This window comes from Bubalus bubalis, chromosome 9 (genome assembly GCF_019923935.1).
Source record: "Bubalus bubalis isolate 160015118507 breed Murrah chromosome 9, NDDB_SH_1, whole genome shotgun sequence".
In the NCBI taxonomy this organism is placed as follows: Eukaryota; Metazoa; Chordata; class Mammalia; order Artiodactyla; family Bovidae; genus Bubalus; species Bubalus bubalis.
In genome coordinates this window covers 48,139,264-48,206,325 of record NC_059165.1, presented here as the reverse complement: position 1 = coordinate 48,206,325, position 67,062 = coordinate 48,139,264, and the positions used below count along the sequence as shown (strand labels likewise).

General features: G+C 44.7%; 1 protein-coding gene across 1 annotated transcript; it reads right to left on the bottom strand.

The window, feature by feature from the left end:
* Positions 1 to 10,871: 10,871 nt before the first annotated feature.
* On the bottom strand, positions 10,872 to 60,999 carry GLRA1 (glycine receptor alpha 1). Its single transcript, XM_044948708.2, has 9 exons — positions 60,902 to 60,999; positions 59,163 to 59,290; positions 54,383 to 54,450; positions 31,793 to 32,016; positions 29,035 to 29,117; positions 27,572 to 27,709; positions 25,280 to 25,494; positions 17,397 to 17,543; positions 10,872 to 11,162 (listed from the first exon to the last, which is right to left on the bottom strand). Exons 1-9 carry the CDS (start codon positions 60,997 to 60,999, stop codon positions 10,872 to 10,874), a joined length of 1,392 nt encoding a protein of 463 aa, XP_044804643.2.
* Positions 61,000 to 67,062: the final 6,063 nt, after the last annotated feature.

Genomic DNA, 67,062 nt, shown 5'->3' with positions numbered 1-67,062 from the left:
GGTATTTTATCTGTGTCCAATATACTAAGTAGCAAAGATGCACACTTTGGGATTTAATTTACTCATCTCATTTTAACTGTTGTTAGTGCTGAAAATATAATGGATCCAATATGGGAAGATTGAACCATCAAAATACGAAATAGTCTGGATTTAAAAAATGCTCTGAAATGCATTGTGGTATGTCCATTTTTTTTTTTTTTTCTGTCTCTTACGTAGTCTGGCTAAATGACATGTTGAGCATGGTACACCTTTAAATGAGGTAGAAATATATCTAATGTGGGAAAAACTGAGTTTAGCAAAGTGATTATTTGATACGTAAGCACCACTTCTAAAAGAGACTTGGGGCAGTCTTTCATTTACTAGGATAGGTAATACTAACCTTCTCTTTCCCAAAAATATTCTTTCTGAAGAAAGGTAAATCATTCAGAAAGAAACTATTCTTTTTATATACTTCCATAGGCAATGACTTACTAAAACCCAGTTACTTTTGTCTATTTTTTTTTTCCTATTCATATTTGACTTTTTCCCCCTCCATACACTTTTTACTTTATAGTCATGATTGCGTGCTTTGAATGGAGAGATGGTCTCTGGGTTGGGAGAATTATTTTAAAGCTGAAAAAAAAAAGGGGTGTGCTAAACTGTACTTGTCTTCTAGGTCATCTCTTTAATATTTCAGATCAACAAAATGTAATAATATTAGGAGCAAGTCTCTCCTTTACAAATACTTGCCTTGTACTAAGATTGGCTTGGCATGATATTTGACAAAAGATAAAACTCTAAAAGTAACTTTCTCAGAATCACTGTAGAATAGCGAGCTGAATGTACCTTTATTGTCCTTCTTCTATTGCTTACCTATCACAAACTAAATGCTTAATACTTGGCTTGAATTGGTGTCCTTGACGATGTGAATTTCTAGTTGGTACTTACTATATCTGCTGCTAAGATAAAGTTGAGTTTCCTGCAAGAAAGTACCGGTAAGTTTGAATTGGGTTGGAAGTATTAATATCAGCTAATGGCGAGGGGATGGAATGAACTACTTTACAAACCATGAAGGGGATACCCTTTTGGTTTTTTCTACTTTTAAGGTAGTCCTGATGTACTCCAAATCTGTCTTTCCAAACCTGCCTACCATTCATTAGACTTCAGCCAAATGGATAATCACAGTGCCTTGTATTGTGCCCCTTGTTACTTACCTCCTTATTTTTAGTCATGTTCCTTCTGCCAGAATACTCTTCTCCCATCTGTCAAAATCTCCCATGTTTTTTAAGGTTCCTACTTCTCAAATGGCCTGTCAGCCATGAAACGTTCCGTGATTTATTTTCTGCACAGTCCATGGCACCTTCCTTTCTCTGTCACATATTTCCCGCATTCCACACTAGTAATTACTTCAGAACTTCTATTATCCCTTCCTGTGTTGTAAGAAAAGAAGCTCTGTTATATTCTGATACCCTGCTTTCATGGTAAACTGCCTTGATGCAGTAGACTTAATAAATAGCTGGTAGATGAAGACAGGCAGGTGTAGGGAGGTTAAAAACAAAGCTGATAGGAAAACTGGAAAGAATATGTAAACTCTAGTCCTGGCTATAACATTTTCTTTTGAAACCTCCCCCTTGAGCTTCCAGCTCAAACCTTGAAGGCCTAAACGGCTTTCTCTAGGCTGAGACATTTTGAAAAATCACCTAAAGGCAAGCACTCAACAGTTGCCTGGAGACCTGCTGAACCTGACTTGTGGTCACTAGGTAGGGTCCATTCAGAGTGCCATTTTTGCTCACCAGCATCCAGACAGCTACACAGAATACAGCTCTGGCCCTCAGAGCAGGAGCCAAGATTTGCCTGGCATTGCTGCTTATAGCTCATGGTCCTGTGATGCCAAAGGCCAGACTTGTGGGTGCAACTGTAGAGTCATGGATGAGGCCAAAGGGGACCTCAGAAATGTAAGAAGCCTACTCCCATGAACTGGTCTGACTGGTTTGTACACATCAAGTTACCTAGGTGATTGTTTAGTCAGAAACATAAGGAGACAAGTAGTAGCTTATTAAAAATCTTTGGGAGTGGCAGTGGGTTATGTTCATATAAAGAGTTGCTCCCTTTTTACCTCCTCAGCTACTTGAAGGAAGTGGTGATCTTGGGTTTAACACTTTGAAAGGTGATTTAAAAAGTAAACTGCTATGCAAATAGCAGTTTCTTGTTAAGAGTTTGAGCCCAGATAGCCATCCTCCAAGAGACCTCTCCTGATTTCTCTGTCTCATCAGTTACCATATCTTTTGGCTTAGTTATTCATATCCATATCACATTTCCCTTCATAAATTAAGTTCTGTAATTACTTTTGGTTCCTGTGCCATGTACTGTTTGGAGTAGATTCTTGGTTGAGTGTTTTAGAGGGATCTAAGTAAGACTTCCAGAAAAGGTCTAGTTCTTACCCTTGAGTCCAGCCAAATCTAAGCCATTCCAGGTCACAGTGACCCCTCCTACAGGACTACAAACAAGGTGTTCTCATTGTCCTCCAAATGCTGTTTATTCCCACTCTGCCCTGTTGTCAACTGATTTTGCTTGCTTCCACAGTTCTATAGCCAGAAAATGGCCCCATATCACTTCCAGATCCTTCATGTACTAAACACTGGATTAGTAGGCTCTCAGTCTTTAAAGGTGGGCTGGTTTGTATTGTTTGTTACCAAGAGGGAGGCCAAGGATTATTTTGGTTGGTTCTTGATTTACATGATGCTTGATTTCCAGTCTAGTACAAAATGGTATGCCTTGGCATGTAACGTTACGGGAGGTTAAATTTATGTATATTGGGATGTACCTAAGCAAAAGGAACCGTGTGTGTTATCAGAAGATTGAAGATAATATTTTGAGTTAAACTATTGTATCTTAGATATACTGTTTTTTAATGACAAAGTAAACTACCACATCAATTGCTTGACTTTATACTCAACAATTTGGGAAGATAAGAGGTTTTTACAAGCAGGTGACTAAGGTCACAGTGAAATAATTTGTTGAAGTCAAAATCGGATGAGTGGAAGAGGTAAAAATGTCATGCCTGTTTCAAAACTTGGCTTCCCATTGTCTATAATGATGTCAAACTTGGGCAAGGCTGGGACTTGGGCTAGTAATAGTAACATAAGGTTTCAGAGCCTCAGTTTCCTCATCTATAAAAGAAGACATAGGATGAGGGCCATTGTGGGAATTAAGTTATAGACTGACATACAGTAATCTTAATAGCCTACGTGTGACTGAGCACTATTCACAGAGTTTACTAAATACAGTGCTTCTATTTAGGTAGTACTCAAATGGTGTCTGTGGAAAAAGGGATGCAGTGCTTGTTAAGTGGAATCAGTACTAGAATTTAGGTTTCTTGGAATGTGTACAGCCTCTGAAGTGAGCTCATCCACCAGTGAGAGAATGCTTGGGGCTAGGCATGAATTTTCCCTAGGCATGAAATTTCCCAGCATGAATCAGCTGCTCTGGAGGGTGGGTGGGTTTTGGCCCTCTGGGTACCAGCCTCAGTTGTGAAAGAAAGCTTTTTGGTGACCTCGTCTGGCAAACAGGAAGAAGTAAGAAGGAGTTTCAGAGTGGCTGAGATGATGAAAATGCTCTACAGTTTACAACAAGGGGATGGAGTTAACATTATGTCATTTTATTGACACAGTGGGTTTGTGATGTGAGTATTATCCCCAGATACAGAAAGAAATTGAGAGTCAGAGGGGTGATGGTCTGGCTCAAGATCACTCACCTACTTGGTTGTCAGCCTTCTAACTCAGAGCTCATGTCTTTTCCGCTGTACTAGGAAAATCACGAGTGGGTTTAGAGAGGAAAGTTGAGAGGAGAAGAGGAAGAGGAAGACCATCACCGAGTCTGGGAAAGTCCTTATTTTTTCTCTTCAACTAAAGGACAACTGGAGAAGTAGCCTTTAAAAAAAAAAATCAACAAGCTTTACAGCTAGGAAAACTTCATGCTCAACTAATTCAATACTCCTGTTTTAGAGACAGGGAAACTGAGGGGAAAATAGAACTTTACAGTGACGATACAACTACTATTTCACTATATATGTTTTATCACACACCTATCCATTCTAGAGGTCTTTTAAAATATGCCTGGCTTGAATCTTCTGGGGACAAAGGAGGAAGTGGTTATACAGTGATGGGGAGCTGGGATAGGAAGCAGTTGGTTTCCTAATGGAAGCATTATCATTTAAAAGTCTATTAATTTTTAAAAATTTGGAACCAGAAAAAAGTTCAGTCTGCACTATTCCCATTAATTTTAGGGCCAGATGAAGGGAGTGAAGATTATTTGTCATGTCATCCTGTAAGCATTTTGAAGAGATTCTATTGCTACAAAGCATAAATACATCCCTGGTGGGAAAGGCAGGAGCAGTGTTTTCTGATTATAAGCAGTGTTTGTTGGAGCTACAGAAATGATTTCAGGAACATCGTTGCAAGGATGAGGTTTGTTTGGGGGAGGGGAGGGTTTGCAGACAGCTGGCTCTACTGCACCATACTTGCTATAATAGTTCTTCTCTTTATTTGTATAACCTAGCTAGTGGTATGAATTTAGATGAACCTTCCCAATGGTATGACGCATCTCCCCTCCCCTTTTATTTTCTGCCTCCAACTGCAGCTAGGGAGAGAGGGACAGAGGAAAATATTTCTAAGTCTTGCCCGTTAAACAATGTGTGGTGACAAGCTAGGGGGAACTTGGAGTTGCTGCAGTTATTTCCGCAGGGGTATTTCAAAAGTTCAGCTCTGACTCATTTCTCTTTGATTCTTCCAGAGTCTCTGGCATAGAGAATTCAAACAACTGCCCTGGGAAGTGGGGTACAGTCTTTACAGGACATACATGCTAAACTACAAGAGCAGAATGTTGTCCTGATGTTGGATGGGATTCTCAGGTGAGAAGTTAGTTTCATCTGTCCTGTGAAATACCTAAGACTTTTATGGCCAGAAAATTAAGATGATAATCTCTTTGAGGACCAAGACGCTCTACTTTCTTAATTTCTCCCTACCTGCCCACTGAAGGGCTGGGGTGGGGTCCCAAGCCTGACACTGAAATGGGGAAGCAACGGAACCTTTTTAGAACACACAGTATACTCTTGATCAGCCCATCAAAGTATCCAGAATTTGGCTTTGATAAATCTCCTTCAACGCCCTCTATTTACAGGGGGTGTTTGGGCCAAGAAAGGTGGAGTAGCTAGCTTACCTATATTTCTTTGGTGAGCCTGAGGTAGTGCCAGAATGAGGACCCACTTCCCACTGACCTCTGTCCACTTCAGGAGACAGGTGTGTTTACATAGAGCACTGGGTTTCTGGAGTTGCACGAGAACACAGTTGAGTCTGAAGAAAGGCAGGCCTAAAACAAGGCAATGTGAGGAAGTGGGAAGCAGGGCGACTGACCCATCGTGCTTAGAATCTTGTCACCAGTCAGCGTCTTTCACCCCCCAGGTTAGTGACCTGGTTCTGCCCTAAAGCTGATTAATAGCTTTACGTAGAGTATAATTTTTGTTATTGCGCTCTCTGAAGGGTATATTTTTGGCTTGCCATTCTCTATAGTCTGACTTACTGACTCAGTGTTCCAGTGAACATTTCCCAGAGCATTGAATTTTTCAAAATGCAAGAGCTAGAGGAAGAATAGAAATCACAGCCTTAGAGCAAATGAGACAGGAGCTACTAAGCCATTCTAGTCCCCACGCCAGTACCCCATTCCCCACCCCCTCAGAAATACATCCACATCTTCTGGCAGACTTGGGATTCAAAAACAAGGTGAACAAACTGATGAAACAGAGGAGGTGGAGGGAGACAGTGGAAGGAGGCAGACGTGGGATGGAAAGAGAAGAGGGAGAAGTAATGGTCTGGATCCTAGCTAAAGAAGCCTTAATGATCCTAAAAATTATTGGGCAATAATTTCGACTTCGGAACTCATTTCATTGTTTCAAAGAATGATGAAGCACCTTAATTATTGCTTTAAAGAACCACATGGCTCCATCAAAACAGCATGAAATAGCACCCACATATGAGCAAACTTATCTCCTGCCATTGCTGTTTACAGCCTAAGAAATCCTTAAGGAAGCAACAGGATAATAACTTGGTAGAGGCATCGTCTAGTCTGGGCCCTCAAGATTCTAGATGCCTCAAGGATGGGAGAGATGTTGGCAGCTTGCCCTTGTCCTCCTGGACATCCTGAGATCTTTAACTGGGACAGCCAGAAAGTAGTCGTTGCTTTCATTCTCTTACCCCATGGACTAGGATGGGAAGGGCAGCATTTTTTTTTTTTATTTTAATTCCTAATTATTATAGGGATTTCAACCTGTCTACAGAAGTTCCTCCTCTCCATTGGGATTTCATGATACTCTGAGACTGAAGCCTTTGCAACATATGCTTTTCCTTACAATGTTACAAGTAATTAAGAGCAGCCCAGCTCAGTCAAAACAAAGTGTATTCTTTTACTCCTTCCTCTGGTCAGGATAAGCTTCTGGTTCCTAGAGCTGTAGGAAATAGGAGGGTTCTTCATTAAAATTTCAGGAATTGGTTTCTGAGAGAAGGGTCTTAGTCGAAGAAGAAAAATTATATTTTAAGAATATCCTGCCTCTAGAATTTTTGGTCTGGTTGGTTTTATTAATCAGGGGCTAGTGATCCACTCATCCTTTCTCAACAGACCTTACCAGCCCCTCAAAGCGCAAGCCTTGCAGTCAATCTGAGAATCATAACTCACAGAAAAAACCTGATTCTTGCCAATCTATTCTGCAATCTAATATGAAGCCTCACAAAACACCATCTCATCTCTTTTTAATGATGCTCATAAAAGTGCATACTTCTAATGAAAAGAACTGTCTCCTGTCATATTTATTTTCTCCCTAGTTTGAAAAAATAGCCTATGAAAGATACTGGTAAACTTCCTAGAGGAGTCCCCCCCTTTTTTAATTTAATGACAGCTTAGAATAAGAAGTAATTTGGATCAAATTACCTTTTGTTTTTGAAGACAAAATAAAAATAGAGTTAAGTTCAAGGTATCTCTCTAATAGACACATTTTCCTTTCAATTGTGTCTATCCTTGGTCACTCCCTATAGCATTTGTCAAGAATGGACTCTTGAATACTTGAAAGGACCAGAGGATAGCAGAGCTGAGCCATTTATTTTGGCTGCTCTTGAAACAAATGAGATCTATTGTAAACAAATAGGTGAGAAGTTGTCGGTGTTATCTGCTTAATTGACATATCCTAAATTTGACTCCTAGGAATAGCTGCAGTTATGGAGGTGGGTGAAATCACCCACTGGTCTATGGCAGTATCGATTCTCCTCCATGCATCAGTACTAGTCTATACATGTAAAGGGTTTGAAAACCAGTAAACCACTTGTTAACACCTAAATCAGTTTGACGTTAGCACTTGGCATGCATAGTCCCAGGGCATGATGTCCTTTGTGAGCAAATTGAAAGGAAATTAAGACAATACTGCCCTGTTTATTAGAGCCATCTAAAAAAAAATGGCCTAAATTACCTACTTTGATTTTCTATAATGATGAGATCCATATAATTAATTGCTAAATCCTTACTACATTATACATTACTGATAATGTCTTCTCCTTGAGCATGCTCCATTCCTAATTCATGAAGGGATTTTTGACATTATAATGATTTCTGTCTTTTCCATCACCACTGTTTACCTTTGATAAAGTAGAGCAAAAGGAAAAAACAAATCTGCCAATTGTCCAAAGATAAAAGGCAACAAGAATTGTGTGTCTATATACATGTGCATATGTATGTTCATGGCCACCTGGGGAGTTCAGAAATCAAAATGATATTAAACTTTCTGATGCGTGAAATTCCTACAGACCAGTTCAAACACATAGAACAGTCAGTGCTAGGAGGGAGTTAGAAATCACCTGTGACACTCTCCCCATTGTATAGTTTAAGAAACCAAAGCTTAGTGATTTACCCAAGGTCACCCAAGCATATTAGAGGCAAGACTAAAATTCATATTCTTCTTTTCATTGCTATCGTGCATCACCTCACATTTATTTTCTGTGAGGGATACCATGTTTAGAATAGCCTGAGAAAAGATTTCACCTCTTCTGTGTTTGAAATAATTCTGTTGTCTGGTGGACACTGTCAGCTAGACCTGGCAGCACCCAGCGGGCACACAAATTCACTATTGTGTCAAGTTCAAGGATCCAGCAGAGGTTGGGCAGATGGCCCAGTGATTTCCACGTCTCAGACAGATTCTGGACACCTCCTCATGTAAGGACACCAGTGTGATTTTGCTGTTCGAGCAGAAGCAGAATGTCTTAGAGTGATTGGTGCTGTCTTAGTTGCTGATAGCGGCCTAGTGGCTTTGTTGCCTGATTCACCTAGACTTCAGACATGTTGAATTTAGTCTAATAATGAGTCAAGTAGAGAGAAGGGGTTCTTTAGTTTTGTTTTGTTTTTTTTTAATTTAAAAGTGATTTCCCCTTAAAGTGAATAAAGTGCTAGTGAAAGGGACTGATGGCCTCTCCAGAGACCCATGTTGCACTTGGAAATTAAGTTTTTCCCCACCACCTCCCTTAAATAAAGTGAATGTAGTGCTCATGAAAGGTGCTAATAGCAGTCCACAGTCTGATATTCTAGTCTTGAATTGGTAGTGATTGTTCACATCCCTCTGTTTAACTTTTCCCCCTTCAGACACCTGCTGCTGCTGCTGCTAAGTCGCTTCAGTCGTGTCTGACTCCTAGCGACTCCATGGACTGCAGCCCACCAGGCTCCTCCATCCATGGGATTTTCCAGGCAAGAGTACTGGAGTGGGGTGCCATTGCCTTCTCCCAGACACCTGTTAATGGTGGGGAAATGAGCAGTCTTACATGAGAGACTCCTACTCACTCGGCTCCTATCCCTCAGTGCTGCTTAGAAAAAATGATTCCAGGATCCGTCCCACACCCTCCAAAGCTAGAATACAGCTTTATTTTCTGGTCTACACAGGCCAAGAGAAAGGAAGGCAATGATTTATTGACCTTGGAACTTGGTTGCAAACAACTTTTTCATTAAAGCCACAAAGCCAAATCCTTTTTTGGCTGCATAGTCCATTTTCTTGACCTGAATCACTTCTGGGTCCTTATCTTGACCCATTTCTTTGGGCCTCTGTGGGAATTAGCTATTGCACCATGGGGACTGGGAGACATTTCCCCTGGGGAAGGTGCTTTAGGGTGGGGTTAGGTTCCCAGTGTCTCACTTCTGTCCTGCCCTAAGTTAGGGATGTTCCAAAGACACAAGTGAACCCAAAGTCACAGTACAGACTGATTGTCAACTGCCTACCACTCTGATCCACAAAAGTGCAAAGAAAGAAATGCAATCCCAGTATTCTGGTTGTAGGCCATAGCAGGGAGGATGCCACACATAATGGTGCTGTCGTCCCCGGTGCAGTGGTGTGACAGCTGCCAGACACAGCTCCCTTCTGATCCCACGGCCCGCCTTGCAGACCTCCTACCTGTCAACATCCGTGTCCTGGAGCAGGCTCCCCCACTCCTGCGGTCCACTGCCTAGTCCCTCTTTTCCCCTGGAGTACCCTAGCTATCTTGGGATAGTTCTGGCACTTCAGAGTTAGAAGGAAAGAGAATTTGTCTAACTTTCCTAAATGTTAAAGCTAAACAAAGCACCAAAAAGAAAAACAAAAAAAGATTTACAAAAATATAATGGGCTCTTTCCCCCCCGCCAAGCTCCCCATGTTCTTTGTGGTATATGAAATGTCAGAATATAATGAACAGACTTTATAAACATCAGTGTTTCTTTCCACCCGTATCCATGTATCTAAGCGGCAGCAGCCTACTACTGCCCTTTTACCTCGTAAAACTCCACTCCGTAGAGCCCCATTATAATACATCTGTTTCATCCTGCAACCCCACCTTCCCAAACATATCCCTGCTTGCAATTCCAAAGACACTCTCCAAAAAAATAGACATCTGAAAAAGTGCATCTGTTTATACCCAGTCTATCTGCATATTATTTCTTGAGATTATTACTTTTTTTTTAACCATAAAAAAGATTGCATATTAGCAATATGATGAGAAAAACCATGGGGGCCATTTCTGGGTGGTGGAGGGTAAGTGGGGTGGGTGGAGAAGCACAGAAATGAGAGGGTCTAGAGAGGGGCAGCTGAGAGAGGTCCCCAGCCTGGAGGCGTCAAGATGACTCTCCGTCCTTGGACCTCTGCATCGTCCCATCTCTTTAGTCACTCCCCTTCTCCTCTCTCCACCTTCCCCCATTTCCACCACCCGTGCCTGGGCCGCACGGCCCCCTTGAAGCAGAGGCGAAATGGCTTTTCGGCATGAGTTCACCTGGGCCAGCTTGAAGACAGGGATGGCGTTGGAAGGGGTGTGATGTGGGACACACCAGAGCAAGCTGATTTGTGACTGTTTTCCACTCTGGGAAAAATTGTCCATCACTTCTGTGACTTTTAAAAATTTAAGCAGTTACTAGGCTGATAGGTTAAGAAACAAGTCTTTTGTTCTTGTGGTTTTGCATTAATATTAAGCATGAATATATATCATATATATTACATGGCTTTGCTGCTGCTCTGGGGCAGACTGTATTCTCCTTCCAAACAGGAAAACTGCACAGCCCACGGACTCAAATTTTTGAAAGTGGATTTTACCACTCCCCACTGCTGCGCCCACCCCGAACCCTCCCCTTCCTCCCCGCCTCTCAGTTCCCTTATTAGAAAAACCCCTCCTTCCCCGTGCCACCCCCACCCGAGGTTGAATAGATAGTGCCACATTCTGAGCCATGCATCGCCGCATTTGAGAGACGGCGCACACGCACCTCGCTTCCCCTCCTCCTCCTCCTCCGGCCCTCAGATTCCTGTGCCCCTCCCACTCTGCCCACTCCCAGCGACCCCCAGCCCAGACCCGTCACTGGTTGTGGACGTCCTCCCTGCGGACGATCTTGTAGATGATCCAGTAGAACATGTTGAAGATGAGGAAGGCCATGGGGAAGCCGATGCGGGAGATCTTGTCGATCTTCTTGGCCCGCTGGATGAAGAGTTTTCGCATCTCCTCCGGGGACTTGGATGGTGCCGGAGGGGGGTTGGTCGTGTTGCTGTTGTTGGCGCCCTTGACAGAGATGCCGTCCTTGGCCTGAAGGCAGGCTGGGCCCATGCCGTAGGCCGAGAAGTTGAAGCGGCCCTCTCCAGCCTCATCCTCCTGGAACAGATTCAACATGGGGCTCTACTTAAAATAAGACAGGGGCTGGGCACCCTCCCTGCAGGCACTCCCCTGGGGGCCAGGCCGTGCCCATCTGGCTCGCCCTGCCTCCCAGACGGCACCACTCCAGGCCCCTGAAGGCTCTGTGGCTGGCTGGGGAGTTATGCCTTATAGAGGGGCGCCATCAAGTGCCGAAACAGATGCAAACCAGGGGATAGTTGTGTGGTGTGGTGTCTGAGACCTGCTCAGTGACCTTGGCTCAGTCACCTGTGGCTGTATGACCTTGGGCAGGTCACTTCCTCAGAAGACATCTTCCTGTGACTCTCAGGGTTTTTAATTTCGTTTTTTTCCTTTAAGTGGGGATAAGATTCACTCCACTCCTTTAAGATGCTTTTCGATCATCAGAAGTTGTAGCCGAGCAGATACTCTGAATGCCGTTTTATCAGAAACCCAGAGGACAATTTGGAAAGATCCCCTGCTTTGCCTCTGTTGCCTCCTTGCCCTCTCCCCCACCCCATCCCCCAGGTTTCTGTGTGTGGGTTTGGGGAGAGAGTGAATGGATCAGGAGCGAGCAAGGGCTGCAAGCCCAGGGACCACAGCTGCCTCTTACCTCCATGTTCCTGTATCCCTGGCAGGTGTGACTTCAGACAGGCTCTGGATTTTTATCAAGATTTTCATCTGGAGTTTCTCAAGCCCTTCATCATTTGGCTCCAACTTACCTTTCCAGGCTCCCCGCCTCCCCTGCCTGTGCTCTGCACACCTGCCTGTTGCGTTGCACGTTTTTCAGCCATCACTCGTGCGTTCCCACCTCCTGGCTGCATGCTCACTACCCAAGCGCCTGCTGCCTGACCCACTTCACTTCCCCCTCTCCTCGTCTGGATTGAGGAGACACTCTTGCCTGCTCGCATCACATCTGGCTTTGTGGTTCTTCCTTGTGAGCTCTGACATGGTCCTCAGAGTCTTGCTGAGCTGCTGATTCAGTGTGTGGCTCTGGGGGGCTTTATCGGCCCACACTGCTGACTTGAGAGTGAGCGCTTTGTGGGCAGCTGCTCTGTCTTCTGCTTGTTCCTGTGCAGGGCAGTCTGGGGGCCCTGGTGTCTGTCCAGCTCTGCCTGTGCCACCCCAGCCTGGGCCTTCATCTGGGCTTGTGATGACCTCCAGCCTCGTTTCCCTTCGGCCTCTCATCTCCCCCAGCCTTGCCACCCCTCTGGGTTGTTATGACATGGATCTTATCCATCATCCTTTGCTTAGAACTTTCTTAATAGGCTGCCACTGACTTGAGGATAATTAAAAGCTTTACATGATGACCTGGATTGCCCGTCTGTGGATGCTCCGTTTGACTTTCTGTGCCCTGTGGTGTTTCCATCTATTGGGAAGTGCCACACTCCTCTTGTTCTCTGCTCAGGTGGTTCTCTCTGCTGAGTCTGTCTCTCCCAACCCTGCCCCTGCTTCCAGCCCCTTCTTTTCTGAACTAATTCCTACTCAGATGCCTTCTCTGAGCCTGAGGTTAGGCTCAGTGTCCCTGATGTGTGATCCATACATCAGGATTCTCGGCTTTTCCTTTTTTATTTTAAATCTCCTATCGCATTGTTTTCCTTGATTAACATCTGTCTCTCTCATTACAGTGTAAGCTCTCTGAAGGCAAAGGCAAAGCGCATCATGCTCACTGCACCCTCAACACTAGACATATGAATATATTTCCTGAGAAGGAGCTCAAAACTCTGCAAATGTTTGTTGACCAAATGGTTTACTTGCATATCCAGTCTGTCCCAGCTTCCTTTTTTTTTTTTTTTTAAATTAATTTAAATTAAAATGGTGTTGTATTCCTAGCACCTGGAGGATTTGACATATGAATGCTCAAGACATATTTCACAAACGAGTGAATCTGGTCCAACACCCTCATTGCAGGAAGTGAGGGTAAGAAGGTGGGCTCCAGTACCTGGCAGATGGGTGCTCAACCAGTATTTTTCTGTGGGAAGGACAACAGTAGAGGGCTTGTGCCAGCACTGAGGAGAGGACTGGGGGAAGCTGGCCAAGTGACTGGACCCTGTGCCTGGGAGCGGGGTTGGGTCTGACAATCTTGTTTATCACTCACTGTAGCAATGCGGGGCGGGGGTGGGGGGGGCGGGGAGGGTGAGAGGAGGGTGTGATTGAAAATGTTTTTTCGCTTGGCTCTAGTTATGCAGGTGGAGACTCAAAATTAACTTTCTGTATTGCTTTGGGCAAATTATTTTCTGCCTTCTTCATCAGTTAAACAAGAGTGGGGAGGGGATGGATGTGTGGAGGCCTCATCTGGTTAGAAGGTGATCAATTTTACATTGTATCCAGGAGAAAGGAAATTCCCTAGAGATAACTGGACAAAGCCTGCTATTCCTATTCGAGCCAGCAGATGGCAGCCAACGAATGCCCAACTGCATCTGGAGCTGCGCGGGACTGGAACAGGGGGAATCCGATCGAAGCCAGGGAGGTTGGTAGTGTGCCTGCCCAGTCGGGCTCACAGAGGTTTCCTAATAATCTGACTAATGAGGCTGGCTGGGGAATTCGAGGACCAGATGGTTTCTGCCCAGCAAATGAGGTAACATGGGAGGGTGGTGGGAGTCGAGGAGCCTGGCCAAGATGATGGGCTCAGAGAAACTCAGGCATGTGGCTAGTTCCTCTTCACTCACCATCTGGGGCTTAAAACCCCCTCTGCAAACTTTCTGCTAAAGGGAGGTTTCTGCAGCCCAAGCTAATGTACGGCCAGCCTGCAAGCCACATCCACAGGGCCTTACTCCAAAGTAAGCTGTTTTTTATGGTAAGCCCGATTCTGCGCCTTCAGTTTCTGACATCTGTACCAAGTTCAGAGCCTGTGGGCACAAGGTCACACTAATTCAGATGCACACCAGGGGCCAGGCAGGAGAGACAGTGATGAAGGGAACTGGGGCCGTGGACTGCGTTCCTTACCTAAAGGCATTTGCAGTGAGCCTGTACCATGTGGGATGTGAATCCAGAGGGACCAGAGGCTGTGATGTTTTGAGTGAAGCTGGAAGTGTAATCACTGGCACTGCATTGAATGCTGGCACTTCATTCCAGATTTTTAAGATACTGCTGGTGAACTTAAAGATATTTGCATGGCAAATCTGACCTTCTAGCTACTAGTTTTTGGCCTCTGCCTTGGGGTAAATCTTCGTTCCTATTTAAGATCTAATAAATGCAGGGCTATTTTTATCTGCTTCAGGATGGAGACGCTGATGAACAGATAAGTAGCTGGTGGTGTGTGGTCAGTGTTTTCTGAGATCAGCCGTGGGTCTTGGAAGGCCTCTGTATCTTTCCCATCAGTGCCTCCAAGATCCTGGTCACTTTCCCCTCCTCTTTGTCCTCATCTGCACAGGAGGACTGGATGGGACCCTCTCTGAGAGCTCTTCCAGAACCAACATGCTGTGAGAGAATGAGGAAGGGACCCAGCAGAGGAATCTGATCAAATCTGCACAGTGGCCTTATTCACATTTTACCTGGCCAGAGACAGAGCTTTTGTTTTCCTCTAATACGTAAAACTGGTAGGCATTTGGCAAGGGTGGAGGCAACCTTTGCAAACACTATAGGTCCCACAACGTTACATATCTTCAAGGGGCTCCATTTATATTTTAGTCCATGCACAGAATGCCTGCTGGAGCTATGCCAGGCACAGTCTAGTGACCTGGTACCAGTCAAGTATTTTGGACATAGTCTTCCCATGTAAGCATCTCTGTGATAAATATTGACATTCTTTTTGCAGAGGGAAATGCATAAAGCTGCTAGCCCCTGGTTGGGGAAAAGGGAAAATAGAAGTAAATCTCAGAGACAGTTGTGTTTGGTCAGTTCCTTGCTTAGATTGTGTTAAGAATCAGAGGCTAGGTATCTGATGGACAGTAATGGAAAGACTAAAACCAGGATCTTTCAAGAAGTCCTGTCTGGCCAGCTGCACCCAAGATGTTTGCTTCCGTCTTCCAGTGCAGCTTTTATCCTAACTCTCATGGACAGCCTCTGTCTCGGAACGTCTGCCTGCCGCCTGCGGTAAACTGCTAGAAGTTAATTGAATCAGATTGCTGATGTTTAAGAAACATACTGAGGGAAATGTGTGCCTTTGGATCGTTTTAATTCCTGGTACTTGTGTGGCAGGAACATAACTTAAAGCTATGTTGGGATCTGATTTCATCTTTCACCAGTCCCCCATTGTGCCCATTTTACAGATGTGGATGCTGGTCCCTAGAAGAGGCTAGCTGAAAATCACATAGCAAAGAGAACTCAAGAGGCAGAGTCCTTTGTCCCAGCTCTTGTGGCTGGGTAGACAGCTGCTTTCAGTAGGTCAGTCTAAGGCAGGTAGGGCCTAGGTGTGTGGTGTGGCCAGTGTTTGAGTTCTTGGTTGCCCTCATCTGTAGCTGGAAAAGCTCCCAGGCAGCCTCTCCGTCTGCAGGGTCTCCTTTTTTTATTCCATTAGTTTTTTTTTTTTTTTTTATCCCTTTGTGCATTTGTTCAGCAAATTCCTATTCCACATTCACTATCTATCAGGCCTTGTGGTAAACACCAGGGCTGTATCAGTAGTACTGAGCTAGAGTAGATGTGGTCTCTGACCTGATGGAACTTACCATTCAGTGGATGGTTCACATGAAACAAACCCCTGATTGAATTGTAATTATAACTTGTGTATAGAAGGAAAGAAACTGAGTATCGTCTTGGCTGACAATAAAGTGTCTTTGTGCATATCAGACTAGCGGTACCCCCCTGCTCTGGGTGTCTGAATTGGGATCACTTCCTCTGGCTGATACAGTCCACGCCAGGGCAGGACCTAAGAGAAGAGAGCTTCCTTGGCTGGGGGCCCTTGGATACAACCTGCATGATCACACTTAACAGCCTGGCATCAGCACCTCAATACAGGGCCTGCACCTTGACTAGGGTATCAGGGAAAGGTGCCATAGCTGAGAACTGGAAAATGAGCAGGTTCATACCAAGCAAAGTACACTGGAGAGCAACCGGTCCACTGGAAGAGCAACCTGGGTGGAGAGAACAAGACACCTGAAGTCCTGTGTGTGTGTTTGAGGAACTATGAAAAAACCCAGTGTGGATGGTGCTCAGAGAGCAAGGGGAAAAGTGACGTGAAGATGAGACTGGAGAGAAAAGCAAGTCCTCCGATCCCTAGGAGAAAGGTCTCCTGGGGGAGTGGTTACAGGCTTGGGTATGGAGCCACTTTGCTCCCACAGAGTTAACAGAGATTGGTGACTTTTCAGAGGTGGTCTGCCAGGTTTTTTTGTTTTGTTGTGTTTTTTTTGCTTCACCATATGGCTTGTAGAATCTTAAGCATATGGGATTTTAGTTCCCTGACTGGGTATTGAACCCCAGCCCCCTGCAATAGAAGTATGGAGTCTTAGCCACTGGACTGTCAAGGAAGTCCCTGCCAAGTATTTCTTTTCCTTTTTTTTTTTTTTTTAACTGCCTTTCTTCATTAGGACTCAAACTTTTCAAGTATATAGTAATGTAATATTTTCTTTTCATAACCCTAATGACAAAATACAGAGAAGGAAATGGCAACCCACTCCAGTGTTCTTGCCTGGAGAATCCTAGGGACAGAGGAGCCTGGTGGGCTGCTGTCTATGGGGTTGCACAGAGTTGGACACAACTGAAGTGACTTAGAAGCAGCAGCAGCAGCAATGACAAGATAAATTTGGTATTATTTGCATATTTTAAATGCCTACTTTAATATTTAATTTCAAAGCATTTCTTTATTCTGTCTCTCATAAGGAAAGAGAATTCACTCCAGGGGAAGACTGTGCAGCGTGTCTTTTCTTGAAGGTAGGAAACAAAGGCCTGGAAACTGGACATTCTACTCTAAGATCTCATGTTCTGTGATACCAATTGCTGCTGGAATCAGGCCCATTGAAACAGTGCAGCCTGCTCATAGAAAACACCAGCAAACATCCTGCAGCCTTCCATGCTTTGGGTTTATGGCTAGTTTCTATCTTGGCCCCATCAGTGTTTGCTCCATCAATTCTGTCTTCAAGTGTAACCTGATAATTAGTGTTATTAGTGTTAGAAGAATGAGTGCCCATAAACCCAATCAGGGCTTTATTTATGGGAGGAGAAACTAGGACTTGTGGGACTTTGATCTGTATTTTGTGCATGCTTTATCCACTGAGAAGAATGATACAGGAAAACAAGTATCATAAGACAAGGTTTCCTGGAACTCTTCTGTTTACCACCAGCATTGAGCCAAAGGCCTACCTTGTGATGTCTTCGCTTCCTCCTGAATCGGAGCAGCTCTTTGTGCTGCCGAGACACAAAGTTGACGGCGGCATACTCAAGCAGGGCTGAGAACACGAAAAGCAGGCACACGGCCATCCAAATGTCAATGGCTTTCACATACGATACCTGGGGTGGAGGTAGGGGGAAGAACACAGGAAGATGAGGAGAGAACAGAGTGAAATATTGAGTGTGGAGGAATGTTTTCTGCTCCTTAGAAACCCCCTTCCCCATCATCTTCTGTTGTTTCAGCTGGAATATTAGTATGGAGGGTACAGAAGGAAACAGATGGGAAATTCATCAAGAAGACTGGACAGAATATTGAGAAAAAAAGAACATGGTGCCTAGAAGAGCCCTAAAGAGAAGGGGGATGGTGTGTCCATCATTCTGTCATTGATGGAATAGAATGTGGTGTTCAGATTTAAGGTGATAGGAGAATTTTTACTTAATGGTAAAAGTAAGTGGAGGATGTCAGTGAGAATGGCAGAGCAAGATCTTCAAAAACTCTCCCCCTGCAAAAAGGCAGTGAGGACTCTATAAATGGTCAGAACCAGCTTTTCTCCAAACTCTGTTAATTAATTAAAGTCTAACAGCAATCCTGTAAACATTTATTTGGGAAAATCAGTTGAATCCCAGTAAGAACAGCAGGCTTCATGGCATTAGAAATAACCCAGCTTTATTGAGATATGATTCATGTATCATACACATTTAAAGTATAGAAATCAATGATTTTATATCTTCACAATTATATACAATCATCATCATAGTCAATTTTAGAACATTTTAATCACCTCCAAAAGGAATCTACTATCTTTTATCTATCATTTCCTTATTCCCCCAATTCTCTTCCTCCAATCATGGACATTTTATGTGAATGGAATCATACAATATGTGGCCTTTCACTTAGCATAATGTTTTCGATATTCATCTATATCATAGCATATGTCAGTATTTTATTTTTTATGGCCAAATAATAGTACTCTGTGTGGGTATAACACATATCATTGATCCATTCATCAGTGAAGGACATCTGGATTGCTTCTAGCTTTTGGCTCTTATTAGGAATAATGCTGCTGTGAACTGAAGTTTTTCTGTGGATGTATGCTTTTATTTCCTTTGTGATGTTTTAAGTTGCCCTGTTCCCATCGCCTCATGTGTGGCTCTGTGCTAGTCTTGTAAAGCAACAGCCTGCAGGCACAGTGAACACCAGTATCCTGACAGCCACTGGATGGGGCAGAAGAGAGTAGGAGCTTCTTTAAAGCTGTGTTCTCAGGGAATTGTTATTTGACCTGTTTTATGGTTCTCGGAAAGAGACCACTCACAAGGCTGTCTTTATTTGACCTGACTTGGAGCTGTCCCAAAGTGAGCAGCTTTTTCCTTGAGGGCATTTGTTGAAAACAATCATTGGCAAGTGTTGAACATTACATCAGCCTCAGGCAGTTGGTAACAGTTGAGGCAAACAATTGGTTGATCAAAAAGAATAAAAGGAAAACTTGGGGAATGAGCTGTCCATAAAGCTATGAGATATTCCTGGGAACCAATGTGCATTTTTAGGCCTATGTGCATGTCCGGGGTGACTTGAGAAGGCTCTTAGCTGTCAACTCTGAATAAGCAGAAAGTAAAGGCTACAGCAAAGTTTTAAACTGCTTGGCTCAGTGATATGTCACATTATATTATGTAAATGTATGCTGCTGCTGCTAAGTCGCTTCAGTCATGTCCGACTCTGTGTGACCGCATAGACAGCAGCCCACCAGGCTCCTCCGTCCCTGGGATTCTCCAGGCAAGAACACTGGAGTGGGTTGCCATTTCCTTCTCCAATGCATGAAAGTGAAAAGTGAAAGTGAAGTTGCTCAGTCGTGTCTGACTCTTTGCGACCCCATGGACTGCAGCCTACCAGGCTCCTCCATCCATGGGATTTTCCAGGCAAGAGTACTGGAGTGGGTTGCCATTGCCTTCTCCATGTAAATGTATAATTTTTATCAAAAAGATTTAAGATATACAAAGAAATAATAAAGTATGGTGAATGCAATGTACTGAATGTTTATGTCCTCCCAAAAGTTGTATGTTGAAATCTCATCCCAATATGATGGTATTTGGAGATGAGATCACTGGGAAGTAATTAGGTCACGAGAGTGGAGCCTTCATGAATGGGAGTAGTGCCTTTATAGAAAGAGTCCAGAGAGCCAGCTTGCTGTCTTTCTGCCCTGTGAGGATACAACAGTAAGTCAGCAGTTTGTAACTGGAAGACGATCCTCACCAGAACCAGACTACCCGGGCCCCCTGGTCTCAGATTTCCAGCCTCCAGAACTGTGAGGCAAACTTACGCTATTTATAAGCCACCCAGCTTATGGTACTTTGTTATAGAAGCCTGGATTGATTAAGTCAGGCCCATACAAAGGAGAAAATGCAGTCAAAAAAGGTTGTGCCCAGATATTGGACTTCATACACAAAGACTTTAAATCAGTTATATTTTTAATATGTTCAAAGAACCAAAAAAACCTTGGCTACCCAGCTAAAGAAAAGTATGGGAACAAAGTCTCACTACGTAGAGTATGAGAAGCTACAAAAAAGAACCAAACAGAAATTCTAGAGTTAAAAAGTAAAATAATTGAACTGAAACTTTCACTGGAGAGAATTAAGAACATGTCTGAGTGGACAGAAGAAAGAATCAGTGAACTTGAGGTTATCTTGTCTCAGGAACAGAATGAAGAACAATAAACAGAGCCTCAGAAACGTGGGCTTCCCTGGTGGCTCACAGGTTAAAGTGTCTGCCTGCAATGCGGGAGACCCAGGTTCGATCCCTGGGTCTGGAAGATCCCCTGGAGAAGGAAAAGGCAACCCACTCCAGTACTCTTGCCTGGAGAATCCCATGGAGGGAGGAGCCTGGTGGGCTGCAGTCCATGGGGTCGCAAAGAGTCGGACATGACTGAGTGACTTCACTTCACTTCACTTCAGAAACGTGTGGGGGAATCATCAGGTGGACTAACCTGTGTTTGATGGGTATTTCTGAAGAAGAGAGAGACAGAAAAAAGCAGCAAGAATATCTGAACAAATAATGGCCAATATTTTCCTAAATTTGATGAAAAGCACTAATGTACACATCAAAGAAGCTAAATGTACCCCAAGTAAGATAAACGCAAAGAGTTCCACACCTAGACACACCATAATCAAACTGTTTGAAGCCAAAAAAACAAGAATCTTAAGAGCAGAAAGAGAAATAATTCACCATGTACAAGGTATACTCAGTAAGATTAACAGCTGATTTCTCGTTAGAAACCATGGGGTCTAGAAAGCAGTGGGATGAAATTAAAGATGATCTAAATAAGTGGGAAGATATTCTGTGTTCATGGATTGGAAGACCTAATATTGTTAAGATGTCAATACTCCCCAAGTTCCTATGCAGACTCAATGCATTTAAAACTAAAATTTGTTTTTATTGTCACTGCAGAAATTGACAAGCTGATCTTAAAATTTATATTCATGTTCATATGGAAATGCTAAGGAGCCAGAATGGGCAAAACAATCTTTAAAAAGAACAAAGGTGGAGGACTCACAATCCTCAACTTCTAAACTTACTATAAAGCTATGATACTCAAGAGTGTGATGCTGACATAAAGATAAATTTGTGTGTGTGTGTGTGTGTGTGTGTATATGTATATATCAATGGGATAGAATTGAGAGTCCAGAAGTAAACCCATATTTTGGGGTTTACTTAGTCAAAGCCTATGACCAATATACTTTTGAGAAGGATATGAATTCAATGGATGGAAAGAATAATCTTTTTAACAAACAGTGCCTGGATAACTGGATATCCACATACAAAAGAATGATATCCCTCCCTCATTTCATATGCAAAAATAAACAAAATAGATTGAAACCCTATATTTAGAGCTAAACTATGTAACTCTCAGGTGGTAAAGAATCTGCCTGCAATGTGGGAGACCTGGGTTTGATTCCTGGGTTGGGAAGATTCCCCTGGAGGAGGGTATAGCATCCCGCTCCAGTATTCTTGTTCATGGAGAATTCCATGGACAGAGGAGCTTCCTAGCAGGCTACAGTCCATGGGGTTGCAAAGAGTTGGACATGACTGAGCGGCTAAGCACAGTGCATGAAATTCTTAGAAAAAATGTACGTGTAAATCTTTATGATCTTGGATTAGGTACTAGTTTCTTAAGAATGACACCAAAAGTACAAACAACAATAGAAAATTTAAATTAATTTCCTTAAAGTTACAAACTTTTGTGCATAAGGAACATTTTCAATCAAGTGAAAACCTGTAGAATGGGAGAAAATATGTGCAAATCATGTTCTTAAGAGTTTAAAATCGATAATACACAAAGAACTATTACAACAATAAAGAGAAATGCCCCAATTAAAAAATGGGTAAAAGATTTGAATTGATTCTCCATAGAAGATATAAAAATGGTCAATAAGCACATGAAAAGATGCTAAACATTATTAGTTATTAGGAAAATTCAAATCAAAACTATGATGAGATAGCACTTCACATCTATTGAGATATTTATAATCAAAGAGGTAAAATAACAAACATTAATGAGGATGTGGAGAAAGCAGAACCTTGGCAGTATTATAAAGTGGTATAGCCACTTTGGAAAATAATTTGGCATTCCTCGAAAAGTTGAGTATATAATATACCTATAACTTATATATAATATATAGTATATATTAATATAATGACTATAATGTACCATATAATAATATATCTTTAAGAGTTGAAAATATATGTCCGCACAAAAACCTATACACAGGAAATGCTTGTTCACAGCAGCATTATTTAAAACAGACAAACATGGAAATAACCCAAATGTCCATCAACTGATAAATAAACGAATTGTGATCTATACATGCAACAGAATATTACACAGCCATAAAAAGAAATGAAGTAGCAATACATTCTACAACATATGTAAACCTTGAAAATATTATGCTAAATGAAAGAAGCCAGGCATAAAAGTGCACATATTGTGTGATTCCTCTTAAGTGAGACATCTAGGATAGGCAGATTCAGAGAGGGGAAAGTAGATGAGTGGTTGCCAGAGGCTGGTAGGAGGGGGGAACAAGGAGTGGCTATTGATGAAGATGGGGATTCTCTGTGAGGTGATGAAAATGTTCTGGAATTAGACACTGCCGAGGGTACACAACTTTGTAAATATACTAAATGCCACTGAATTTTATGCTTTGAAAGAGGCAAGAATGTCAGGTTGAGTGTTATTAGCAAACGGAGCCCACTCTCGAGGTCAGTGTTAACAATGGGTGGAACAGAATGTTGAGTCTAGAGTCAGCTATAAGTGAAGGGGACTGTGGTGTAGACTATTCATAGAGCGAGGAGCAGCATGTTGAGCCTAACATAAGGAACAGGAAGCAAAATATTCCTCCTGCTGTTGCAAATGAACAGAGCAGAATGTGCTGTCAGCTGGTAACCATAAACAGAGAGTTTGGTTTCAAGCTTTTATAGTAAATGTAGCAGACTGCAAAGTCTAGCCTTAATGGTACAAGGGGCACATTGTTGAGTTTTCTTGTGAGGATGGATAGAGGAGAGAGTGGTGTCTAGCATAGATGACAATTGAAGTAGAATGTCAGGTCTCACATTAAAAGTTAATGGAATAGTCAGTGTCATGAAAGAAAACAGTGGGGAGACTCTTCTAGATTAAAAGAGTAAACCGTATGCAGTGTATATGTTTATTGGATCTTTGATTGGATCCCTCACCATGTCTACTGATGACAGTTTTTAGACCATTGGGAAAACGTAAAGGTTCTTTAAATTTTGGTGAAATTATGAAATTATTTCTAATTCAGTGATATTATTGTATTAATGTTAATTTTTTAGTTGTGATAATATCATGTGATCATTGTCCTTATTTAGAGGCGAATTGTCATGCTGTCTGTAACCTTCAAATGCTTCAGTAAAAATTGCATCTATCTACCTGCTTACCTAGAGAGAAAGATAAAGACAATGTGGAAAATGATAACTGGAGTTGAGGTGAAGGCTACTAGGTATTCGTTGCTTATTCTTCCAACTTTTCTGCATCAGAACAGAATGTGAAGTGCCGTATTCATTGCCCATGGTGCAGAATGTTGCATTTAGCATAAGGCTGAAGGGGGCAGAGTATGGTTGGTGTCTGGCGTTAATGGCAGAGCACCATGTTGGGTCTTCCCTGTAGCTCAAATGGTAAAGAATCTGCCTTCAGTGCAGGAGACCAGACCTGGTTCTGGAAGATCCTCTGGAAAAGGGAATGGCAATCCACTCCAGTATTCTTCTCTGGAGAATCCCATGGACAGAGAAGCCTGGAGGCTACAGTCCATGAGGTCACAAAGAGGTGGACATGATTGAGCAACTTAACACACACATGTTGGATCTGGTGTTGAGGAATGTGGAAAGTGGCTTCAACGACTGTGGTGAACGCAGTGGAAAACAGCGCCTAGCACTCGATACAGGAGAGTAAAGCGGATTGAGGCATCACGCGCTCATAGTGAATGGAGCCGTGTTGTTACCTCAAGTGTGGGTGAGTGGAGGAGTGCATGGTGTCTGGCATTAATAGTAAATGAAGCAGAACATTCCGTCTAGTGTTAAATGTGAATTAAACAGAATGTGAGGTCTAGTGTTAACGGTGAAAGGAACAGTGCTGCTTTCATCGTCAAATTGACTGGAGGAGGATTAGCGTCTGGCGTTGGTACGAATGCAGTGGGATGCTGTGTCTGGTGTGAGAAGAATGGAACAGAATGCTGGGTCTAGCACAGAGTGCATGGAGCAGAATGTGTATCTGGCATTAGCAGTGTGTGGAGTGAAATGTGCTGAGTGTTAATAGTGAACAGAGCAGAACATGGTTCAAGAGTTAATAGTGAATGTGACAGAAGGTGGTGTTTAACTTTAGAAATGTCAGAATCAGACTGAGGTACTGCAGAAAAGAGTATAACAGGGCAGGCACCGGACTGCTGTCTTATGAAGGACCTGCTGGCAAGGGTGGCCCTTGGTTGACATCTAGAACTTGGATTTTGGGCATCTTCCACTTTCCCTAACTTATAGGCGTGCCCCTCCATGTTTTGACCACTGGTGTAAACAGTGTGGTTTAAGCTGAACACCTGCTTTCCTCTTTGGAGTCTGGAATTTGGGGATGTGGTGGGCAGAGGGTACTTGTGTAACCAGCACCTAATACAAATCTTTGATATTGAATCTTAAATCTCAAAACAATTTCTCTCTTTCTCTGGGAGGAAACTTGTCACACATATAGCTGTATTTTTGTTGCTGGGGTGAGAGTGAGCTCTGTGTGATCCCTCATGGGATGGAGAGAGTGAGGAAGCTTGCACACGGATCCCTCTAGACTCTGCCTGTATCTTTTTCTCTTATCATCTAGCTGTGTATCCTTAATCTATGGATTAAGGATAATGTGTATCTTAATCACTCTAAGGAATCTTAACTGTGAGTTCAACAATTTGTTGAGTCTCTGAGTCCTTTGAATCTTTGTATATGGTGTGGTCTTGAAGACCCCAGACACAAAGTGCCATTGATGGTGAAAGGAGTGGAATGTTGTCCTTAGCACTGCTGTGAAGCGGCTGGAGGAAGTGGAGTTGAGTGTTAATAGCAGATGAAGCAGAATATGTGTCTAGTGTTGGTAGAGAATGGAACAAAATGTGGTTATCTGGCAACTCTACAGAACATGATGTTCTATACAGGAAATGTTCTGGAGGAAAGGTTTCTGTGGATCTGAATGCTGGATCCTGCTGAGTTTAGAGGATCAAGAAATAGTGCCTAATTCCTTGTGCAGGCCTGATCTCAGGCGGGGAAGGGAGACGTGTGTCCTCCATGTCTGTCCGGGTGCTCTGTGCTCTTGGGCGGTGGGACTTACCTTGGGCAGGGATGCTCGAGAGCCGGAGCTCTGGGTGGTCATGGTGAGCACAGTGGTGATGCCCAGGCCCACACGGGCGGGGGCAGCATCCATGTTGATCCAGAAGGAGATCCACGAGAGGATGACAATGAGCAGGCTGGGGATGTACATCTGGATCAGGTAGTAGCCCATCTGTCGCTCCAGGTGGAACCGGGCCTCGATGCAGGTGAATTTGCCTGCAGGAAATTAGAGTGGGAAGGCAAAGTGGCCTAGTGGATAGGAACAAGGCTCTGAGGTCAGAACAGTCTCGGCTGGAATCCTGGTCCAGCCTCACACTAGCTGTGGCCTTGGGTGAGCGTTTGAATCTTTCTGTGTCTCAGTTTCCTCATCTATGGCAAATGAGGGATGATGATGATGGTAGTAAATAATAATGACACCAACCTCACATGGCTACTCATGTTTACTGCGATGGCAAATGAGATGGTAAAATGAGTAAAGAACTTAGCACAGCCCTCACAAACCATCAGTGCTCAGAATGTCATTCGCCACCAGCCTCATCATGTGATTATTTGATACCTACAGGGAGAAGGTCAGCCTCTGTGGTCTGCCCTTCACCGTGCAGCCTGTTTCCACTCCACTTCCCTTCTTTCTTCACCTCACCCATGACCCCTACACTCCAGCCCTTGCCTTGAACATCCTCTGTACTTTCACACTTCTGAGTTTTTGAGCCTGATAATCCCTCTGCCCGGAATGCCCTTCTTCCGCCCCACAACCCGCCAAGGAATCCTGCCTCTCCTGTTTAATGGTGACATCTCCCCCAGGCAGGGCTTTCCCCATGTCCCTTCAGCTCTGTTCACGTGAGCATCGGATCCTTTAAGGCGTAGTACACTGAGCAGGCAAGTCGACCTCTCTCTCTCTCTCTCTGTCCTCAGCACCAGGCTGTGGACAGCTCCTCTCCCAGTCTGCGTGTCCCTTGAACTGGGCCAGGCCGTCCCCTGGTAGGTCTTGGCTCCAGTCCTTGACACACAATTGCCAGGGGAATTTTGTACAGTTCCCTGGACTGCACCTTCCGTGTGGTCAGGGCCTTGCCAGTCTTTTCTCATTGAATCCACAGAACTAGCCCGGAACTCAGCTCTTACTTAAATGTGGGTAATGAAGGGCCACTGAGATAATGAATGAGAAAAACGCTGTGGTGTATGAGAGCCGGCTGTGATTATTTGATACCTGGGGACTCACTGGCTCTTGGGACCCATGGGCCCTGCATCCTCCAGTGAGGAGGGCTGATCATGGCCTTGAGCATCCCCAGATATTGGTAATTTGGGGGGCCTGGAACCCAGTTCCTTTGGAGACTGAGGGATGACTGGCCTGCTCTCTCTCTGAGTCTCAGCTTCCCAGGGATGAAGAGAGTATTTTTGAAGTTTCTAGGATATCTATCTCCGAGGTCACTGGAAAGGGACACCTGTCCTAAACAGAGCAGAACCCAGGCTGCCTGCTCTTTTTCTGGGCCTTCCACTTGCATCAGAACGCACAGTGGTTTCCCTCAACTCCTCGCCCTCACCTCCTCGTCTCCTTGGCCCCTGTCACAGCCTGTCATGTGCCTCCACTTCACTGGGCTGCGTTCAGACAGCAGCCCCCTTGCCCCCCACACACAGCTGGCATACTGACTGGCTGCCTTTTGTCTGCAGTGTTCCATAAGCTCCTTCCCTGCCTGAAACAGGGCAGGCGAAGCCAGTCTTGGTCCTGCCTCAGTTCATTCCTGTGTTCATTCTTCCAGCAAAGCCTGGGCTAGGCATGGGAGGTAGAGAGCTGAGATAGAGAGTGGGCTTTTCCCTTCTCCCCTCATAGCTCACACTCTAGGGGACCCTTTCCAACTTCACTGCTTACTAATCCTCAGTGCTGGCTCGAAGCTCTCTCCCGAGATCTAGTGGGAACATCATCTGCTCTTGCCCTCTGAGAAGTGCCAGCCGCTCTGTGACACTGCTAGATGTCCTGCCACTGCCAGCTCTCCCTTCTGCCTTAGGTTCTACCCTGAGCTGAGCACACTGCTACCTGGAAGAAAGACTGTGTCTCCCAGTTCCCCTTGTCGTGAGCCGTGGTCCAAGCTCAAGCCCCAGGACTTCAGGAGGAAATGGTGGGAGCCACTTTTGGTTTCAAGGGATGTTCCCTTAACCCCTGGGTAATAAATGCAGAACTAGATCCACCATGGGTGCCTCATAAGACCCACTGAAACGGTGATGGCATGAAGGTTTGCAGTGACCTCTGGCCCTGGCTGCAGCAGGGTGGGACCCGAGGAGGGTGGCCCCTTGTGCCTACCTGTGTTGTAATGCTTGGTGCAGTATCTCAAGTCCTTCTCCTCTTTCAGGATAAACTGGGGTAGAGTTAGTCCGTCTGCCACCTGCACAGCCCCCTGCTCCTGCCACTCAAAGATGAGGTCGTTCATGGTGTATCCAACTGGGATGGGATCAGAAGGAGGAGAAGTCACCACCTGGAAGCTCTTATTTGAAGCATGTCGGGGGTGTTTAGGGTTAGAGGTGAAGAGGCATCGGACCCTCAGTGGAACTCATGAGACTACATTGCTTTATTTCCCACCCTCCTCCTCCCATGGGAGGTTAAAGCTGGCTTAATTGCTTGTGTTTACTTCACAACCCTGTTACCTCTCTCGCTCCTCCCAGCATCCCACCTGAGCATCCCAGCTCTCAGTTCTGTTGTCAAGTTCAGCTGACCTCTGCTGTTTTTGGCCTGTGCACCATCCTTGCAAGCACATCTCTCCCCCCCACAACCCCCAGGGAATAACTGTATGGATTGCTGTCATGGTGGGGCTGTCAGTTGGGGGACAAGGTCTGAGATGGTGACTCATTTAGGCCAATCAGACTCTCTGCCCCAGAACCTTGACTCCTGAGTAAAGTGATAGCAGGTTGGGAGCTGGCTGGTGCTGACTCTCCTTGGAGGTGCTGCTCCAGGGAATGGTCTGTTAGTTCCTGTTGCCTAAATGCTCTGCCCTGGTTCTTGTACTTTAGCTTCTCCTTCAAATCTGTGAGGAGTTTGAACCCCTGTGCCCTTCCACTTAATTCCAGTCTTCAAATTCGTCAGATTGGTTTCTATGTTTCCAGTCAAGTAAGTGAGCTACCACATTGGTTAAAATCTTGGTTCGCCTGTGATCTCCTCCATAAAGCCTTCTCTGTATCCTGTCTCCTTCCCAATCAGAAGGAAGTGCCCTTTCTGCCTTGAGGTCACAGCATTTTGTACATCTAACCACACACTTACCACTTGCTGCTCTGCATTAGAATTATTTGTGTGGACAGACATCTCTCTCTCCTGCTGGAATAAGCAACTCTGGGAGTTTAAGGACTCTGACTTATGTAAGCTATTACTTCTCTATTCCTGGTGAGCATGTTCACAGAGGACATGGAATAGTGCCTCTTTGGAGAATGCTGCTGGCTCTAGAGCTGGACCTGAGTCAGACAGTGTAAGGGAAGTTAAGTTTCTGATGCACTTTCCAAGAGCAAAGCCCCTCATCTGGTATTTTGGACTGTTACAGTATGGCAACCGACTCCAGTATTCTTGCCTGGAGAATCTCCATGGACAGAGGGGACTGGTGGGCCACAGTCCATGCGGTTGCAAACAGCTGGACATGACTGAGCAACTAAACATAGCACACAGCACAGTAATCTCCTGGGGTCCAGGGGTTAGGAGCAGCTGTGTGGGGATTTCTGCTGGTCCCATGGGTAAAGGAGGATCTGATTTTTTAAAATAGAGGCCTCATGCAAGGGACTCACAGCTTTCCAGTTGCATAATGCACGTCTGGACATCCATGGGGAAATTCTTCAAGTCCATGGGGCAGGCCAATGTCAGGGTGATCCTGGGAAGAGAAAGGAGTTGAATAATGCTGGATCCACAGACCAGGGAAGTTGTGCCTCCATGCTAGTTACTACCAGTGAATTAGTTATCTAGGAGAGGGCAAGGAGGTCATGGAACTAAGCGTTTATTGAAGTAATATATGCACGTTTCCATATGAGAGAGAGAAAGGAGGTTGCCTCTAGTTCCACAGAGTCTGTGGAACTTCTGGGCTTCTTTGGTGTCTGTCTGGCTTCTAGAAACCTGCCTTTAGCAAGTGCCTGAGGCCTGGAGACCCGCATCCTTACTCTTCTGCGGAGCTCTTGGGTACGGACAAAGCCTGACTTTTAAACTGAGCGCGACCAGGCCTTAGGCATCCCCAGGTGCATCTGGAGCAGGTGTGTAGGTGGTTCTTGGCTCCTCCCTTCACACACTCATCAAAGGTGATTTCCAAGAGGCCCCCGGCCTTCTCGGTGTCCAAACGCAGCTGATTCCCATCTGCGGGCTCCTGTTGGGCTCAGCTGGGAAGCAGTGGTTGCCCCAGGGCTACCTGCTGTTGATTTTGGGTTGTTCAACCCTGGCAGGGGCTGCAGTCTCAAGCAGAGGGAGTCCCCTTAGCATAATCCGAGGTCTGCAGCTCAGCTGAGAGGCAAGGCTTCAGCTTGAAGGGCTCTGCCAAGTCCCAGGCCGCTGCTGCAGGGAGTGGAGAAGAAAGACCAGTGGAGGCCAAAGAGACTTCAGTCGACAGGCCAACTCCCACATTTGACAGGTGAGAAAACCAGGGTGTAGAGGAGGCCAGGGAGTGGCGCATGTCAGTTCACAGCAAGCTGATGGCTCAGCCAGGACTCAAAGCTGTTGCTCCTGGCCTCTGGATTTTGAACTCATGTATTTGCTGACGGCTTTCTAGCACTGCTGTCCTGAAAAGCCAACCTCAATGTCCAAAGACCCCTAACTGGTAGTCATGTGGGGCTTAGCTGCCAGCACCTTGGCCCCACATGGTGAGGCACACAGCCCTGGGTGGATGCCCCCCTCCAGCTTTTACCCACGGCTGTGGATGTGGGCCCTTTAAGTACAAGGCAGAAGCGAGGGAGGGAAAGGAGGGAAAAGAGGGAGTGGGAGGAGGATGGGGAAGGGAAAGGGCACGCTGTTGAATTTCTGCAGATAAAAGCTCTAAAGTGGGGCAACTGTCACACTGGGTTAATTTCCTGAAGTTGAATGACCTTGGAACATCACTTTCTGCTGATTTGTCCTTCTGTCATGCTGCACTGGGGCTTAGCTTCCCGGAGATGTGAAACTAGCCTGGCTGCAGCAAATCCCTAGCCAGCAGGGCCTTGGTGGCCGTCCTGAGCCTGTCACTCTTCCAGTCTGGATGTGCATGGGGTGGGGTGGGCAGCAAACTAACAAGGCCATGTGGGCCCCTGATTCCTCCCAGCCTGCCCTCCCGCAGTGCCTCCTTTCTCTCCTGAGGTCCTTGAGTCCCCCTCCTACCCTGTCTGAGTCAAGTCACACTTTGGGATTAGGGCCTGTACGGCTTCTCCTATGGGCCTGGACACTTAAAGCTCGTCTCCTGATAGAATTCAAAAGATATATTCCCCTGAGGAACTGGTGGAGACAGGGAGGCATTTAGGACCAGTGCCCCTTTAAGCTCTTTGAAATAGAAATATGTTCATCCAATATTTGAGTGCCTGTTGAATGTTCTTCTAGGCTCAGAGTGGGCATTAGATCCACACTAACATAGTAGAATTTAGGTTCTGCTACTAAATAGCTGTGGGAACTCTGGCAAGTTGCTTAAACTTTCAGATCTTCACTTGTCTAATCTGTAAAATAGGCATAACAAAACCTGCTTCATAGAGTTGTTGGGAGGATTAGAAATCATACGTGGTAAGTCCCAGCCTAGTGGGTAAATTCTCAGGGAATGATGCATAGTAAGAATATTACATGGACATTGGTTCTTCCCTCCATGCCTTGCAGGAGGAGACTGGGAATTAGGTGGGATGGGGGGTGCAGAGTGTGGCAGAAAATTCTGAAGGTTTGACCCCAACTAGTGTCTGCAGGATACCTCCCAACCTGGAAAGAGGGTCCCAGGTTCTTAAAGTCAATGCAAGGAATAGAGGGTAGAAAGGTTTTATAATCAGGACGGAGCATCCCTGGTTTATACCTGTGAGCAGCACTGTCCACCCGGCAGGCCATTTATGTTGAAGTTGCTGTGATTTTTCAGACTTCGTGCCTTTGCTCCTGCTATTTTTTTTTAATTATGTAAAAAAATGTAACATGAGATCTACCCTCTTAATGCATGTTTTAGTGTACTGTCCAGTATTACTAGGCACACTGATATACAGCAGCTCTCTGGAACTTATTTATCTTGAGTAACCAAACATTCCTGGGGTGGGCATTGACTTCGAATACTCTTTTCCCATCTTGTTTTACTGAAATGCTGGGGAAGCTTGGGGGCCTGGTTTTAACCCTCCCTCTTTGGCTGCTTCCTTAGTCTCCCTGGTTATAATGAACCATGGACTTCTAGAAGCTCCCATGGTGTTTGATTCTTTCTTGCTGATTGTAAGTGGCAGAGCAGGCTCTGCCTGTTCTGCAAAGGCATTGGGTTGTCAGGCCTGTTCACCTCTGCTTGGACCTCCTCTTGGTGTCTCCTCCCAGAAGGCGTGTTCTGAGGATTCAGGGGGTGATGAGCCTGACAGGACTCACCTAATGCTGTAGAGGACATTCCCGTTCCGGGAGATCCTCAGCAGTTTGTTGTCTGTGGTGATCTCGTGGAAGTGGGCCCCCTTCTCATTGGCAAAGAACAGGTCAGGTTTCCAGATGGAGTCCAACATGGATGGGTCCAAGTCCAGCGAGTCATCGGGGTATTCATTGTAGGCCAGCCGGGGGTCATTCCACTGCTGCCGCAGGAAGATGTTGACCCTGTAGTCCTACAGCCAGGAAACAAGGAGGTGGACTCAGTGTTGGGCTCTGGACTGTCACGTGGTGGAGGGCCTGGGTGCTTCCGGTCAGCATTCCCCAAAGCCCATTCTGGAGGATGTTATCAGAGTGCGGCTGCATCTCATGTGGGGGTGAGCCGTCAAGTCTGTGCATCAGGCAAAAATCAGGGGAGTCATAATTATCCCTGAAAATTCTCTGGATGCCCTATTAAACATATTCAACTCTGAACTGATATTATTTGGATGTTTTTCTTTTGAAAAATGAAAAAAAAAAAAAGGAAGTCCATAGTAAGCCTAACCTGTTTTCATCCTGTTAACATTTTGTCATGTTTACATCAGTTTTTATTAGATAAGAGAAATAATCCATCACAGATAAAGTCCCCCTTTGATTATCAACCCCATCAGTGCAGTAATTCTCTTGACCACTAAGCTTTGAGAGTCACTATTCTAGACAGATTGAAAGAACAGAAAGACTAAAAGCTAATGCCTGAGCAGTCACACTATTTCGCCCAGTTCCCAAGAAGTGAAGGAAGGTTGGGTGGAGGGATTTTATAGTGTTCTGCTGGTCTTAGAATTCATACCACTCTGTTTTAGTACCCGCCTCCTATTACCTCTTGTTTGTTTGTTTGGGGAGGATTAATAGATGACACACCTTACTGAGTTTTAAACCCAGTGCCAAGTAAAATGCTCTCTCTGATGGGATTGTAGTGTAGTTACTCCACTGAAAAAAGATTACGATCAAACCAAGTAAGGAAATGTTTGATTAAACCAAATATATCAGATTTCTTTATTGCAGGACTTCTCAGAGACCTTAATATACTAAGGAGTTGTGTGTATCTCCAAGAAGGGACTAGACTATTCAGTATTCCCCTGGTTCATTTTGGCCATAGAACTCTTATTTTGTGCAGGCTACTTGTCTTCTACAGAATGTAGGTTAGAAACTGCTGTCCTAGTCAAAAACTACCCACTTCTCCATCTTTATTTTTCTCCAGATGGGGAAACTGAAATAAAAAAATAATTGAGACTGGCCAGTGTCTCTCTGAAAAGGCAAAGCAGAGCCCATTTTGGAGTCTGGGTGCCTTGACTACTAGCTAAGGATTTGTTCGTTGGATCCTAGAGGAACTTAAAGAATCCATCTAGTTTGTATTCACATCCTGAGAAGCAATTCATGGCATGGGTAGGTCTCCATGGTGGGAAATTGGGTAATGACATTAAGAAATATTTCCATTAAGGAAAGTTTTAAATTTTGTTAGAGAAGCATTGTTAACTTGCAGCCCATGAATATTTCACCACAAGTAGAAATTGGGGTGTATTTGTGTTGTCCTATGAAGAAGGGTCTAGCTCTCTCTGTTGGATTCCCAAGAGGGTTTATAGTTCCCTAGAATATTATAACCTCAGTTCAAGTCCAACATTAAATGTTCTCCTTCAAATAATAATCTCTACTTGTAAGCACCTGCTATTGCTTTTTCTCTGGCAGGATAAGGGAGGTTGTGCTCTGCTTTCTTTTGGGGGGCTGCCTCTAAATCTTAATCACTCTTGGTCTGTCATCAGCCAAATGAACTGAAACAAACAGCCCTTCTTCCCGCCCTCACCTTCACCCTGCCACTTCCCCCCTCAGCTCATCCCTCATTCTGTTCTCCTATAGAAATATCAACAGCTTCATAAAATGTTCCAAGGTATTTTATAAGATTGTTCTATAATTTAATTGAAGCCTCTCCCTCCAGGCCCATAGAAAATGGCATTTGGTCTCATAACTTCATATCTTATAAGTCCCAGGGTGGAGGGAAAACTTCAGACCAGACTGGAAGTTGATGCTTTGTTTTTCCTACTGACGGTAATAGATAGCTCCCAGTCTGGTTCCATCTGATCAGGGATTAGAAATGGCCTCTTTTTGTCCTGTGAATTTTACATGAAGTGTGTGTGTGTGTGTGTGTGTGTGTGTGGCAGAGAGAGAGAGAGAGCGAGATGAGGCATTGGGCAATTCATGTCAGAGTAAACAGACTATGAATGGTTGGACAGAAAAAGCCTTCAAGTCCCCAAACCCCAGCTGCACTTCTGATGTTCTTGCCAGTGACATGTCAAATGGTTTATGTGTCTGGAAGGAGGAAAATAAAGTGGCATTTAAAATGGCCTGTTAGGCACCAGGCACTCTTCTAGATACCGTCACATACATTTAATCCTTACAAAACCCCTGCAAGCTAGACGTTCGTATTCTCACAGTGACCTTAAGGAAACCGAGGTTTGGAAAGGTTGAGAGGCTTGTCCAAGGCCCAGAGCTAGCAAGCAGCAGAAAGTGTGAAAGTGAAAGTGTTAGTTGCTCAGTCGTGTCCGACTCTTGGCAACCCCATGGACTGTAGCACTCCAGGCTCCAATGTCCATGGGATTCTCCAGGCAGGAATACTGGAGTGGATAGCCATCCCTTCTCCAGGGGATCTTCCCAACCTAGGGATCAAACCCACATTTCCTGCACTGCAGGCAGATTTTTTTTTTTACTGTCTGAGTCACCAGGGAAGCCCAGTAAGTGGCAGAGCTGGAGTCTGAATCCACATCAGCCCAACCTCCTAGTGAGAACTTGTTGATTATGTCCCCTGGCAGTGGATGGCCAGTTCTTTGTGGGGACCGTTTTCTCTCATCCCTACAGCCTGCTCAGCCTAAGCTGTATCTCCAGTAGGGGCCTTAATACCCACAGGCTTTCCTGATTGCTTCCTTTTCTGATCTTCTGGTAAAACCGAATCACCAGAAATGTTTAATTTAGCACTTCCTCCCCGTGTCTTATCTCCTTAACTTGATGCGAAACAATTAGAGACAATGGACCTGATCTTGTAGTTCTCTTGTACCCTCCTGCCTACCCACCCAGTCTGTGTACCTGGCAGGGGAGGAGGAGGAACATAGCTAGGAAAAGTTGGAGTATGAAGAGCTTTCCCCATTTTACAGCTGGAGAGACTGAGACTCTTTTCTAAGGTCACACAACAGTTCACAGAAGACCTGGGATTAGAATCTGGATTTACTTCTCTGGGCCCCACTGTTAAAAGAAGGAGTTAGGAGGGGATTTCCTGGAAGTCCAGTGGTTTAGATTCTACACTCTCACTACTGTGGCCTGGGTTCAATCCCTGGTTGAGAAACTAAGATTTCTCAAGCTGGGTGATGCAGCCACTCACAAAAAAAGTTAGGCTAGATGGTCTCTGAGTGAGTGAGTGAGTGAAGGTCACTCAGTCGTGTCTGAGTCTTTGTGACACTATAGACTGTAGCCCACCTGGCTCCCAACAGGCTCCTCTGTCTATGGAATTCTTCAGGCAAGAATACAGGACTGGGTTGCCATTTCCTCCTCTGGGGGATCTTCCTGACCCAAAGGATGAACCCAGTTCTCCTGCATTGTAAGCAGATTCTTTACCCTCTGAGCCACCAGGGGAGCTCCTAGATGGTCTCTAAGAATCCTTCCAAATCTCATAGGTAATGATTATTACTTTTATTTTTTCCAGTGACATTTAGCTGAGTGTCTAAGTGCCAGGCACTGTTCTAGGAACTGGAAAATCCACTGAGAACAAGAAAGACATGTTTATGGTGTCCCAGAGCCTACTGTGTGGTGCTTACACCACACGGAGACAGGGCTCTGCTGAGGCTTAAAACAGGTCACTGGGAGGTCAGAGTTCAGGCTCTCCATCTAGATTTGGATGTGGGGGTCAGGGAAGGTGCCAGGGAGATGTGATATTTAAAGTGAAACCAAGTATGGCAGAGTCAAAAAGGAAAAGCATTTAGGGCAGTTGGAACTGCCCCTGTGATGCCCTGGAAGCAAAGCAAGAACACATGCCTTGGAAAGAACAGCGAGTGAATGCATCAGGGCAGGAATGGGAGGAGGCACTCAGTGAGTGGAGTCTTCAGAGAATTCTAAGTAGGGAAGGACATTATTATAGTTGCATTTTATTACTGATATTTAAAAATACTTTAGTTTTCTTATTACAGAAGTAATGCATGTTGATTATAAAAAATAGAAACATACATTACCTAAAAGAAGAAAAACAAAAACTGTAAGGTTTTATTATGAAATGCTTATAGTGAGGGTAAGAGATGTGGAGACTGTGTCTGACACCCACAGGCAACTTGTCTCCTCCTCCCAGTGGTCTGGCTCCTCCCCTCTGCATTGATTGATTTTCTCATCCCTTGTTGGTAAACAGCAGTGGAAAATGCCATTCAGAAGGAATCAGTGTAATTGTTGTAATTGACTGAGAGCTAAATGCTGTCTCGCTTACTTGGCTGTACACTCAACATTGGTTGGTATTCAACACACTGGGCGTCCGTGTTCAGGTTCATGGGCAGGAGGAGCAGCATTGGGGTTCTCCACCCGAGAATCTCAGGTCCTACCTCCTGTAGTTGGCTTCTAGTCCTCAGACCCTCAAGGTGGCCCATCTTCTAAGTCCGAGGGGGCGGGGCTGCCGGAGCTCTGGTTCAGCAGGCTTTAGCATCCACCCTCCAGTCTTGCCTCTGAGAGTCGAGACTGGAGGGTAGATACTAGATGGCCTGATTTCTGGAAACTGGGCAGCTTGCATGCTTGTGAGACTGAAGTAGAGCATTCATTCATCTGTTCCTTCATTCAACAAACATTTATTGAAGGCTTCCTGTGTGCCACCCCTCTCCCCACTCCTGTTATGTCTAATTTCCCACTCTAACCTCTCCCAGTAACCTCCTCTAAAACTGTAAATTGTGGTGAAATGGCAAGCATGAGGTACTTTAGTGGGAAAGCGCTAAAAGCCTGGTGAGAGTGTTGGTGGGAAGGGGACATGGAGGGCAAGGTATGCGCCCACTGCGGTCAGAACCCAGAGACATTACCCAAGAGGAGAATGAAGAACCAGATTCTTATGTCTTCCTGCTCTCAAAGGAATGTCTCTTCTCTAAATGAGATGCAACTCAGTAAACACTTATGAGGCCCAGTAGGAAAACAATAAGTGTGGAGGCTCAGGCTTCTACCCTCATGGAGCTCAGATTACCTAGCCAGCCAGGAAAGGAATGGACACAAATCTAATGTACAAAAGTGAATATGATAATGGTCAGAAAAGGTTCTATTAGATATTGCTGCTATTAGATAAGCAGCTGTTAGATATTGCTTTTAGGTTGTTAAGATTACTTCCAGATGAATCTGGAAGTGATTTTGGGGAGAAGGTAGCATTTGGAATGGCCCCTATCAGGTTGTTCCATCCTCCTGAAGTTAGCATCTCTAGATGATATTGTTCTGAAATAAGAGCAATACTTGATTTCTGCTGGAAAGGAGGCCAGTACTGTGTGAGGAAGAAGGACAGGGCTGAGGAGTACAGACATAAGGCATGACTGGATGTGAGGGACTGAGGGCTGCAGTCTTGGTGTATATAGGATATGGTTTGTAGAGTTGGAGCGTCAGAGGAATTTCATGTGGAAGGAATAGCATAAGCAAGGTGTGTAGGCAGGGGCATTCACACAGTGCAGTTTAGCTCAACCATCAGCTGCATAAGTAACAAAACGTCTCCCTTATTGAGGACCTACTATGTACCAGGCATTTTGCTAAGCATGCCATAAATTGCACCTCATTTTATCTTTAAAACATTCCTATGATTATAGGTATTTTCACCTTAATTTTATAGATGAAGGCTCAGGAAGATTAAGTATTTCATCCAAATTCACATAGCAAATAGTGAGGTTGAAATCTGGTTTGTCTGATTATATAAAGCACATTCTCTCAATCACTCTGCAGTGTTGAGGCTGTAGAAAGGATTGACTTGAGACTGTGGGAATCCCTAACTACCAAACCAAAGTATTTGGATCTTCTTTTGTAGCCGGTTGGGTACTACTGAAGTTTCAAGCAGCGGAGCAATAGCACAGTGTGACTTCAGAAAGATCAGTGTGGCAGGCATGACCATGAAGTGCTGAAGAGAGAGGAAACAGGTCCAGGGAGACCTGCTTTGAGGCCACTGTGACAGTGCAGTGAGAGAAGGAGGAGCTAAACTAAGACAGCAGGGATCGGGAGAGGGACGCAGGAATCATTGCTCTCTGTCGTCATTGTCATCTTCTTCCTCAAATATTACATGTAGACTTCTGTCTCAGCTCCGTCATTTTACAGATTGTCCAGAGAGGGAAAGAGACTTTTCCTAGGCCACACAGCAATCCAGTGTGGTACTTTTATACAGAAATCTTGCCCTACTCCATTGCTTTTCCTAACCACTTGTAGAACTTTGAGGGCAGGAGGAGGAGAACCAAGGTGAATCTGCCATCAGGTAGGCTCTGATCTCTTAGAGAAACTCTGAGACAGCTCTGACTGGGTTTGGGATAAGATGCCTGAGAGCTGGACCTGTCTGCTAAGAGCTGGGGAACAGGGGCATTGAGAGAAAAAGGGTCCAGGCCTCATTCATGAGCTGCTGCTGCTTTTCAAGCTTTCCAGACCTCCGAGATGCACTGTGGAACTGAAGTCATAGATGTTGCCCCCAAATGTGAGGAGGGTCAGCCCCAGTCTCTTCATAGTCCTGTGAGAGTGTGGAGCTGACTTACCAGCATGTGCAGAGTTTACTGAGTCCCGACTGAGTGCTAGGCACAGTGCTAAGTGCTTGAATGAACCCTCTCCCCAGATTCTCACAGGGACACTGTTTTATGGATAAATTGAGCCTGAGAATTCTTAATGCTTTGTCTAAAGTTAGTGACAGGCTTCTCTGGTAGCTCAGTGGTAAAGAATCTGTCTGCCAATGCAGGAGATGTGAGTTCAATCTCTGGTCGGGAAGATTCCCTGGAGAAGAAAATGGCAACCCACTCCAGTATTCTTGCCTGGGAAATCTCATGGACAAGGGAGCCTGGCAGGCTACAGTCCTTGGGGCTGCAAAAGAGTCAGACATGACTGAGTGACCAACGACAAATGAAGGCACATTTTTTTGTGGTTAAAGTGCTTTTCCTGACATCACACAGCTAGTAAGTGGCAGAGCTGAAATTTGAACCCAAGATGTTAATGCCAGAGCCCGAGCATTTAGCCACTAGACTATACCACCCAGGATCTCCCAGTTTTGTACTGAGCCACAGTTCTGTGATACCTCAGTGACATCAGCAACTGCCTCTGGCTTTTGTTATGTACCTGTGGGTTTGTAGAGACTCACAGTTAGCAGAAAGTATTGAAAAAGGGCAAAGGTCTAAACGCTTCTGCCCCAGGTCCAGCAGGCGAGCACTCCTGCCTTGTTCCTGGCTTTCCCCTTGGATTTGACCCTTTGTCTGCCCTACACTCAGGTTCAGAGCTGGCGGAGTCCCTATGCCTGCCATTGCCTCTTGGGCTCCAGGTGCTTACTCCTCCCTCTTCTAACACTACCCCGCCTGGAGAATTCTCATTTGGATAACACACAATCAGGACTGCATTTGTTGTGAGGAGCTGTAGGTGGTTTGAACCAGTGGAGCGGAGCCTCTTTGTCTGGCTTTAGGGGATCACTAAAGCCCAGCATGAGTTTAATAATTACATAAAAATGCTAATAGCAGCTACTTTTATTGGGTGTCTAACATTTCCTAGAACTTAATATGCATTGTGTTTCTACACTTTTTATCAACCTAGAACACTGTATATTATTATACTCATTTCACAGGGGAGGAAACTGAAATTCAGAGAGGTTAAACAGAGGTTAAGTGACTTGCCTAGAGTCCCATAGCTTGTAGGTGCTAGAGCAGGAATATGAATCCAGGAATGTCTGGCTCCCAATTTCATATTCTCTTGACAATTACATGCTGCCTCTCTATTTTCTTTTCTTTTCTTTTTTGAAAACCAAGTTCCTAGATAGGGAGGTGAAAGAAACATAGTGGACATAGTGTACTGGGACCTCACTGAGCCCTGTGACAGGTTGGCTCAGACATATCCTCATGGTCAGTATCAGGTGGAGAACTTTGGATTGTAATACAAGCTGAGGTGGATTCATAACTGGTTGCCAAAGGATGTAGATTGAAGGGTGACTATTCACTTGAAAAGAGGAAAGAGGACAATATTGCAGTTGTTGTAGTCTCTAAGTTGTGTCCGACTCTTTGTGACCCCATGGACGCCAGCACACCAGGCTCCTTTGTCCATGGCATTTCCTAGGCAAGAATACTGTAGTGGGTTGCTATTTCCTTTTCCAAGGAATATTCCTGACCCAGAGATCGAACCTGCATCTCCTGCATTGACAGGCAGAGTCTTTACCACTGAGCCATCAGGGAAGCCCAATATTGGCAGTACAGGGCATAAAAGTGAGCTGAGCCACTAGAAAACTTGGAAATACAGGAAATAAGGTTGACCTCTGAAAGTTAAACTAAGAGCAGAGATGAACATGCAGCAGAGAACTTCAGCAAGGCTCAGCACCATCACAATGACCCATGTGTAATCGCAGTGATTTATAACAGGCCTCTGCTTGTAATTTAATCAGTGGAACCCTAACTTATTGTATCATGTCTTGTTTAGAGAACTATTATATAAACATATTGAAGACATTCATTCAGTGGTACAAGAAAGGGCAGTTTGAGGATCAGGGATTTGGTGATTGGTAAATTAGCATCATCTGGAGGGCAGGGTCACCCTGCTTGGGGGAGCACCAGTTTTTTCATCACTAAAAAGTTTTTGTTTTTGAGAAATCTTTATTTATTTGTTTGGCTGTGTCAGGTGTTAGTTGCGGAACGTGGAATCCTTTGTTACAGTGCACGGGCTTCTCTCTAGCTGTGGCATGCGGACTCGGTAGTTGTGGTAGGCAGGCTTGGTTGCCCCAAGGCATGTGGGATCTCAGCTCCCTGACCAGGGATCAAACCCATGTCCCCTGCATTGAAAGGCAGGTTCTTAACCACTGGACCATCAGGGAAGTCCCTGAAAAGAGGGTTTCTATGCGGTGAGGCAAGGATGGCATCTTAGACCTGTCTCTGGCCCACATGAAATTTCCTCAAAACCTTCTTTTCCTCCAGTTCAGTATGTCAAAAGCAACTTTTCATGTGCTTTCTTGGTACTGGAAGAGGGGTAAGAGAGTGCTTTCATGGAGGACACGTGCATGCTATTATTAGAATGGGAAGTCCCACCATGAATTAAAATGACTTGGTGGTCTTTACCCACTTCAGTCTTTCATGGGTTTGGTTGTCATTAGTCAGCCTTCCTGAATCTGACCTGCTGGAGTGCCAATCCTGTGCTGCTGTAAATTCAAGGCTGTGATGCCTCCCTTGGTGGAGTCCTGGAGAGGGCTATCCCGCAGACCGTGCCAAGACTAGCTATAACCTGTTTTCTGCCTTGAACAGACTCTAAAAGCAAATGTGAGGCCTCTCTTCTTGGCTTCCTCTCAGTCATCAGTTTACCCAGGTTTTGTGGAGTGTTGATCTATGCCTAACTGGATGATATTTAATAGACTTTTTCTTGGATTTCCTCGACTCCAGAGTGTAAGCGACCTAGCCTTAGCTGTGTAGACAGGCTGAAAGTGTGATGGAAAAAGCAACAAACAAGGATCTTATCCACAATGCTAACCAACCTCACACAATATTCAGAACTAACCTGACAAGAAATGTGTGACTTGTGTGTATATATATAGAAGTTATACATATATATATGTGACAAAATGACTCTAAAACCTTACTGAGGGGCATAATGGAATATCTCTGTAAATGGAGAGACATACCACATTCATACAGTATTGTTAAGACGTCAGCTCTCTGCAAATGAATCTATGTATTCATTGCAATCCCAATTAAACTCTGAGGCAGTTTTCATGGGATCAACAAACTGATTCTACAGTTCATATGAAAAAGAAAACTAGAAACGACAATAAAACCTTATAAAGGAGGAACAACAGAGGATTTTTTTCTCCTGGACATAGAAAACAGAGCAAGGAGACAATAAACTGAGACTATTTGTACACACAGCTGTTTCTGTAGCCCACCGTATATATAGGCTTCCCAGTTGGCTCCGTGGGGAAAGAATCCACCTGCAGTGCAGGAGACACAGGAGGTGAGGGTTTGATCCCTGGGTCAGGAAGATCCCCTGGAGGAGGAAATGGCATTTAAAGACACCATTTCTAATCAGTGGAGAAATAATGGCTACTAAGAATAATGCTGGAAAATTATCTACTCAGGGAAAAATAGAGTTAAATCATAATCAACTACTTTGCTGCTGCTGCTGCTACTAAGTTGCTTCAGTCGTGTCCGACTCTGTGCGACCCCATAGGCGGCAGCCCACCAGGCTCCCCCATCCCTGGGATTCTCCAGGCAAGAACACTACAGCAAACTAAAGTCCAAATGGGTTATGGAGGCACATATAAAAGAGGGAACTTAGGATATTATTCAAATTGTGCATACGTGCTCAGTTGCTCAGTCATGTCCAACTCTTTGTGACCCCATGGACTGTAGCCCACTAGGCTCCTCTGTCCATGGGATTCTTCAGGCAAGAATACTGGAGTGGTTGCCATTCACTTCTCCAGGGACTGATCTTCCCAACCCAGGGATTGAACCTATGTCTCCTATGTCTCCTGCATTTGCAGGTGGATTCTTTACCATTGAGCCAACTGGGAAGCCCTTATTCAAATTTCCCACTATGTAAAAACAGGCAAACAAAAAGGCAAAGATACTCAAATTCACTAAGAATCTAGAGTGAAAATTAAAAACAACAACGAAATACCATTAAATCTCATTTGGTAAAATTTAAAAGCTTGGTAATATCTTGAGTTGGCAAGGATAAAAACACTGTTGTGGGGACAGTCAATTATTGAAGCTTGTTTGGAAGTGATTTGGGCAATAATATTTGTCAAAATAGTGCAGGTCCCTTGATAAAATAATTCCACTTCAGTGATATATCCTAAGGAAACATGCAAAGAGTCATGTCCAGGACTATTCACGGTGACTCTTGTTTGTAGTAGTGAAAGCTTCATAAGCTTAGAGAGGAGTGGTTAAATACCATGGAAAGATGTTATGTCCAGACCGTGGAATTTTATAGGTAGGCTGCAAGTCTGGAAATATTGATTAAAATAATTTTGTCATGTCTTGAATGTAATAATAATAAGCCATTATAATGTTTCTAAATTTGAGGGTGGGTAGAGCATTAAGGGCTTCCCTGTGGCTCAGACAGTAAAGCACCTGCCTTGCAATGCGGGAGGCCCGGGTTCCATCCCTGGGTCAGGAAGATCCCCTGGAGAAGGAAATGGCAACCCACTCCAGTACTCTTGCCTGGAAAATTCCAGGAGGAGCCTGGTGGGCTACAGTCCATGGAGTCGCAAAGAATCAGACACGACTGAGCGACTTTACTTACTTAGAGCATTAAGAATGAGGTAGACCTATAGGTGGGCTTCCCAGGTGGCGCTAGTGGTAAAGAACTCTCCTGCTAATGCAGGAGACATAAGAGAGGTGAGTTCGCTCAATCATGTCTGACTCTTTGCGACCCCATGAACTGTGGCCCACAAGGCTCCTCTGTCCATGGGATTCTTCAGGCAAGGATACTGGAGTAAGTTGCCATTTCCTCCTCCAGGGGATCTTTCTGACCCAGGGATAGAACCCAGGTCTCCTGCATTGCAGGTGGATTCTTTACCACTGCACTGTAAGGTTCTTTTCAATGTTCGTTGCAGCACTATTTACAGTAGGCAGAACATGGAAGGAACCTAAATGTCCTTCGACAGAAGAATAGATAAAGATGTGGTACATACATACAATGGACTACTACTCAGCCATAGAAAGGAATGGAATTTGGTCATTTGTAGCGATCTGGATGAACCTAGAGTCTGTTACACAGAGTAAAGTAAGTCAGAAAGAGAAAAACTAATATTGTATATTAACACATATATGTGGAATCTGGAAAAATAGTACTGATGAACCTATTTGCAGGGCAGGAACAGAGACTCAGATGTACAGAATGGACTTGCAAACATGGCAGGGAAAGGAGAGGGTGGGACAAATCAAGAGAGTAGTATTGACATATATACATTACCATGTGTGAAAAAGAGACCTAATGGGAGGCTGCTGTGTAGCTCAGCCCAGTGTTTCATGATGGCTGCAGGTGTGGAATGGGTGGGGGGTGAGAGGGAGGGAATACATGTTTGCATGGTATACAGAAGAAACTAACACAACATTGTAAACAATTATATACTTCAAAAAAAAAAAAAAAAGATGTGGAGAAAAAAAAGATTCAGCTTAAAAATGAACTGTGGTATGTAGCTGCTCTTAAAAACAATGCTTTGAGGCCCACTAACCCAGAGTGTGTGGAGGGGCATGGTCCCAGTGCACTCCACTCTGAGCACTCCTCGGGGCCTGGGTTCACTTCTTGGCCTTTGGCCCAAGATGGAAATTGACATGCTGGCTGTACTGGGAGAGCACCCCGGAGGCAAAGAGACAGAACCAGGGAGAATGACCGAGGGAGCCAGGTGTGGGGAGGGAGTGAGGGGACTGACCTCAGTTTTTGGAAGGGCTGTCAGGTGCATAGGTTGCTTCTCTGTGGCCCCAGCATCAGAATGAAAGCCCTGGGCAAACAGAGATGTAAGAGGTGTCCCAAGATGAAACGGGCTGCCTTGGGAGGTGCAGGGGTTCCCATTACTGGGCGTGTGCAAGCCAAAACCACAATGTTTGTGGCAGAGATTCTGAGAACAGATGGGGGTTCAACTGGAGAACCTTCAAGGTTAATTCTCTCCCCAAATATTGACTGAGCTCCTCTGGTTCAGGCAACGTGTTGGGTACTGGAAATATAGGGATGATTGAGAGAGACAGGGTCCCCACTCTCAATAAGAAAGCAAACAAAATCACAAACTAACAAGCAAACTGTTACTTTTTAGGTATAACTGAAGATAATAGAACATGAAGTGACTGACTGGAATGGGGGACATTTTTAGATAGGGAGTTGGGAAGGACCTCTGAAAAGATAGCTGAGACCTGAAAGAATGAGAGTCATTCATGCAAATATTTTTCTGGACAGAAGGAGCAGGACGTAGTAAAAGGATTAAGAAACTGTTGTAGAATTTGAAGCAGAGTGCTGTGATCTGATTTAGGGTTTAAAAGGCTCCCTCTTGGCGCTATGGGAAGTGGTGAGGATGGGAGGAAAGGAGGCAGGGAGGCCAGTTAAGAGGCCATTTTAGTCAAGCAGGAGAGAGATGGTGCCAGGTTGAGCTAAACCTGACAGCAGCAGAGTTGGAAAGAAGTGGATGGACCTAAGTTTTATCTTGTATGATTCAAAATCAATTCATTCAGTCAACTGATCCCAGTTCAATTCAATCAGTTGATTCAATTTAGTCAATCGATCCCAGAAGTAGGCTGGCATTGAGAAGTGACTGCTTCCTAAACAATGTGTTAACTTTTATGGTTAGACATAAGGACATTTAATCTCCTTACATGGAAGCTGTTTTCATACATCTTGAACTCTCATTTCCAAATATCCACAAGAATGGGTGGCCAAGGCCTTTTGAGATACCTGTTCTGTAGAATTGCACAAATCCTACTTGTTATCCAAATCTGAGTGCAGAAGGCCAGGACAAGGTTGTATTTCCATGACCTGCCTCCCTTTGGCACTGTAGCCTCTCCTCTTACCCCATAACTAGTGAGGACGTTTATTGGCTGGAAAAGCTTGGGTAAATTAAGCCTCTCTGAGCTTCAGTTTCCTCATCTATAAAATGGAATTGTTAGGTTATATGAAATAATCTCCATAATTTGCTAACTACCAATGCCTGATTTTTAGAAAAATGCTCAATAAATGACCACCACCACCACCTCATCTTTTCCACAGCAAGCTTTGTGAAAGAATTATCTTCCCAGTGTCTTCTCATATTTTTGTCTTTTGCTTTCTTCATGTCCCTGAATTACATTCCCCACCTTCATACATGCTTCCCTCCTCTCACATCCCATTGCCAAATCCACTGAATACAGTTCTCTTTTCTTAGTTGACATGGCTCCTCTTTTAGCACCGTTGAACACACATACTGGTTTTTAAACCCCTTCTCTTTGGGTTATTCCACTAAGCCATTCTCTCCTGAAAGGTTTTAACATGGAGAAAACCATGATCAGACTTCTACTCCAAAAAAAAAAAAAGCTACTCAAAACCACAACACAGCATTTCACAGCATCTGGCACGTCGTGCCTGTTTAGTGAGCATGCCCTAACTTTGCTGCTGATGCGGCCATTCTCTGTGTTCCAGCAGTGTCCTGTGCACACCTCTGTAATCTCACTCATCACACTGTGGTCTTGTCTCTAGTTTCCTTTCTCTAGGAGACTCCTTAAAAGCAGGGCCCTGCTAGTCACAAATGTCTGGTGTCTCTTTCCTTATGGGAGGATTACAGTCATTTTCAGATAGGGCCACGAGGCTTTCCTCGGTTAGTGAAACGTGAGCAGAGGTGGTAGATGTCACTGCTGGGTGGAAAGCATTAACTTGCCAGTGTGCTACTGTTTAATGCTGTCTTTGCACAGCAAGTGTGAAACCATGTGTCAATGTGGAAATGCAAGGCTCAGCCATGACGTGGAGGACAGTAGTCCTGGAGGGTCCCCCAGATCTGTGGCAGGCTTTAGAAGAGGGATATATCAGTCTTTGTGGTTTTAAGACTCTAGGGTTTGGGTGGTGGTTGTTGGTACAGGAAAGCCTAGCCTAATGTGAGTAAAGCTGATCTATATCCCTTGAGCCTATGTAATGTTGCCTTCAGTACATTCAGTATGCTGCTGCTGCTGCTGCTAAGTCGCTTCAGTCGTGTTTGACTCTGTGTGACCCCAAAGACGGCAGCCCACCAGGCTCCCCCGTCCCTGGGATTCTCCAGGCAAGAACACTGGAGTGGGTTGCCATTTCCTTCTCCAATGCATGAAAGTGAAAAAATAAAGTGAAGTCGCTCAGTCGTGTCCAACTCCTAGCGACCCCATGGACTGCAGCCCACCAGGCCCCTCCGTCCATGGGATTTTCCAGGCAAGAGTACTGGAGTGGGGTGCCATTGCCTTCTCCGACATTCAGTATAGGACCTTAAAAATGGGGGTGGAAACAATGAATAAATAGGGAACAGAAGGGGGAAAAAAACCCTTAGGTTTATGTATTGGTGACTGTGGCTGATTATTTTAGTAGTTAATAGTCTGTTACATTTCTGTAGCATTCATAAAGGACTCTCATATCCATTTCTTGTGTATTCCTACACTCCATTCCTAGGGCCAGGTGTCAAGGGAGAAGTGAGTCTCAGTGGTATTAGACAGTGGCAGAGCTAGAGCTCAAACACTCGTCTCTTGTTTCCTGGTTCAGGGCTCTGTCCAATTCTCCCCTAATATCTACAAATAAGGCCAGGGACGTGGGCTCTAGTTGGCTCGGTTGTCACCTATCACCAGGGGTCCTGGCCACAGTGTGCCTGTCTCTATGCCAGGCTAGCCCAACCCTTGGCAAGAGAGGCTGGAGCACACATGCTTATCGTGGAAATGCCGGGATTCGTGCCCAAAGGATGTCAGTAGCCACGCTCGCACGTTCTGCCTCTCTCTCACGTCTGTTGACACTGAGTTCCACATGAATTCCAGCTGTCCATGTGTCCCCATGTGTGCACACTCACATGCACACCTGCACTCTGTGTAGTCATACCCACACGCTGATACACATTTAAATATTCTTTCATGTACTCACATCTTTTTGTATGTACATACATTCTCACATGCAGGCACACAGAATTCATATTTGAGGGATGGCTCAAATGCTGATACATACTTAAATGCATGCATCAATATTCACAAATATCCGCACACAGTTACATAACTGAAAATAATACCCTTCATGTGTTTTCACTCTTAACCACGTTCACATATTCTTAAAGGTACATGCAGATACATGCACATCCCCATTACACACATTCACATGTGCGATTGTAACCATAGAAGTATACCTACTTATGTTCATATCCATACGTGATCAGACACTTTTCTCTCTGAGGTTACCTGTCTATATGGGCTTTCTTGGTGGCTCAGACAGTAAAGAATCTGCCTGTAATGCAGGAGACCTGGGTTCGATCCCTGGGTCAGGAAGATCCCCTGGAGAAAGAAATGGCAACCCCCCTCCAGTATTCTTGCCTGGAGAATTCTATCGACAGAGGAGCCTGGCAGGCTACAGTCCATGGTGTCGAAAAGAGTCAGACACGACTGAGGGACTAACACTACCTGTCTAAATATATTCAAACTAGTGTGCACAGGTACACAGGCACAGGCCTATGTGTGCATTTGCACAAACATATGGCCCCACAATATACACATGCGTGCACATCCTCCAATGACATATAGATGCTGCAGAGCACACACTGATGCGCCCACGTAAGCATGTGTGGTCACACAAGCTGGCTGGTCCCGTTGAGGTCCTAGGTCCACATTTTTGTCTTATAGAGTGCTGGAGGTACTGCTGTAGACCAGCAGCCCTCCTTCCCTTTCTCCTTCCTACTTTCCTGTCCCAACTTCTACTTTCGTCTTTTTGCACGGATTCAGAATCACTCCAAAGGTTGAATGAAGGTCAGCTAGCCTCAGTGCTATCCCCGTCAGGAATGGATGGAGACCCCTGTTGCTTTGCTGGCTGCCTGCCTACTCTCAGCTCTGGTGAATAAAGCTGGGCCCTGGGAGGCAGACAGTCAGGCCTGGGGACTCCAGCTGGTTATAGAGCTGCTCTGCACTCCTGCTGCTCTTAGAGAACAGACACAGCCTGGAAAGTTTCTGACATTGGACTGTGACCATATTACCACAGACCCAGGGTACACGACCAGCTCATTGTGTGGTTGGTGAGGCGGAGCCCTGGGCTGGAAGTATGGGGGGCTGGGCATGTCTGTTCAGTGAAGTTCCCTTTCAGCTCTGACTTCCTTATGATGAAAAAAAAAAAAAAAAAAAAAAAGCAAGGGCTGGATAATCCCAAATATCTGGACATTAAGTGTTTATATTTGGCTCAGGAGAACATGGGGTTTGGGGTGATATCTGACTTCAATTCCTACTTCTGCCACCGATTAGCTGTGTGTCCTTATGCAAGGGACCTAACCTTTGTGAGCCTAAGTTTTCTTATCTGTAAAACTCAGCAGTGGCTACAGGACTGGAAAAGGTCAATTTTCATTCTAATCCCAAAGAAGGGCAATGTCAAAGAATGTTCAAACTACCGCACAATTGCACTCATTTCACATGCTAGCAAGATTATGCTCAAAATCCTTCCAGCTAGTCTTCAGCAATACATGAACTGAGAACTTCCAGATGTACAAGTGGATTTAGAAAAGGCAGAGGAGGCAGAGATCAAATTTCCAACATTTGTTGGCTCATAGAGAAAACAAGGGAATTCCAGAAAAACATCTGCTTTATTGATTACACTAAAGCCTTTGATTGTGTGGATCACAACAAACTGTGAAAAATTCTTAAAGAGATGGGAATACCAGACAACCTTATCTGCCTCCTGAGAAATCTGTAGAACCAGACATGGAACAACAGACTGGTTCAAAATTGGGAAAGGGGTATGTCACGGCTATATATTGTCACCCTACTTATTTAACTTCTGTGCCAAGTACATCATGTGAAATGCCAGGCTGGATGAATCCCAAGCTGGAATCAAGGTTGGTGGGAGAAATATCAACAACCTCAGCTATGTAGATATGGGCTTCCCCAGTGGCTCAAGTGGTAAAGAATCTGCCTGCAATGCAGGAGACCTGGGTTTGATCCCTGGGTCAGGAAGATCCCCTAGAGAAGGAAATGGCTACCCACTCCAGTATTCTTCCCTGGCAGGCTACAGCCCACAGGGTTGCAAAGAGTCAGGCACAACTGAGCGACGAACATTTTCAGATACGCAGATGATACCACTCTAATGGCATAAAGTGAAGAGTAACTAAAGAGCATCTTGATGAAGGTGAAAGAGGAGAGTTAAAAAGCTGGCTCAAAACTCAAAATTCAAAAAACTAGGATCATAGCATCTGGTGCCATCACTTCATGGCAAACAGAAGGGGAAAAAGTAGAAGCAGTGACAGATTTTATTTTGTTGGGCTCCAGAATCACTGCAGATGGTTGACTGCAGTCATTAAATTAAAAAATACTTGCTCTGGAAAGAAAACTATGGCAAACCTAGACAGCATGTTACAAAGCAGAGACATCACTTTGTCAACAAAGGTCCATAGAGTCAAAGCTATAATTTTTCCAGTACTCATATATGGATGTGACAGTTGAACCATAAAGAAGGCTGAGTGCCAAAGAATTGATGCTTTTGAGTTGTGGTGCTGGAGAAGACTCTGGAGAGTCCCTTGGACTACAAGAAGATCAAACCAGTCAATCCTAAGGAAATCAACCCTGAATATTTATTGAAAGGATTGATGCTGAAGCGCCAATAATTTGGCCACCTGATGTGAAGAGTTGACCCATTGGAAAAGACCCTAATGCTGGGAAAGATTGAGGGCAGGAGGAAAGGGGGGCAGCAGAATATCAGATGGTTAGATAGCATGGCCAACTCAATGGACATGAATTTGCGCAAACTCCAGGAGATAGTGGAGGACAGAGTAGCCTGGTGTGCTACAGACTATGAGATCACAGAGTTGGACATGACTTAGTGACTAAACAACAAAAATGGAGATAACATGTCCTGCCTCATGGGGGTTGTTGTGAGGTGTAAATAAGATGATACACATGGAAGTGCTCTGCGTAACGCCTGACACACAGTAGCATTTAACGTGGGGTTGTTGCCCTTTTTTGTGTTCCATATTAATACAAGTCTGTAGTCTTGCTTTTGAATGCAATCTTGTTTTCTAAGCATATTCTGAGTGACAAGGAAATAGGTTTGAATGGGAAAGTGATCCAGAGGGTTTGGTTGGTGGGATCTAGGGGAGAAAGAAGCTGCAGGGGAGTGGAGCTCTTGGCCATTGCAAGGAGGCCTGGACCTGGGTTTCTGTCGCACCCAGTGCATGCTGTGTGACCTTGCTCAGTCGATGTCACCACTCTAGACATTGGACTCCCTTTCAGTAAAATAAAGACTAACTTAGTTGCTTAGCAGTTTTTCTACCTTTGAGATTTTAGGTTTTCTCCTGAATTATCTGCAATGTATATTAAACACATATTGATAATTAAGGACCCCATAGGAAAAAAAAATCACAGTACTACTGAACGTGGAAGCCAGAAAATGACAACTCTACTTTGCATTAACTTTACTTAATAAAGACAACATTGTGTCAGCTGTGGCCCATTCCCAAAGAAGTACCTCATTGCCAGTCCTTCATGGTCTGTCTAAACATTATTTATCTCTGCCCCAGGCAGCCATCTCTCTGGGCTCCTCCCCTCGTTGGTTACCTCCATTTTCAGTACTATTTTCTCCTGAGCGATGCTGAGCCTGGCATGATTTGAGGTTGGGTTTCCACTTTGGATAACACTTAGGTTGTTGCTTAAGTGTGTTTGTGGGCCTGGGGTCCCTCAATTTCCCATGTCTGTGCTCTTCAACTATTTTGCCTTTTTACATGTCTTTTTCTTGGGGATGGTTTCCTGGCAGTTGTGAGAATTGGACCCTAATTCCTGCTCAGTCACTAACTAGTTCTGGGATGGGGGTGTCTCCAAATCTCCATTTTCTCAGCTGTACGCTGGGGAGTATTGTGTCTGCCAAGTCTGCTTTATAGAGTGGTTTTCAGAGCAAGTATTTGGTGAAGGAATGAAATGAGAGAACGAATGTGAAAGCTGTTGAAAATTACAAGTGGCATCTGAAATAATAACTACCATCCATTGTGTGTGTACTTTGTGTCCGACCCTGTGCTCAGCACTTCCATGCCTCATCTCCCAGTCCTCACAACAGTCCCAGGTGGATGCTCTTGGTCCCCTGCTCTACGAAGGAGGAGGCTGACTTAGGCTACCTTGTGCATGTCCACAGAGCTGAGTCTCAAATTTTGTCCGGGCATGAAAGACTATGTCCTGATTGCTATACTGTCTCTGTAGAAAGCATATGTAGCAGGAATAAAGTCTGAAGAGGTAGACAGGATATACTGGAGAAGGAAAAACTAAGGCTCAGAGAACTCAAGGAATTGCTCAGGATCACACAACTAATCTGGGGTGACTTTGGGGCTTCAGTGCCCAGAGCCCCCATCATTGCCCCCATCGTTCCCATCATCGTCATTGGAAACAGTAAGAGCACTTACAAAGCATTTACTCTGAGAAACACTTTCCTGTTTGTAATTTACATCCATAATAACTTCAGGAGGCAAAAGAAATTTACCTGGTGAAGTAGTATGATATTAATCACCCCTGGGATTTTACAGACAACAAAGTTGAGGCTTAAAGATAAAGCAAATCAGCCTCTTACATAAAGTGAGTGAATCCAGGTTTCCTTCAGAGCCTCAGCTTTTAACCATCATGCAAAACAAGGGCAAACCACCACTCCATTAGTAATCTGTAATAAGGAAATAGATTTCTGTGCGACTGCAATAGGAAAGCAGGGGTGGGCTTGGAGTGCAGACACGTACACCTGTCTCAAATAACCAAGTTCCTTACGTAACGGGGTCATATGGAAACCATTACTTGGTTTGATAACTACCATTTTGGAAGAAGAGTGGAAGTTTCAACATTTGCCACATGCACTATGAATGATGCAGATGTCCGTGCGTGTCTGGTCTGGAGGGAGAAGAACAGCAGAGGGGTTCACTAGGAGCTCTGAGAAGGCATCCATTCACAGGGTGGAATGACTTGGCTTTTGGACCTGGAGGTCCAGTGAAAAGCAGCCATGCTTGTTCTAGTCTATAGGCGGGACAATCTCCACATGGAGATTAAAGGCCTGTTAGTTTTAGGGACTTTGATTGCTTGATTTGACCATATTAAAACAGACCTCTCCGCAAAAGGATAGATTTTGGATCATTTGCCCCATGACATATAGAACTCAGCAGTTTTTGCCAATCTGGGACTAAAAAGTTAGATCTAATTGGCATAAATATTTCAGACCAAATAATGGTTTGAATCAACAGACAATATATCAGATTTGGCTTACTTATTTAAAAAAAATTACTGAATACCTGTTATTAAATCACTGTGCCAGGTGCTGAGGTTACCACAGGAAATGAGACAAGATTCTGGCCCCCAGAGAACTGAACTACATTCCAGTGAGAGGAGGGACACATGGGCAGACGGTGACAGAGTGAGAATGCACGGCCAGCGCGTTCAATGGGGATTGCAGCACACGTCATGAGAACGGGTAGAAGGAACCCATCCTAGCATTAGGTCAAGTGCACATATGAACTTACACACGTGTACATGCGTGTTAAGAGTGTGAAGGCTTCCTGTGGCGGTCATCCTAAGCAGGGAGTTAAGAGAATCGGAGGGTTGGCAATGGAAAGGAAGCTGGAGTGGGGGCCCTGAGCAGAGGCCTCTGCAGCATCAAGAGAAGGCTGGAAACAAGAGAGCAAGCACCTCCCAGGTGGAGAAGGCTGAGCAATTCCATTCATCCAGAATGGGAAGTGAGAGGGAAGAGATGCAGCCAACCAGAATCAGAGGGGCCTTGCAAGCTTGATGCTGAAGGTGAGGGGGCTCTGGGGAGGTGTTAAAGCAGGGGACTGGTGTGGTTAGGTATGTATCTTAGAAAGACCACAGTGTGAGGAAGAATAGATTGGAGGGGTCAGGAGGCAAGTTGGGGACACTTTGCAGTAATGTGAGCAAGGCACCGTGGCAGCCTGAGCTAGACTAGAGGCAGGTGGGCATCCAGGGATGGATGGTTTAGGGGATTTGAAGGCAGTAACATCTATAGGACTTGGTGATTGACTGACTGCTTCTCACTCTGCTCATAAAGAGTTGATTTGAGGCCGCTTTAATTATTTTCTCACAAGCTTTATTGCACCCTTCAAAACAAGTACAATTGATTTTTTGTTTTCAAGCATTGAGAAAAATATTTTAAAGTAGATTACATTTGTTTATAATTATTAACATAAGATTTACTCCTTGCAGAAATTAGAAAAATATAAAAGTACTGAAGGATATGAAATCCTCCATAAGACGATGATTCAGGGATAACTGCTATTAACATTTTGGTTGTTTTTCCTTCTAGAATTTTTTCTACTATAACAGATTTATTTTAAAATTTTAACTGTGGGAATTTTTAAATATATACAAACATAGAAGAATCAACCAAGTATACCCATCTCAGCTTGTATAACCCGTCTTTTGCTATTCTACAGCTGAATTTTAAACTTACAAGCAGGTCTTTATATTTTCTTTTAATCTAAAACTTTCACCTCTTGATAGAATTTTGCTTTTGTAATCCTGAGTGTTTAGCATATGCCAGCCCCCTAGCTCCTTGGCCATTTTCAGATATATGTCTTCACTCAAAACATTGAACAGGACAGTAAAAATGTCCAAATCCCATGAAGCCCTGAAAAACACCAGATTTCCCACCTCTTTGAGCAAGACCAGTACAGAGGGTAAATATTTCGGGGGGAGAGATCTCCCAGGCAGTAAGTAGCAGCCTGTGTTTTGACTCACTCACCATAGTTGTCTCAGCAATGGAACCGAAGCTGTTGATGAAAATGTTGCAGCTGACATTCACTGGGGGACCTGCCAATTAAAAGAGATTCTTGCTTAGCTCCATGGCCATGAAAAAAATCCCCCAGACAAGACCCATTCATGAAATGCTGAATTTAGGGATAGATCCCCTTTGGTGGAGGAGACCCTTACTTGTCCTCCGCCCCACTCTTGGGCAGCAGGGACTCGTAGCCACATCATTATGCCAGATTCCCAGGTCCCCAAGTGAGCACCAGGTACAGAACACCAGAGGCTGAGATGTACTTTCATTAACATGAGATGATTCATCATCCTGCCATATGGTTGAAATGCCTTCCCCAAACCCCACCGGCTGCCTTCTAATTTGTGGCCGAAATGTATTTACAGCTACAACATTTGGAGGCCATCTTGGGAATTGCAAGAAACAGCAAGTTCCTTGCCTTAAACTTCTGAACCAAGAATGATTGTCTGAAAGGGCGTTGATGGGAATTACCAGCTGAGGAATCTAGAGGGAACCTCAAGGAAAGTCCATAAGTCTTTGGTAAATACTTTCCAAGCAAGCTTTTTGAATCCTACTGCAAGGGTAGGAAAGAAGAGGAGGATTATTTGCCCTTTGGAATCTTGTTGCTAGCAGGACCTCTGTCCAATTGAAGCCCAGTCTCTTAATTTTGTACAATTAGTTACCATTAACTGAGCAGGGTTTTCTGTTGCGCTGAGAGTGTTACTAATGTTATCTCATTGTATCCTCTCAGTAGCTCCATGAGAAGACACGGTTATTCCCATTATTTTACAGACGTGGAAGCAGGCTCAGAGAGGCTGTTTGTCCACAGCCACACAGCTAGTAAACGGTCAAGCCTGAGTTCAGATTGGTCTAATTCTGAAGCTAGTGGTTTTAATGACTATACTTCTGGAGAGAGGTTCAGAGAAAGGAAGGGGCATGCTCAAGATCATAATGTGGCAAAATCCAGGATTTTAAGCACTGGGTTTCCACTCATGCTGGCAAGAGGGCCAGCATAAAATAACCAGGAAAGAATGTGAGGCCGTGGGTAAAAGTTATATAAGCAGTAAGAGTCCAGGTGTGAGAGAGGTTCTGAAGAGCGAGGCATTAGGGAAGCCCTTGTGAAGGTGATGATGACCTTGAGCTGATTTTAAAGGGGGTTCAGACTTGGATAATAGGTTATAATCCTTCACTTGAAAATGGCAACATGCCATTTGTGAATTTTTCCCAGGTCCACTTTCTGGTTGATCCCCAAGAGGTCCTGAGGTAGGCAGGGCAAAATTATTGTTGCTAGGTCCCTCTAGCAATGAGATTCCCAGCTTCATAATAGAGCAGAGAACTTTAGTAGCTCACCTGGGCTTCTGTACCCAGCAAGTGGTGGAGCCAGGACTTGAATCCAAGTTTTCTTATACCCACTCCTCTCTGTTCATCTTGAAAAATTAGCCCAAGCATTTCACCCAAACTCAGCCAAAATTCTTTTCTTTTTAGAAATCCTAAGGTATAGAAAGGGACTCAGTCCTGCTGTGAGGATCCAGGCTTTCCTTCCAAGGGCTTGCCAGGATCCCTGTGTTTGAGACACAGCCCCAGACTCTCACTGGCTCTTTTCTCTGAGGCATGCCCCTTCCCTTTTCTGGAATGCAACTTCCCCATCAACTTGGGAGAGTAGATTTTGATCTGGGCAGTCATTCTCAGCTCCATGGGCTTGGAATTCCCTTATGGAAGCTCTCAGTTGAATTACATGGTTACTGTATAGGATTGCAGGGCTGGAGTGTTTCTGAAGGATCACTTAACCAACCGTTTCTCAAACTGAGGTGCAGACGTAGAATCACCTGGGGAACTTGTTAAACTACAGATTCCTCAGCCCAACCCCAGACCCAGTGAACCCAAATCTGTAGGGATTTAGCCCAGAGTTTATTGTTTAATGAGTGGCCTGAGTGATCCTCATGCAGAGCTGGGTTTAGGAACCACTGCTACTCATTCAGGGCTGAGTGCTTGATCACCTCTAGCAGTGGGGAACTCATTTTGTCTCGAGCAACACTTTCCATAGTTGGATAGCTCTGCCTGCTAAAAATTTTTTCCTTATGCTGAGCAGAAATCTGCCTTCTTGGTCACTTTCACCAGAACAAAGGCCCATTAGGGTTCCCCCCCCACCCCTTATTTAGACTCAGATCCAGGTTTCTCTTTTCATTTAGCTTCATACCATTAAGATGCCCCAAAGAGTTACTGCCTGTGCCTTGAAATGATGTGCACAGAGTTCCCACCCAGGCCCTGCCAGTATCTGGTGCTGTGACTCCCATATAAATTAGATCCTGATTTATGTGTCCGAGAGGGCGCCAGCCAAAAGGACCTCATGGGGAGGTGTGGTTCATTGAAATAAATCTGAAATTAAATTATCCTCAAGAAAATTACAATCTGGCTGCCTTTGGCAGCAGTGTAATGTATATATTTCATTAAATATTAAAGTTTAATTTTGGTCTTGTGTGTATGTTTGCATTGGGCCGTGCCCTTGATCCTGGGAGCCATTGTGATACACAGAGTCTTAGCGAAGATACAGCATATCAAAGCTGGCAGGGCCTGGTTCTCCTGGATCATTTCACAGATGCAGAAACAGAGGCCCAGAAGCGTCAAGTGATTTACTCTGGGTCACAGACATCAGGTAAGTAGTGAGAGGGTTAGAATCCAGTTTTTGAGCTCTCTACTTCAGTGTTAGGATTTTCACTGCCACTGTGTTCTGCAGAGAAAATCCCATGGATGCAGTAGCAGCAGCATATTTTTAGGGGAATTTGCTCATGCGTTCATTTATGATGGGTTTACTGTGGCCCTTCTATGTGCCAAGTACAGTGATATGCACAAAAGATAACTAGCACATGAAACTCGGATGCCCCTATGTTCAGCAGATGGACAAGACCAAGGCACTTCTACTCAGCCTGGAGTTCTAAAGGAGCCCACGAGGGGGCGCTGGGGGACGGAATTGCTGAAAACTGCGAAGCTGCAGATGCAAACTGGTGGTCAGTTTTCTCTGATGTGTTTGATTTGGCCAATGGTATTTCCCAACGATACGGTTTAGCTGCCAACTTGGAAGATTTCACATAACCTCCCCGACTTAAGTCTCATCTGGGAAGGCACGCCACCCAGGGCCTGCTTCCTACCTGGCGGGAACCTGCCCGCTCTTAGCAGAGCCTGTGCTTTCTGGTTCTCTCTGCTTACCCCCATCCTATTTCAGTTGTGCGCCGTACCTGCTGGGCCCCTCTGGGTGTTTGAGACTGTGATTCTGGTGAAGGGCTTGTGTGCCGACTCACTGTCTTTGAGGGAAGAAAGGTGGTGTTCAATCCTGGAAGAGAATGGCCTCAGGAGTGAGGTGCTGGGGAGCAAGAACACCTCGACATCAACAGCTGTGGGAACTGGGCCCCCAAACAAGCCTCAGTGCACCTCCCAGCCTGTTTTCCATTTGCAGAGCGCTCTGAGAAGGGGACTTGGAGGGTGGGGGGTTGAGGGAGCCGATACTAGGAAGCTGTTAGCAGCTGTCACATCTCTTGTTTGGTCTTGGACTTGAGCCAAAAGGAACAGCAAGGAAGGGCATCTGGAATCAAGGATTGATCAGGGGGTTGGCTGTGGGTCTTTGAAATAAGATTTTTGCAGGGGTGCTGGGAAGAAGGTCAGGGTGCACAGGCTCCCAAGGAGGTCCTCAAGTCTGCGCATGCAGAAACCTGCCCAGCAGTTAGAAGTGGATGGTTACAGTTTCCTGAGGCATCAGTGGATGATAGGAACTGGCCCCTCAGAAACCTACCCAGCAGTTAGAGGTGGTTACAGTTTCCTGAGGCATCAGTGGATGACAGGAACTGGCCCCTCTTGTTGTAAGACGTAAGAGCTCAGAGGACTGTGAGCCAGAAGAAGCTTCTCAGATCACTTCATTTGTGGTTAATAAATGGGCTACCCATAGGGCATATCTGGCTCCCAAACATGTTTTGCTTGTATTTACATGTGTTAGGTTTCAGGAAGTTTCTCATAAATCTTGATTTGTGGCTTTTCTTGGACTTTTGGATGGTCAGGCAGCACAAGACCCACAGTCCTGTAGGGTGACCAGGGACTGGGGGGACGGAAGGGCTGCCTACTTTCCAGGGGCCTGCACCACTATTTTTTTCCATATTTCTACCACTCCCTATTGTCTTACTAGGCACTTGAAATTGTGGCTCTTATTAGGTGAGAGAGTTCCAAAATTATTTGTTATTCCAGGGGAAGCTTTCAGTGGATGAACTGTAGTTAGAAGCTTCTCATCTAAGACAAATAAAAGTACAGCTGCTTGGGGGAGAAGCAAGGTGGGGGACTTGCTCATGTCTTCTGTTTCTCTCTTTTGGGACACAGGGAAGAAGCGCCAGGACTGTAAAAACCACAGAGATAGCCTGCTCCATCCCTGCCCAGGCCAGGAGACTGAAACCCAGAAAAAGGAAGAGGCTTATCTAATCTCAGAGAATAAGTTTGTACCCAAAGTGAAACCTGAACTCATTTCTCTACATTCTGCGTTCATTGCTTGTCCATTAGTAAAGCTAGCAAGTGGGTTTAGTTCCCATACTGACGCAGGCAACCAGAGATCCTGTTGAGTTGTACTCTCTGAGGCTTTGTTTGGCCTTGGTGAATAGACTAATAGTATCTGCCTTGGGGGTAGAGAAAAGAGTCATGGAATTCATACCATCTGCATACAATTCAGTGGGCTTGCTGCCACAATCTGGGAAAGCAGATCCCTGGGGCTCTGAAAGGCAAGTTTATCTACCTTTGAAATTGGGCCTGATCCTGGCGTCGTATCCAGAGGTCCTCCCCATGAGTTTATCCAGGAAATCGGACGGTGACATGGGCTTGGAAGCAGACCGAGCAGCTTCAGCCTCCTTGGAAGCAGCAAGACTAAGAAAGGAGAGAGGAGGCAGATGGTTAATGAGGGCTTTTCTCACACTGAGATCAGATCCCAGCCTTGCTCAGCCCAGTTCTAAGAACCACTGGAGAAGTAGGTAATATGGGTCCTTAATGAGGTGAGGCCCAGGCTACCTTGTTTATCCAGCCCAGGTATCAGCCTGCATGGGATCCTGGCAGGTGGCCGAGAGTGTCTGATTGATGCTAAGAAACTGCTGATTCTTTTAAGGCTGCATCTCTAAGGTTTTGGGCAATCACCCTTGACTGCTGGTTTCCCTGGGAGAGGAGACTGAAGGGATAACTTCCCACGAGGCCCAGCCCTGTGTTTTGGGAGCCTGTACTTTCAGAGGTCCATGGAACAGTGCAGCCAGAAGAAATCTTAGAGATCAAGTAGTCCAGCCTTTTTGGGCTTCCCTAGGTGCTCGGTGGTAAAGGATCCTCCTGCCAATGCAGGAGATGTGGGTTTGATCCCTGGGTCAGGAATATCCCCTGGAGGAGGAAATGGCTACCCACTCCAGTATTCTTGCCTGGGAAATCCCATGGACACAGGAGCCTGGCAGGTTACAGTCCATGGGGCTGTAAAAGAGTCAGGCACGACTGAGTGACTAAACAACAGCAACAGTCCAGTCTTTCCCCAAAGTTTCTCTTCAGAATGAGCTACTAATTTTTTTTTTTAAAGAAGATGCCCAAGTCAAATGCATTTGGGAACACAAATAGAAGCAGGCATCTTTACCTTGGGTCTTCTCAGAACCTTTGACAAACTTAGATGCTTATACTTATGGGACTCTCTCAAAACACTTTCAAAAATGCTTTCTCAAAAACACTCTCAAAAAAGTTTCAAAACACTTTCAAAAAACTGAGACACAGCTAGTGAAGGAGATGTAGGTTCCAGGTAAATCAGGGGTCACTTGCCTGGATGTAGCCAGAAGTGGGGGATTTGAAATCAAACTGGGGATGCTTCACATTGTTTCTGTCACCTTACCCCTACAGCAAAGTAGTTTTAGGTGTTCCTTTGTACCATAGTACGTAGTACAAATATCTGAGGTCTAAGAACAGGGGCCCTTCCCCTGCCATACTCTCTGAGGCATGCACATTTCTAGAACAGTCAAGATTGGAAGCTGAAGGGTTGACGATCAATTATTTCTGTTGCTTTGGGTGACTGAGCTTCCCTGACCTGAAATGATTATATCCAGGAGATAGCTGGAAGCTGCTGCAGCCCCACTGTGTGTGCTCTGGGGCTTGTATGCTGGCGGAGGTGCGTGTGTAGAGATGCACGTGGGTGTCGCAAAAAACAAGAGCTTCTGTCACCTGGCCAAGCTGGACGTGGTGCTCCCCAAGGATTTGCGCTGCCTCTTGTGTTCTTTGCCGTGGCTCCTTTTCTGGTGTCAGCATTGTCGCTGTCTAAGTGGTTCCCTCTAATGAATGGCCCTCATAGCCCTGTCTCCACCCTGTCTTTTCCCACAGGCCCCCTTTCTTCATTTGCAGAAACCTGGGGCACATGTCCATCTGGATGTCCTGCCAAGCCATGCCTCAAGTGCATTCCAAACCAGATGCTGCAGCTTCCTTCCCAAGCTTCCCTCCCAAAGTTGCCCTGGTGGCACCGACGTCTTCCCGTTCTCTAGGACCAGATGCTTCAGGAGCGTCTTGCCTCTGTGTCCCTTCTCCTGCCACGTCCCCTCACTCACTGGGGCCTTTCCAGTCATGCAGGTGTCATGACTGTGCTAACTTGTTGGAAGTTACTCGTGTTTGTGTTCCGAGACCAGCAATTGTGGTGGGGTGCCTTCACTGTCTGTTTATTTAATCTTCTACTGTGTCTACCATGGTATGTCTCACACTTACTTGGTGCTCAATAATGGCCGAATGAATGAAACAATATTTTAATTAATTAGTCAAATATCTTGGTTAGTAGGAAGTATTCAGAAATATTCATGTATGGATTAGCAATTTTAAAATAAGTAGACTATTATACTCACTAATGAAAAATAGTGAAAATAATCAGTTATTCCTTTGAAGTTTCAGAAAATTTTCTAGGATGGTTGCACTCATGCTTAGTAATCTGAAGATTCCTTATTCATATCCTAAAGGGCTCTTTTTAAAAGATTTCTTAATTGAAGAATAATTGCTTTACAGAATTTTGTGGTTTTCTGTCATACATCAGCAAGAATCAGCCATAGGTACACCCATGTCCCCTCCCTCCAGGGCCTCCCTCCCATCTCCCTTCCCATCCCACTATTCAGCCTGTTACAGAGCCCCTGTTTGAGTTCCCTGAGTCACACAGCAAATTCTCATTGGCTATCTATTTTATATATGGTATTGTAAATTTCTATGTACTCTCTCCATACATCTCCCCTTCTCCCTCCTCTCCTCCCGCCATGTACATAAGTCTGTTCTCTATGTCTGATTCTCCATTGCTGCCCTGAAAATAAATTCATCAGTGCCATCTCTTTAGATTCCATACATATGGGTCAGTATACGATATTTACATTTCTCTTTCTGACTTACTTCTCTCCGTTTAATATGCTCTAGCTTCTTCTACCTTATTAGAATGGATTCAAATGCTTTCCTTTTTATGGCTGAGTAGAAGATCCAACCAGTCCATCCTAAAGGAGGTCAGTCTTGAGTGTTCATTGGTAGGACTGATGTTGAAACTGAAACTCCAGTACTTTGGCCACCTGATGTGAAAAGCTGACTCATTGGAAAAGACCCTGATGCTGGGAAAGATTGAGGGCAGAAGACGAAGGGGATGACAGAGGATGAGATGGTTGGATGGCATCACCAACTCAGTGGACATGGGTTTGGGTGAACTCTGGGAGTTGGTGATAGATAGGGAGGCCTGGAGTGCTGCAGTTCATGGGGTTGCAAAGAGTCGGACACGACAGAGCGACTGAACTGAGCTGAGTATTCCACTGTATATGTGTACCACAGCTTCTTTATCCATTCATCTGTTGATGTACATCTAGGCTGAAAAGGGCTTGTTTTGATGGAAAGAATAAGGGACAATGCATTATACTGTTTTTACAAGTGTGAGTATAGATGTTTGTGAGTTTGTGTGATGTGGGTAGGTTTCTAGGTGTGATGAATATGCATGTTTTGTTTATAAATGGATGGATATGGGTGGATGTGTGGGGACTAGGGTGTGTATGAGGGCATTTGTGGATATAGAGAGGATTGTGTTACATAGAAACTCTGTACAGAGAAACACTGGGCTGGATGAAACACAAGCTGAAATCAAGATTGCTGGGAGAAATATCAATAACCTCAGATATGCAGATGACACCACCCTTATGGCAGAAAGCGAAGAAGAACTAAAGAGCCTCTTGATGAAAGTGAAAGAGGAGAGTGAAAAAGTTGGCTTAAAGCTCAACATTCAGAAAACAAAGATCATGGCATCCAGTCCCATCATTTCATGGCAGATAGATGGGATAAAGTGAAAACAGTGAGAGACTTTATTTTGGGGGCTCCAAAATCACTGCAGATGGTGACTGCAGCCATGAAATTAAAAGATGCTTACTCCTTGGAAGGAAAGTTATGACCAACCTAGATAGCATATTTAAAAGCAGAGACATTACTTTGCCAACAAAGGTCCATCTAGTCAAGGCTATGGTTTTTCCAGTAGTCATGTATGGATGTGAGAGTTGAACTATAAAGAAGGTTGAGCACCAAAGAATTGATGATTCTGAATTGTGGTGTTGGGTGTTGGAGAAGACTCTTGAGAATCCCTTGGATTGCAAGGAGATCAAACCAGTCCACCCTAAAGGAAATCAGTCCTGAATATTCATTGGAAGTACTGATGTTGAAGCTGAAACTCCAATACTTTCGCCACCTGGTGTGAAGAACTGACTCACTGGAAAAGACCCTGATGCTGGGAATGGTTGAAGGAAGGAGGAGAAGGGAATGACAGAGGCTGAGATGGTTGGATGGCATCACTGACTCAATGGACATGAGTTTGAGTAAATTCCGGGAGTTGGTGATGGACAGGGAGGCCTGGCATGCTGCAGTCTATGGGGTCGCAAAGAGTTGGACACGACTGAGCAACTGAACTGAAGTGAACTGTGTTACATAGATTTGGATATACAAAAATATGAAGACCTGTGTTCCTGTCAAAGTGTGTTGTTAAGAGTGATATTTAGTATGGGTGTTTTTGTGTGTACATATAGCAACCCACTCTAGTATTCTTGCCTGGAGAATCCCATGGATGGAGGAACCTGGTGGTCTATAGTCCATGGGGTCGCAAAGAGTTGGACATGACTGAGCGACTTAACTTTCACTTTCATGGCATGTATGTAGACATGGGGTACAGGGTGTGAAAATGTCAAATGCCTTTGTGGCTGTACGTGTGCGGTATATATATTGTATGTGTGTTACTGAAATGTACTGTCACATGTAGTATAGAATGGTTCATAAAGAGTGAAAAGAACAGATGATTTGGAACCAATCCGGTCTCAGTCATTTACTGGCTGTGTCACTGTGGGAACATTACCTAACTTCTCTGAACTGCAGTTGCCTGATACACCAAAAGAAGTGTTGCACAAGGAGTCACCGAGGTAGCACAGGTGAAAAATGTCAAAGATGGTTCTTGGTTCACAGCCGGCACTCAGTCTACTGTCTTGCTTTTCCATTACCGTGTGTGTGTGTGTGTGTGTGTGTGGCAGTTGAGAGTCAGTCTGGAGTTTCTCCTGGTCTCACTGCTGCTTTCAGCTGTAGCCCCGGCATGACTTGGAAGTCCTGCCAAACACCTTCCGTGGCCTTACTTTACCACAGTCCCAGCTTTTTCTCCATTTAGCACCAGACCCATGGCTTCTGTGTGACTCTGGTGTGACAAAGGGGACCACGGGCACGTAACCGGTGATTTATGACTTCACTGCTGCTATGATTCACTTCTCAAACCACTCCAGGAGTGGCAGTTATGAAGCTTTCATAAGCTCCTATCCTCTCTCAGCCCCTCCCTCAGATAATAAGGTTTGGGAACGTGGTCCTCTCTCCTAGCAGTTACTATAGCATAAGACTTCTCTTGCCCTCAGGCCTCTTTCATAAGAAAGATTCAGGCTTATGCCTGAATCCCATTAGGCAGTACAGTGAGAAAATGAATTTGCCCCAAAATATTCCCTACTATTTGCTGTTAGCAAAATATGCCATTTAATATCTGAATCCTCCCCAAGCTGAAGCATCTTCTGAATATCCTAGCTCACACGTCTGCAGCAAGGGACTTACAGTCTGGTCACCTGGCCATTGACTCACCAACAGTCCTTGTATGGTGAACTGAACTGGTGGGAATCGAGACTCTGAGAAATTAACTGGCCTCACATCACACAGCCCTTGAGTAAGGGAAAAGATTAGAACTCATATTTTCAAGCCCTGCTTCTTCCAAACGCTACGATGTATAGGAAAAACTTTTGTAAACTATGAAGAATATAAATCATGATAGTAGGTAGTGTTAGTACTTGTTTTGAAGCTCTGTTGTATTGTTACAGCCAAGAAAATAAAAACCTGTGTCTGACCCCTGGCAATCCCTATACACACTCTGAATTTACCACACTTGAAACTGGGGAAGAAGTAGTGTGACTTAGCAAATGCGTCTCTGTTTTGTCAGGTGACTCAGAGTAGAATTCTTGGAAATTTTAAGATTCTCTAGTCTAGCCCCTCCCATGTATCATGGTTTCTTGGAACATTGACAGTTTTTTCTGAGTTTTTTTTTTTTTAATCATTTGTACTATTAGTCACTTTAAAGTTTTCATTGCATTGACATGTATGTTTTGAAGGCTTTATCTTGTTTTCTGTGTATATTTCTAATCATCTTGAAAATTCATAGTTTCAGTCACAGTAATGTCAGATGTTGAAATATTTATACTTATTTAAAAGTGGATATGGAGGTGATATGTTTTAAATATTTGTTATTTAGGGAAAAAAGTTCTCCTTGAATTATCTCACTTCTTTAAAAAGAAAGGTAACTTTGTATTTCACTCTTCACAAATGAAAAACCAGTATTACTTGCCGTAATAGAGGACAAACAAAGCAGTGAATACAATGAAAACAAAACAGAAAGAGAAGAGTTTAAAATCCTAGTTAAATTCTGTTGCTGGCTGACATCCCAAACCTGAGACCTGCCTTCAGTTCCAAAAGAAGATCAGCGAGTGCTGGAAAGGTGTTAGAGACACGGTAGCACCCAATGGAGACTTTTTTCCTGGGATAATGCAAATGACTGAAATGATGATTCTATGTTATTATTATGTTTTGAACTGCCTAAAATCGCCTCCTATCCCTTACTGCCCTCGTCCAAAATTTCTCTAATTCTTTTTCTGATAAATCTTCCATTTGAATGTCAAATAGCCATGCCTTTCCACTTGATGATCATTGTACATTTCTGGCTATATTTAGACAGCACGTTTTGCACAGAATTATTTCTAGGGCCCCCTCAAGTAAATCTGTGCTTTGCGCCTCTGTGCGGAGAAAATAGGCGTCCAGGGGCCCTTCATGCACGTTTGCAGCCACTGCCTCTGGTGAGCTTAAGCCTTTGCTTATAGATAGTGAGGAACTGGACGCAGAGCCTGGGAGTGAGTCCGAGAAATGAAATACTTGATTGTTAGGATTTGCTGACCCTATGAAAGTATTTGGAAATGATGCAAATTGTTTCAGGGATTACTGAGATGTAATGTGGTGAATCAGACTTGATTTAGACAGATTTGATTAATAGTCATTTTCAGAATGTCCGTAAGGTCTCCTGGGACCAAGGGTTCTGTCCCTCGTTGAGAAGACTTATGGCGATAGCTGCACTGACTGGACAGAGCCTTGAACTGTCCAGCGCCTCTTAGGGCTTTTGTCGCATTAGGAGACTTTGGTACTTAAAGGACCTCAGTTTTGACTCCTAATGACAGAGATTAAGCAAAAGTCCAGGAGTCTGTTCTACAGTGGCATTGGAGGGAGGGTGACAGAGTAAAGAGGGGGCTTTGTGACCTTTGATGAATCACTTCCCTTTTGAGCTTTCAGTTTCCCAAGCTATAAAATGAGGGGATTAGAATAATCTCTAAGAGTCCTTCTGGTTCTAAACCATCATTTTAATAATCTATAATATTCCCTCTTTTTAAAATTTTCTTCTTTACTCATCTGGTCTTGGGACCTGAATTTATCTGGAGCCCTCAGGGGAGGATGAGTGTGTGTGTGTCTTGCTGCCTTCCCATTCAGTCCCCTCATTTTTCTTCAGTGGAACAGCTCATTTCTGAGGGATTTGTTGGAAGCCAGGCCCGATCAATGCTCAGATTCTCATTCCCTGGTTGCAGCATCAATTGGAAATAGGGAATCAATGTGCAGTTGTCAATCTGAATTTCAAATGAGTTGGGCTTGGCAGTTAGCCTGGGGAGAAGCTATTTCAATTAGACCGTTCATGGTACCACATGCCCAAGGACCACGGTGGGTGGGGGTAGCAGTGGGGGGGTCCCTCCATCTTGACACCAACAGATTCCATGTCCTGAGTTCATCATGGGCAGGGAAGTCAGGAGGTCAGGGATTGGGGGGAAAAGGGAGGAAGGGCAAAATGAGGGGCAGAAGAGAGATTCAGAAGCTGAGGACAGCCAAGGGAGGGATGCAGGGAGCTGGAGGAGGAAGCTGGAGACACAGAGTAAGAAGAGAAGTGGGGGTGGGAGAGAGAGGAAGAGGAAAGTGGAGGTGTCTGAGGTGTGGCCAGTGCCACAAACGAGGAAGTCAGTGAGCACAGAGGGTGTGTACCAACTGCACCTGGGGGGAGGAGGTGGCTTCCAAGAGGCTTTGTGGAG

What these genes read in the sequence shown, in the direction of transcription:
- GLRA1 (XM_044948708.2), bottom strand. Translation starts at nt 60,999, where the DNA reads ATGACTGGAAAGGCCCCAGTGAGTGAGGGGACGTGGCAGGAGAAGGGA. An exon ending in CATTATGCAACTGGAAAGCT is followed by an intron (nt 27,710 to 29,034) that starts GTGAGTCCCTTG and finishes ATCCCATCCCAG; the next exon opens with TTGGATACACCATGAACGAC. An exon ending in CTCGAGCATCCCTGCCCAAG is followed by an intron (nt 17,544 to 25,279) that starts GTAAGTCCCACC and finishes CCTCCACCCCAG; the next exon opens with GTATCGTATGTGAAAGCCAT.